The sequence below is a fragment of the Natator depressus genome, chromosome 3, assembly GCF_965152275.1.
Source record: "Natator depressus isolate rNatDep1 chromosome 3, rNatDep2.hap1, whole genome shotgun sequence".
Classification (NCBI taxonomy): domain Eukaryota; kingdom Metazoa; phylum Chordata; order Testudines; family Cheloniidae; genus Natator; species Natator depressus.
The window spans coordinates 106,616,419-106,677,366 of NC_134236.1; the positions used below are offsets into that span (position 1 = coordinate 106,616,419).

Genomic DNA, 60,948 nt, shown 5'->3' on the forward strand with positions numbered 1-60,948 from the left:
ATTTTAACACAGTTGAGACTCCATTAATAGATGTGTGCCCTAATAAAATTCTTTTAACTTTGTTTAGACAATAGTCAGTAAACGTCTGTATATGATTTTGTTGTGACCACTGATTAAATTTAGTTTTAAAGTTATAATGGTATGCAGGTCAGGAAAACAAATTGTTAAAAAGGATTTCAATACCATAATATCACTGATTTCAATGGGGCCAGGGTTTCACCCAATATGCTTTCATTCCATTTTTTAAAAGTCAGTAAAGGCAGGTTTTTAATTTGGATTTAAACATTCCGTTATAGTGTTTGCAACCTAGCATTGCCAAATTGTGCTGGTGCATGAAATCCAGAGAGTGACACTGACCTCAAAACTCTCTAGAAATGAAAGTAAAACTGATCTCTTTTAAACAGAGTGAAGAAGGGCTGAAAGTATAAATAGTGCAAAGTAAATTAGACTGTATTTGTTCTTGTTGATTTATTCTAACCTAAGGTGTTACTACTAAGGTAGGTAAGGAAGTTAGTGTGATAACATATTTTTTACCCTGACCATGTCCCTTTTAAATGAAGAAATAAATGTAATTTAGAATCATAGAATTTAAGGCCAGAAGAACCACTACATCAGGGATCGGAAACCTTTCAGAAGTGGTGTGCCGAGTCTTCATTTGTTCACTCTAATTTAAGGTTTCACGTGCCAGTAATACATTTTAACATTTTTAGAAGGTCTCTTTCTATAAGTCTTTAATATATAACTAAACTATTGTTGTATGTAAAGTAAATAAGGCTTTTAAAATGTTTAAGAAGCTTAATTTAAAATTAAATTAAAATGCAGAGCCCCCAGTCCGATGGCCAGGACCCGGGCAGTGTGAGTGCCACTGAAAATCAGCTCACATGCCATAGGTTGCCTACCTCAGCACTAGATCATCTGGTCTGACCTCCTGTATAGCACAGGCCATCAACCTCACCCAGCACCTACATACCAACCCAACAAACAAAATGAGACCAAAGTATTACAGCTCACAGGACCAGACTATTGTGTGTCACAGGCAGAAAACAGGAGGGACTGAGATACACCAGTGCTTGAGACCCCCACAATGATAGGGAAATGATTAAGTGAGATATATGCAGATAACCCTGGCAAGTGGGAGCGAACTCCTTTCCCTGTAGTGCCCCCAGAGGGAGGGGAATGGGCCACTAGGGTTTCGTGCTGGATCCAAAGTGAGGAATTGTGGGAAGATGCCCAGCCAGCTCTCTCTTCCTTCCTTCCAGTCTGCCTGATCCTGGGATTCCCTGCACAGTGCCTGCTGCTGCTGCCTTAGCAGTGACCTGGGTCTAGCTCCTTAGAATGTTTATGTTCATTTATTTTGGCAGGCTATCAAAATTTTGCTGCTGATACAAATAGCAGAAGGGAAATGACAATTTTCAAACCAAATTTTCAATTCATCCAAATCTGAATGGAATTTCATGGCACAGAGAAAAGGACTTCTCTTCTGCCATGGCTTTTCTCCTGCCAAATTTCAAAGACCTGCTGCAAATAATGGAGGTGTTGGAATTCCTATAAAATAAATAAGTAAAATCTAAATACAAAACTTCGCAAGAATCTTTTATGATAGCAAGTATTAGGCAACCTAAATATAGGAGTCATCACCAGCTTCCCAAATTATTTCTTTCCAGTTTACTCTTTCAATTAAGCCTTAGTCTTTACCCAGATCATGGGAAAGGATGGGGAAAATTATTCAGAAATGGACAAATTTTGGTGCATCTGGTAGAGATAATGCACGTTTTTCTTTCCGTGACTGAAGCAAATGGCTACTGGTAGAAAGGGGAATGGCCAAGCGCTAGAAGTCTGATCCAGACTTAAGGGAGATACCTAGTGACAGTCAAGCTAAGAAGTAATTCCTGGGCTCTACAGAAAGCTTTTTCTAATTTTTTCCTGCCAGTAGCTTACTACCAGTGGTAACTTTAGCATAGCTAATGTGCATGCAGCATTTTTCTACCCTCTTGTATAGACAGGCTCTGAGCAGGACCAGATGTCAGGATGGTGAAGATGCCAATGTTTTGTCTGTCCTAAAGCTCCACTGTTGCTACCATTGGTGGAGCTCCACGAGGCTAGTGCAGGGGTGAGATATGTTAAGGAAAACTCAACGTTGACTCAGCCTCAGAGTCAGGTTTCATCTTTTGATAGTTCAAGTCTATCTGGCTTCTTTGTTTTTCATTTTGGTTGGTTTTTATTTAAGTGATAAATGGCCATTTTTACCATCCAGGCTAGCTTCTCTAGGCATTTTCTTCAAAAAGGACATCTCCACAGACTCACACACACCACTCCTCTGCAACTATGCTGGCTCCTTTCTCACTTCCAGTTTGTACCAACTCCACTGCTGCATGGGAACCAATCAGTTTGCCACCTTGTGTGCTTGAGATAGCCTGGTTGGCTGGCAAGCTCAAGGAGGCAAGTGAATTGATCTTCAGACTCCTCTTCCCCTGCAGAAAACAGCCCTGGCTCTCCACTGCCTTGCACTTCACATAGTCACTTATACCTATGCAAGATATACAATGCTACCAAATTAAAAAAGAATGTTTTACACCCACTTTGCACAGGTGCACAGCAAAGAGTGTGCTGTACTCTGAAGCTCGCGGCGGGTCTAGAAGGAGAGTCAGACTGCTGCATAGATTTCAGGATGCTTGCAAAAATGCCTTAGTATCCTTTGGACTCTGTGGATGATTGGGAAAGGAGTGCAGAATGCTGCTCTGGTTGGTGGAGTCAGCTTGTAGATGGAGCGAAGTGGACTGCATCAAGCTTTGAGATGACTGGAGTCAGAGGAGGAAAGAATCTGCTGTGGATGGGCCTGTCACTTGCACACTGGACTCAGCAGCTATCAAAGAACTCATTGGTGCATACACCATGCTCTGTAAAGAGTGACAGTGCTCCTGATTGATTGCACAGGTGCAAGTGACTACGTGAGGTACAAGCCAGTGGAGAATGAGGCCTGGTGTTTCCAAATATATGCAGATCCTAAGAGGGTTTGTTTTGTTGGAAGTTTTCCAATACAAAGGGCTCAATCCTGGGCTTTGTACTTGGGAAAACTGCCATCAATGTTTGTTGAATACAGGCAACAGCTTTGCCTCAGTGAGGACTACAGGATTGGGCCAAACACAGTCAAGTCGGTTTGGATTTTTCAAGAATGTGTCTTTTCCATTCCTAAATCTGATTTTTTCAAATCACTACTTTCTGCTGTAGTAGAAGTGGTTTATATATTTTTAGCAGTGCTGCAAACTTCAGCCTCAACCGAGGACTCTTCTCTGAAAATATAATTGCTCCCCAATGACTTCAAATCACTCTACCCTGTGTAAAATGAGCCACAAGATTAACACTCTTAAACTCCTCTGTTTGGCAGAGATTTACATTTGGATCCAGAGGATGTAAAAGCCAGTTTGATGAAAACAGAAAGGATACTTTATTATTTTGTATATGCAGATACAAAGGTATTTCTCGCTGCTTTTACTGTCATGGAACGAAAAATGTGGTGGAGTCAATGTGAGTACCGCTGAGTTAGAGGTTCTACCTCTCTCTACACTAGCAAACTTTAGTCATTTTTTTGGCTAAAAAAAAGACAAAACATCCATTACTTTATGTCCTCCCATACTATATACACTCTCTGCTCTTCACTACCCTTTCTTTCCTCTTCCGCACACAGGGCCAAACCAGCAGAGTGTATCACTTATAAAAGGTCCAGCTGCAATACAAAGTAGATTAAAAAGTAATGATCATCCAGGGATTAAAGGATGTCCCTCAGAGCTCCCCTTCCTCCTGCCTCTTTACTAACTGGTGAAGTGGGGCTGTATCAGGCAGGAGAATCTGAAGTGGGAGCAACAGGAGGAGCTAGGACCTCTGTGGGGAGTGGATGTGCTGCCAGCCTTACCTTGAGTAGGTGTACAAGCATTGGCACCTGATGGGAAGAGAAGAATTCTTTAAGATGGAAGCTCCCCGTCTTTCTTCTTCTTTTTTTTTTTTTTTTTTTAGTCAGGAAGATCTCTTCCCTTGCCCTCCAAGTGGAAAGAGGTAGGATCTGGTGCCTCCTCCTCTAAGAGAAAAGGTGACTGTTAGTGGTTTCCCTCCCCTTGCCAAAACCCAAAATTCTCTCTCCCCCCGTGGCTGGCAGCTGAAAGTCCCCATTGCCCCCACCCTGTAGAGCTCCAAACCCTGTGCACATAAACACTTTCTCACACACACTTTTGTTTGACTAGCAGTGGGCCTGCTTGGGGAGATGGACTCTTCAGATTCATTCAATTCTTTCTCTCTGTCTTCCCATTGCTACCTCCCATCCCATCACACAAGCCGATGCAATGTCACTTTACCACATGACAGCAATCCCCATGGAGACACACAACCACCAGAATTGGTGAGCCCCCCTTCTCATATTGATCTTTAATCACTCATGCTTAGCCAGTAACTTTGTAAAGGCCTCTGAACCCTGCTTTGGATTCCATCCAGCACTCTAAAGCAGTCGACCTAGTGATCTTGCAGTGGGCTGACTCTTGACATCAGATTAGCACACGATGCCTGCTGAGCTAGTAACTTCACAGAGACTTATGCCTTGGTATCAGCCCAACAAGCTACACGTACTGAGGCTTCACAGAAACCTGAACCTTTGCATCATCCCTACAAACTAGCACTACATTCTGCTTCCAGTTACACCAGTGCAACGGCACTGAAGTCCATCATGCTGCACAGGAGGGGAAAATTTGGCTCTAGATGTCTATAGCATGGTCTTAACTGCTGGAAGAGCTAGCCTTGCTGAATAGAAGTATCTCCGCGCCTGCACAAAAAAACCCACAAACCAGACAGACTTCAGCACTAGCCGCGCATAGAGGGAAAACCCCTGGGAGAGAATGAGCAGACCCTAGTAGGTTTTTTGAAAGTCAGCACAGAGAACTACTGATGTGTATACAGTATAGGGCAAATCAATTGCAATCTCCCCAGAGTGCTGAACATCTTGTTTTCTCTTATACGTTTGATATTCATTTTTTACGTTTCCTTTCTTTGTTTTGTTACAAGATGGAAGGGAAGCTCTGTGTAAGCTGAACAAAACCTGCTTATTTGTTTCAAGACTTTCAGTCTCATGGGCCCACAAGCAGTGAGTCCTACAGAGAGTTGTATAAGATTAATAGCTTATAATAATGATGGGGAAGCTTTTATATTTGTCTGCTCTTGACTGGGGCAGAGTCAGATTTTGGGGCCCATGAAACTTGTGGCCATGGCATCCCTGATTAGAAAGTGCTAATTTGTTAATCAGCTTTATTTGTTAGGATTTTTTTTAAAAAAAGGAAGTTTCTAATAGTTTTTCTTGCAAAAATATCCCTGAAAATATAACTGATGCAAAAGTATTGCTGGTATCAAAAGCTTATCAATGAGTTTTTCTAAAAAAATTTCCGAGTCCTTGATAGCCACTCAGCCGTGGCTTTTGGGAACAGTGGAAACAGCCACAAGCCCCTCAAACTTTGCGAGGAGCCCAGATCAGCTTATGAATGGGGGAGACACTGCTGCCCAGGATGTCACCTGTAGCACTAAGCCAAGCTTCTTTCCACCTTCTTCCACTACCAAGGAGCCAGTGTGAATCTCAACACAAGGAGGAACTGCTCAATAGTATGAGAGGCCCCACCGCCAAAGCACGAGATTGAGAGTAAGAGTTTCCTGTGTCCCAGTCTTGGCTCTGTCACTGATGTCTCTGTATCACTTTCTGCATCACTTTTCTCACACGTATGATGGGGACACCAGTACTGACAGAGAGGCCCTGGTGATTAATTAATCAATGTTTATACAGCTCTGGATAAAGGCTAGCATCTACCGGAATGCATACACCATCCTCCAGTGGCCCCCAGGCCTATTGTGTTGGCAACTAATCATAAACCCCAGGAAAACAGCTGGAATCATTCCTTCCTGAATCAGGAGGATGAGGAGAGGGAATCTGAATTTCTCTCCCATGCATGTAAAGGCAGTTGCTTGCCTTTTAATAAAAAGTTTAGTGTTATTGTGGGTCACCCCTAAATCATCTTTCTCTGAATCCTCAAGCTGGACCTGTGCACAGTGACGTGATCAGGGTGGGTGTACATTGGTTGCTTTGGGTAGTGGTGGACAGATTATGTTGCAGGCTGCTAAGAAATATGAAGATTGGTGTAGGCCAGGGGTGTATGTATCTGGTAATGATTATGCTGTTCACTCCAGCTCAGGAAGACAAATTCCAGTATAATTGCAACATATTCTTTAACTATAATAAAGCATAATGCAGAAAGATTGTGATTACAAAAAGCATAAATCAATCAAGGGTCTAATAATTTGCCTGAAAATACAATTAATCTCCCTTCCTTCATGAGAGAATCCTGCAAGTCATCCAATGTGTGATTCTTGACTCCCATTGTCTTTACTTAATTATATAAGTCCAGTTGTTCCCATACAGGCAGAGGGTTTGTTTTTTATAACAGAATAGCATTTAACATTGTAATAGAAGGTAAACTTGCCTGATGTCTTGCTGGCAAACTATTACTGAGGATCAAGGAACTTGGAAAAGTCTAAGGTTTCATGAAACCTCAATAACTATTCATATTTTTAAAGGTGAACATATGCTTTCTTTCATCTTAACCACATACATGGGATAATACCTCATAAATTCTATATGGCTTAGAATCCTAGAGCCCATGAAATTCTGAAAGGTTCCAAATAATGTTTTCTTTTTCTGGTGGTGATCCAAGATCCTGAAAAGGGAATAAGAACCTTGGTTATTTACACTAAAGCTCCCAAGCTGACTTGTAGGAATCAGAGAACATTCAGACATTAGAGTTAGAAAAAAGCCTATTGGGTCATCTAGTTCATCTTTCCAGCCAGTGCTGTATTTTTCCCTACTGGGAACTATACATTTCAATTTCATTGTTATTGTTTTATAATGAAAATAGGGTGCACACATCTCCTAGGATAAGAAATATTTGTCATTCAGGAGCAATCAAAGGATTCTTCCTCTTTAAAGTGGCAGAGGACACTCACCTAGTGACAGGGATGGGAAGGAGGTTGCATCGGCTGATGGCCTGCTGGGCAGCATTAACGCATTGGGGACAATTGTTTACTCTTACTTCAGGGTGCCTAAACTATGTGGCATGTTATTCTTGAATTATTCAGCACTCCCAACCCCATTTTATTTGGCAGAGGTACCGTGAATTATTTGGCAATGTTGATTGATTATGAAATCCAGTATTGCCAAACTTGAATGTTCAAAAATAATGAATCAGGCCCCAAAATATCATGAGATTGTCTTAAAAATAACAAGATTTAAAATATTGCTACTACAGTACTACTAATTTTTGGGTCCTTTTTATTTGCCTTCTTGTTTTTGAGCCTTGAGGGTGCACGCCGGTCATGTTTTCAAGCTTTTGTCTGCAATCATGAGCTTTAAAAACTTTTTTTTTTTTAAATGGAAGCCGATATTTTCCCATAATCACCTGTTAAGCAAGTGCAGGGGCTTTAAGACATCAGGGCTAAATAGGACTATCTTCAATAGAAACAGGATTGTTCCCCAGATACTGCAAGACTAATGATGAAATCATGAGTTCGCAATACTGTTAAGAAATCATTTGATGAACTTAAAGTTTACGGCAATAATTCAAAGAATGCACCACAAAGGGAACGTATAACATGTTGATGTTACATGAAAGGAAAAATATAAGAATATTTTTGTCCAAGAAATTACATCTGCTCCAGCATCCTGGTCAGATACCAATAAGGGTAATTCCACTGGGCAAGACTGTGCCCTAGTCCTATATAGCTGCTCAGGAGCATAAGCCCCTCTCCTCTTCCATGGCATCGCCTCTCTCAGCTGTAGGGAAACAAACAGAATTCTCAGGGAGAAATAATTTATGAAGGTAGGAATTGTCACTGATACTGCAATAGCTTGAGTTGGGGCAGAGAAAAAGCAGGGTGGTTACATCAAAATTGATGTACATTGAGTATAGTATTGTTAGCCTAGGACAAGAAATCTTGTTTCCATTTAAAAGCTAATAAGGCAGAATGTTTCGGGGTAAAAGAATATAAGGAAAAGCTATTGTAGATCTGTGTATGACACTGTAGAGAGGTTAGCTGGGGCTTATCTCTCTCCGGAGCGGCGGGGAACCACCCACCTCACTAAGAGGTCTTGCAGGGAATTAATCCGGCCGCGGAAGTCTTCCTCTGCAGCCTTTGTGAGGGCAGAAATAAACAAAAAATAAGCCCAGGCCCTAGGTCAGGGCGGGGCAATGGTGAGTCAGGCGCTCAGGCCCTCAGGCAGGGGCTGAGCAACAACAGTATATAAACAGTAAGCCCAGGCCCTTGGCTCCAAAGGGCCTGGGGGGGGGGACTGCCACCCACGAGTTGGGTGGCAGGGGGGATGCAGGCCCTCCCACTCCACTGCGTCCCAGCCCGGGGCCCTAGCAGCAGCAGCAGAAGTCCCGCTGCCGAGTCAGTGGGGATCCTGGCTGCAACACACTGACCTGGGTTCTGGCAGCGCTACAGCCAGACTAGGGTCAGCTGTTCCCGGGCTACTTCCAGATGCCCCCTCTTGAGGTACCTGGGTCAGGGTGGTGTCCTCAGGGGGGTCCAGCACCAAGTGTTCTTCGGGATAGCTGGCGAGGGGCAGGCTCGGCAACTCCTCTGGGTAGCTGGCGAGGGGCAGGTTGGGCCAGTCCTTGGGTTTACCGCAGGCTGCTGGGGTTTCCCAATCGCGAGCTAGGCCGGCGGCATCTGGCCTCCCCGGTGGCTGCTCTCTCAGTGAGCTCTGGGGTCGGGCCTTTATACTTCCTGTGCTACGCCTGACCCTCTGGGGCGTGGGCTCAGAGCTCCCTGGCTCCGCCCACTCTGGTGTCCGGCTGGACTCGTCTCTCTCTGGGGCGGTGGGGAACCACACAGTCTCACTACAGACATGGACAAGGATAAGCATGCCTAAAAAAACCCCTCATTTTGCATTATTTGTTTTTATAGCTTAGAACTTATTTCTTTGTTCTAAAATTTCTGGTTCACAGTGAGTACCGATGGTTTTTAAAAATATTTATTTTTATTTAAAGAATATTATTATGAACAGTAGAACCTCAACTCAGAATGAGAACTTATCTTGACTTTTCCTAGCCTTATTTGTTTTTTAAAATAAAAGTGTGTGGATTTGGTGCCCATGACAGCAACAAATTAACATCTCTGGCTAAAATCACCATGCAAGCTTCTTGTAAGCTCTCCCTCCTTTCCAGCCCTGCTAATGCAGGTGACTTTTAAAGCACCCTACCCTCTTCCAGTTTGGGTGCTCTATTGAGCACGGATGGTCAATCACGACAAGTTATGGCCTGGATCCTACAAGCAGCTCTGTGCTCATGTGCGGCCCCAACAAAATGAAGCTCCCCACAGGCACGGGGTCTGCCTATGCAGAAAAACTGGAAGGACTGGGGCCTATTTAGTACTGATTTTTTTTTTTTCAATATGGACCTGTTTCTGTTGCAGGAATAGACTTATGAGTTACTCTGTGATGGATTTGAAGCCTGATCTATGATTTTTTATAATACATGCTGACCCATGGATACACTTTACCATCAGAATGAACTGCTCTTAAAATAAAATTCACAACAGAGCAGCAGCCATAACAGGGCTCTCATCAGCAGGACCCAGACTTTGTGCATGATGAGGGTAACAGCTGGTGTGGAGAAATTAATAGACAGCCATTGTCCTTGCACCTGGTCAGCGGTCTCACAGTCTGAGACTATAAAAAGGGCAACCACAGAGAAGACTGGCAATTTTTTCTGAAAAGGCATAAATTAAGCAATAACTATAGTAAATATATAATGCATAAATTGAAAGGATTAGTAAAGAATATAATGAGAGATGATGAACTTTTTTTTCCCCAATTAACAAAAGCTTTTTAGTCCTCTTGTCTTATGAAAAGAAAGGGGAAAAGATGCTCTTATAAATCAAAAAGTGGGGAACAGCTAGATGAGAGAATGCAAATCAATATCCCAGCACACAGGTCTAGACATTAATCCACATTAATCTATATAGATACTGCAGCAGTAGTGATTTTGATGGTTGCTTGTGCTAGCTAAAGCAACAGAAACCTAATTTGCACATAAGGCTCATCTGTTCGTAAAAGAAGGGAAGGTGGAAGAACAGCAAATGATGAAGGTGAGTGAAGCTATCCTTACTACATAATGTGGCAGCTATATCTTATGCAAAAACATTTTTGTTTATCATAGATATCGTCAAGATTCTGAATTTGTAATCGTTACCATCTTAGTAACAATGGGGGCTGGGAGGAGGATTGGCCTTGATTCAGCAAACCAATTATGCACATGCTGAAATTTAAGCCATACTTTAGTGAATTGGGGTAATTATACATCTGATTATCACTCCTCAAACTCATTTGGGCACCATTAATAATGGATAACAATTGTTTTGCTGGACTGTTTATTTTTTTGTTAACGTAAACTTTATGTAGTTTTTTACAATTCTCCAACAATAGATGTGTAAACTGATGCTAGTGTTCAAATTAGTAATAGCAATTGGTTACAGCGCTGTAGCTCACGAAAGCTTATGCTCAAATAAATTGGTTAGTCTCTAAGCTGCCACAAGTACTCCTTTTCTTTTAGCAAAACCTATGCATCTCTCGGGGATTAATTTAAAAAATGGAAGCTTGAACAAACAAATACCAAACCAGAGCTTCATATATAATTATTTATAACAGAAGAATAATTCCCTGCACACAAATCATTCAGCAATAGAAAGTGGATTTCAGTGACAGAGTGTGCTTTTTCAACGGAACTTTTAAAATTAAATCCAGTTTTAAAAAGTGCACTCACCAAAAGTAATATGAAGGCCACTTCATTGCTTTACATGCAACAATTATTGTACAGCCACAGAAATTGATAAGATCAATTCATTCCTACATAATTGTCTGTGGAAAATCTTTAGTCCATTGGAAAGAGTTTCTTGCAATGTCAGAGATTCTAAGAGCAAACCAATCTAAAGGATCAAATAGAGTAAGAAGATGATGGACATATTTAGGACACTCTTTAAGGATGTCACCAACACAACTACTATGGCAAATGATAGTATGGACACCACGTGGACAGAGAAAAGGAGGGTGACCGAGAGAAACATTATGCAGAACAACAGAGACAGAAGCCAGATCTATCAACATGACACTCAGAAGCCTGAACAGACTAGCACAAGGCTGAAATAAATGGTGGAAACTGGTGGATGCCCTATGCCCCTGAGGATGTGGTAGGATAAAGAAAGAAAAGATCTTCTTACAGGCTGTGAGCAGACTTGTTAAGATAGCACTTTGGGCCTTTGCAAAAATATAATTAATTGAAAATTCTCTAATTGTCTATACCAATTGTCTATATTAAAGAAAAAATGACTCAAGAATTTGTGGCAACTGACAGATTAAATATTTAGTTTCTTTTTTATTATTGTTTGAAAATCATAATAGAATTGCTAACTACTTCTTGTCTGATACAAAAGTATCCCTCTCCAGACCTTCATTTTGAACTCCATTAACCACTATTAATTTTTTTTATTAAGTTGTACAAAATCTACACAGACAACAATGCTGTCCAGAAGTACCTGAAGTAATTTGATAGGCATAAAAATAAGGAGGAATCTCAAATTCAATGCATAACACAACTAAATACAGTAAACTGATCTAGTAGGCCTTACTTATAGAAATACACCATTGCATTAATTATTGCCAGATACTTTCCTGGCACACAGTTTTATCAAAAGGAAATGCATTGAGAAAATTTGTGTATCCAGGCTTGGAAATTTCCAGGAAGAGAATACAAAAAGGGGAGTTTATCTAGAGCCAATTATATCGTCATTGTAGTGCACCCATGTAACAATGGGCATAGTATGGATTAGCCCTAATTTAACACGTTAGATACACATATTTTGCATTCTGAGAGCAAGATTGCCATTTTGCAGTCTACCCTGTGTATAATTGTGCTGCTCTGGAAGTAGACCAGGAAGCAGATTGTGACTCATATTTGCAATCTGTGCTCTGGATCATACCCTGTTCTGAAAGGGTGGAGTGGGGGGAGGAGGGTGGATGATGACATACCCTGTGCCATCCCTATATCTGGCACAATGTTCTATACATTTCCTGACTGGGACAGAGTTTTGACTCTGCTCATTTCCTGCCCCTTCCTACCCACATGGATGGAGAGGCATTTAGCAAACCCATGGAAGCTGCTCTCTCTTCTGCATGGCTACTCAAGGTACGGGTAGCCAGTGCAGGGGATAAAGGCGTTGCCTTATGTCCCCTCACTCCGATGAAGTGAGCTGTAGCTCACAAAAGCTCATGCTCAAATAAATTGGTTAGTCTCTAAGGTGCCACAAGTACTCCTTTTCTTTTTGCGAATACAGACTAACACGGCTGTTACTCTGAAACCTATCACTCTTATATGTGGACAGGAAAGAAGGCTACAGTCTGGTCCATAGTATTTTGTGGTATCATGTACCAGAACATCCTGTTGCAAAATATACACATAAGGGACAGTTAAGGATGCTGTGGGAAACATACCTTTTATTTTCCTGACTTTTGGAAGGAAATTATATAAATCACTTTTAGAAGAAATTATGTCAGCCCTGCAGAACCAACACAGCTAAGAGGGAGTGAGCTGATCCCAACCCATCTTGTGCGTCAGCAACGGAGTTGTTTACTAACAGTATTTCTACACTACAATCAAACACACATGGCTGGCCCGTGAGCTGACTAGTAGAGCCCTGCAAATCCACAGATATTTGCTTTATATCCGCAGATATCCGCATCCACGGATGCGGGTATCAGCAGATCACGGATCAGATGTGAATATCCGCGCAGGGTTCTACTGTCTAAAGCTTGCAGGGCTCAGGCTAAGATGCTGTTTAACTGCAGTGTAGATGTTTGTGCTTGGGGTGAAGCCTGGGCTCTGAGACCCTCCCACCTCATGGCACTTACATAATACCCTAAATTCCCTCTAAGCTGCATGGCTGCACAGCTGCCTATTAAGCCCCGTGCAGGGGCTCAGGGCTGCGGCGGGGAGAGATGCCTCTCCCTACTGGCCCCAGTATAGAACTACAGCGATGGAGAGAGGCACTCCTCCCTGCCAGCCCCAACGCGGACCTGCCATGGCTAGGGGAGAGGCGCCCTTCCCACTGCCCCAACATGGACCTGTCCCAGACTTGCCATGGCTGGGGAAGAAGCGCCCCTTCCTCGGCCCAGCCTAGGACTGCCAGAGCTGCCACAGCCAGGGAGAGGCACCTCTCCCACTGCCCCAAGCTGCTGTGGTGAGAGAGGGCTGCGGGGAGTCCTCTTTCCCCACTGCAGCCCTGGGGCAGCCTGCACCCCCAAACCCCTCATCACCAGCCCCACCCCAGAGCCCAAACCCTGCATTCCCGGCCCAACCCCAGAGCTTTCACCCCTAGCCAGAGCCCTCACCCCCTGCACCCAACCCTCTGCCCCAGTCCTGGGCCACCTCCCGCACCCCGAACCCCTCAGACCCAACCCCACCCCAGAGCCCACACCCTCAGCCAGAGCCCTCATCCTCCCCAACCCCAACTCTCTGCCCCAGTCCTGTGCCACCTCCCGCACCCCGAACCCCTCAGGCCCAACCCCACCCCAGAGCCCACACCCTCAGCCAGAGCCCTCATCCTCCCCAACCCCAACTCTCTGCCCCAGCCCTGAGCCCCCTCCCGCATCCCAAACCCCTCATCCCCAGCCCCACCCCAGAGCCTGCACACCAACCCTCTGCCCCAGTCCTGATCCCCCTCCCACACTCTGAACCCCTTGGCCCCACCCCCACCACATGAATTTTTATATGTGCACCAATATGAAGGTGATGTGTCACATATCACCTTTATATTGATGCACATAACAAAATTCATTCCACACAGGGATGTAAAAAGTTAGAGGAAACACTGGAGGGGAGTATATAAAAAACAGATAGAGAGAAGTAGTAACTATGGTTTAGTGCTAATTTCATTAGTCTAATGCCTCAGATGCATATATTTTGCATTTATGGAACAAGACTGTCATTTTACACTCTACTCTGTGTGTAATGGTGCTGCTCTGGAAGCAAATAGAATTAAAGAAAATAGAATTTTCAAGTTAAATCTTCTTTGCTCCTAAAGACGAATATTTTATTTTACTTTATATATACATTTTAATTTTATCAGCTTGAACTTGGCCTTTGACCATGCCTTTCAAGTGGTGCAGCAAAATGGTAGGGTTTGGGGGATTTCTCCTACAATGTCATTTTAGGTTGTACTTTACACTTTATTATAATCTTGAATTCTCTCTTTCTTCCACAATCACCTGAAAGAAACACTACTACAAAAACAAAAGGAGTACTTGTGGCACCTTAGAGACTAACCAATTTATTTGAGCATAAGCTTTCGTGAGCTACAGCTCACTTCATCGGATGCATACTGTGGAAACTGCAGAAGACATTATATACACAGAGACCATGAAACAATACCTCCTCCCAGCCCACTCTCCTACTGGTAATAGCTTATCTAAAGTGATCACTCTCCTTACAATGTGTATGATAATCAAGTTGGGCCATTTCCAGCACAAATCCAGGTTTTCTCACCCTCCGCCCCCCCCCCCCCAAACTCACTCTCCTGCTGGTAATAGCTCATCCAAAGTGACTACTCTCTCTACAATGTGCATGATAATCAAGGGGGGCCATTTCCAGCACAAATACAGGTTTTCTTACCCCCCACCCCCATACACACACAAACTCACTCTCCCTGGTAATAGCTCATCCAAAGTGACCACTCTCCTTACAATGTGTATGATAATCAAGGTGGGCCATTTCCAGCATAAATCCAAGTTTAACCAGAACTTCTGGGGGGGGTGGGTAGGAAAAAACAAGGGGAAATAGGCTACCTTGCATAATGACTTAGCTACTCCCAGTCTCTATTTAAGCCTAAATTAATAGTATCCAATTTGCAAATGAATTCCAATTCAGCAGTTTCTCGCTGGAGTCTGGATTTGAAGTTTTTTTGTTGTAAGATAGCGACCTTCATGTCTGTAATTGCGTGACCAGAGAGATTAAAGTGTTCTCCGACTGGTTTATGAATGTTATAATTCTTGACATCTGATTTGTGTCCATTTATTCTTTTACGTAGAGACTGTCCAGTTTGACCAATGTACATGGCAGAGGGCCATTGCTGGCACGATGGCATATATCGCATTGGTGGATGTGCAGGTGAACGAGCCTCTGATAGTGTGGCTGATGTTATTAGGCCCTGTGATGGTGTCCCCTGAATAGATATGTGGGCACAGTTGGCAACGGGCTTTGTTGCAAGGATAGGTTCCTGGGTTAGTGGTTCTGTGCTGGAAATGGCCCACCTTGATTATCATGCACATTGTAGGGAGAGTGGTCACTTTGGATAAGCTATTACCAGCGGGAGAGTGAGTTTGTGTGTGTGTGTTTTGGGGGGGGGGGTGAGAAAACCTGGATTTGTGCTGGAAATGGCCCAACTTGATTATCATACACATTGTAAGGAGAGTGATCACTTTAGATAAGCTATTACCAGCAGGAGAGTGGGGTGGGAGGAGGTATTGTTTCATGGTCTCTGTGTATATAATGTCTTCTGCAGTTTCCACAGTATGCATCCGATGAAGTGAGCTGTAGCTCACGAAAGCTTATGCTCAAATAAATTGGTTAGTCTCTAAGGTGCCACAAGTACTCCTTTTCTTTTTGCGAATACAGACTAACACGGCTGTTACTCTGAAACCTACTACAAAAACCTACTTTCAGCCAGCATGGTGCTCAGACACTATGATAAAGAGGGCCATAAAAGTACCTAGATTGACTAGTTATAATGCCTTATATTCTTGTAAAGTTTTTCAGCCAGGAAGATCCTAAAATGCTTCACAAGCTCTCTCCTTGGCATTCCCTTACTCTCTGCAGCAGTACTGCTTTTAGTGTGGGACATACGTTTCTTTCTGTGCGAGCAGATTCTAAATAAAATAACATTGTTCTAATTAATTTATTGAAAACAGAGAATGTTTTCAGAACATCACCCCTGCTTTGATTTTCTAGTCTCTGTGCTTTGGGGCAGCATTGTGTGCCCCGAATTTCTGTATCATCTGACTGCCTGGATGTATTTTTTGTGAGGTACTACGCTGGATTTTTGTTTTGACGTTTATGTAAATAAACTACATAATTTACCATGAGGGACAAATTTGAGTCAATATCTTCAAATACAAACTACATTTCTTACCTTCTTAGAAAATCTTGTTAGTAGACCTAGAGAAAGGCTACTGACTCTCTTTCAAGTATGTTCACATACCAATATTTTTGGTCAGTATAGCTAGCTATTTTCTAAACCACCCACCTGAAGTTTCAGGCTAAAACTTGCAGTTTCAAAGGTTCAGAGTAGGAGTGAATTGTTTGGGAACACTTGTTCAATCAACCAAACAAAAAATAAATGCAAACAAAAAATTCTATATCAGCTACAGTCAAATCCAATTTTTTAGACAATATTTCCAGGATTTACCAGCATTTGCAGCAGAGGAATAGACAAATCAAGCTACATAGGATTAACTGTTTTGCCAACCTCTTCCTCTTTGAATTATCAAAGCAGGAAATCAATAATGTAAACATGTCTAGTTCTGATAAAAAAAATTGTCTCATCAAAAAAAGTATAAAGAAATGGGAAGAATCTTGTGGCAGATGGGCTTCCAACTGACTTCTTCAAAAATATTGCATATAATTTAACTCCTTATGCAGCTTTTAAATAGCTCATTTGAGAGTAGAATGCTCCTACCTACCCTGCATATGGATGTGTGATAGCTGTAATCTTTAAGAATGAGTTTGCTGCTGGGGTTTTAAGTTATGTACGGGGGGCGGGGGAGGAAGTACACTAGAATTTTTGGCTTCTTAAAGTCAACTTTAGAAATGACTTAATATGAACTAGTCATTGTTTAGAATAAAGAAAATGTTATTTTAAAAGGAGGTGCCATGCTCATGATTGACATTTACATGTAAAGAAAACTGCCAAGAGTTTTGCAGACATTTGTGGTATTGCGCAAGTGTACTTTCCTTTTAAAATGGAAACTTGCAAGTTCCTACTAATGCCCTGTGAGTCATGACCTCTTTTACTGCATATTCAATGACAAATGTAGCAGCAGCAGCTGCTGAAAGGTATCCATGTGTTAGAGGTAAGGAAAAATGACAAGTTTCCCCTTGAATTTTCATTTTGAAGACAAAAGGCCAAAATCCTGTACTCATTAGAATCATAGAAGGTTAGGGTTGGAAGAGACCTCAGGAGCTCATCTAGTCCAACCCCCTGCTCAAAGCAGGACCAACACCAACTAAATCATCCCAGCCAGGGCTTTGTCAAGCTGGGCCTTAAAAATCTCTAAGGATGGAGATTCCACCACGACCCTAGGTAACCCATTCCAGTGCTTCATCACCCTTTTAGTGAAATAGTGTTTCCTAATATCCAACCTAGACCTTCCCCACTGCAACTTGAGACCATTGCTCCTTGTTCTGTCATCTGCCACCACTGAGAACAGCCGAGCTCTATCCTCTTTGGAACCCCCCTTCAGGCAGTTGAAGGCTGCTATCAAATCCCCCCCTCACTCTTCTGCAGACTAAACAAGCCCAGTTCCCTCAGCCTCTCCTCGTAAGTCATGTGCCCTAGCCCCCTGACCATTTTCATGGCCCTCCGCTGGACTCTTTCCAATTTGTCCACAGCCTTTCTGTAGTGGGGGGCCCAAAACTGGACGCAATAGTCCAGATGTGGCCTCACCAGGGCCGAATAGAGGGGAATAATCACTTCCCTTGATCTGCTGGCAATGCTCCTACTAATGCAGCCCAATATGCCGTTAGCCTTCTTGGCAACAAGGACACATTGCTGACTCATATCCAGCTTCTCATCCACTGTAATCCCCAAGTCCTTTTCTGCAGAACTGCTGCTTAGCCAGTCGGTCCCCAGCCTGTAGCGGTGCATGGGATTCTTTCATCCTAAGTGCAGGACTCTGCACTTGTCCTTGTTGAACCTCCTCAAATTTCTTTTGGCCCAATCCTCCAATGTATCTAGATCACTCTGGACCCGATCCCTACCCTCTAGCGTATCTACCTCTCCCCCCAGTTTAGTGTCATCCGTGAAATTGTGGAAAGTGCAATGTATCACATCGACCTGATCATTAATAAAGATGTTGAACAGAACCGGCTCCAGGACCGACCCCTGGGGCACTCTGCTTGATACCGGTTGCCAACTAGACATTGAGCTGTTGATCACTACCCATTGAGCCTGACAATCTAGCCAGCTTTCTATCCACCTTATAGTCCATTCATCCAATCCATACTTTTTTAACTTGCTGGCAAGAATACTGTGGAAGACCGTATCAAAAGCTTTGCTAAAGTCAAGATATATCATATCCATTGCTTTCCCCATATCCACAGAGCCAGTTTTCTCATCATAGAAGGCAATCAGGTTGGTCAGGCATGACTTCCCCTTGGTGAATCCATGTTGACTGTTCCTGATCACCTTCCTCTCCTCCAAGAGCTTCAAAATGGTTTCCTTGAGGATCTGCTCCATGATTTTTCCAGGGACCGAGGTGAGGTTGACCAGTTTGTAGCTTCCTGGATTCTCCTTCTTCCCTTTTTTAAAGATGGGCACTATATTTGCCTTTTTCCAGTCGTCCAGGACCTCCCCCGATCGCCACGAGCTTTCAAAGATAATGGCCAATGGCTCTGCAATCACATCAGCCAATTCCCTCAGAACTCCCAGCATTAAATAAATCAACCGTAAAACCGAGTTCTCTGATATGGATTGAGCCCTATGTAGACTAAATAAATAAATGTTAGAAGTAAACATTTTAAGACAAATAGGGAGACTTAACATACCAAAAGATGTCAAAGAAATGCAATAGAAATAAATTGGACTCTAAGTGGAAGAGGAGGTTAGGACACCTAAATGGCCCAGAAGAAAAGTAGAAGGAGAAATACAAAAAGTTACAAAAAGCAGCTGGGCAAAAGCAGGAATGCTTTAAATGTGATATCTCCAGTCCAGTGAAATGGCCAAATGAGCAAGATGGATTGCGAAGTCATTGCTCAAGAAGACAGAGATAATTAGGGACAGACCCACATTTGGTCTTGGTGAAACACTGGAAGGCGTAACTGACTGAACATGTCATACTGCTTAAAGAGTTCAGGCAGGGAGACCCAGTCAAGATAAAGACAAGCGCTGGATGGTTGTTTGCTATTGTGGAGAGAATCTGTGAACAGGCCAGCTCATGCAGGAAATCACCACCACCAGAACAGGCCCCTCTTGAAGGCTTGCAGTATGACACCTGCAGAACTTGAGCAGGACCAATCCAGTGTCACATCAGACCAAAATCTAGGAACCAAGAAGAACCTCTGAGGGAGGGGTCACTGGAGACACTGAGCTGTTCAAGGCAGAGACTGTGATGACCCAATCAACATCCCGTGGTACTATTGTTGTTTGCTATCATGACAGTGGGAGTATGTGCTTTAAGAGGGTTGTGGACCCAGACCGCTTTCCACAGTGAGTCATGCACTGGTCACCTCTGACTCCAGCCCGCATTATTAGTTAATTTATATAGGCATGTGTAATTGATTTATTATTGTATAGTTCATTGATTTAAAAGGATGGATGTAGTGACTGGGTCTTTAAGAGACTTGGTAGTGGTACATGCAAGAAAGTAAACTGGCTGGATCCAGTTGCAGCGCACGGGCAGCGTGGTCTTGAGTGGCTTACAGTAGAGGTTTGTATGAAACTACTGGCTGTGTCTCTGTGTTACACTTCGTGTCCAATACCAAGAGAAAAGCATTATGAAGTTAGTGTTTCTGTCTCTAAAGGCTGTTAGGCAAAGGCAGTAGGCAAAGACAACTAGGCAAAATAAGTTGACAGTTTCAAAGACACAGAGAGCTGAGCTGCTAGCCGTTTCTCCTGCTTAAGGCTTGTCTGCAAATTAACCTTTTCCCTGCCCAACACAGGGACCAATCCCTGCTTCCTACTCCCCAATCAACAGACAGCTTGTCATTAGTCATCTGACTTTTCATAGAAGGCTGCGACCTGCCACCAGGAAATCTCCTGAGACTTATATGCAAGGGTTCCATACATACATTCATAAATTCCAAGGCTAGAAGGGACCATTGTGATCATCTAGTGAGTCTGACCTCCTGGCATAACACAGGCTATGGAACTTCTACAAAATAATTCCTAGCAGAGATCTTTTAGAAAACATCCTATGTTGATTTTAAAATTGCCAGTGACGGAGAATCCACCAAAACCTTTGGTAAATTGTTCCAATGGTTAATTACTCTCACTGTTAAAAATGTACACCTTATTTCCAGTCTGAATTTGTCTAGCTTCAACTTCTTGCCATTGGATTGTATTATACCCCATGTATGCACTTAAAGATTGTAATCAAGTCACTCCTTAACTTTCTCTTTGTTAAGCTAGATAGATTGAGCTCCTTGAGTCTCTCTCTAAAAGGCATGTTTTCTAACCCTTTAATCATTCTCAGGGCTCTTGTCTGCATCCTACATTCAGCTGATTATCCACACTCCCCACAAATCTTTTTCAGTCACTCTTTCCCAGGATAGAGTCCTCCAACCTAAGTATGGCCTACAATCTTTGTTCCTAGATGTATACGCTTATATTTAGCCATGATCAAATGCATATTGTTTGCTTGTGCCCAGCTTACCAGGCAATCCAGAATGCTCTATATCAGGGACCTGTCCTCTTTGTTATTTACCATTACCCAATTTCTGTGTCATCTGCAACTTTATCTGTGATAATTTTATGTTTTCTTCCAGGTTATTAATAAAAAAAAAAGTTAAATAGCAAAGGGCCAAGAACCAATCCTGGCAAGACCTCATTAGAAACATCCCCTTGATGATGATTCCCCATTTACAATTATATTTTGAGACCCCTCAGTTAGCCAGCTTTTAATCCATTTAATGTGTGCCATGTTCATTTTATATCATTCTTAATTTTTTTTTATGAGATTCAAAGTTTGGTTGATAAAGATAATCATTTTGATGTAATATGGTTAGACATCTGTATGGCATTTGACATGGTACTGCACAAAATTTTGATTATAAATTAAGTTAGTTTGACAAGATCTATTTCCATAAACCTATATTGATTGGCATGAATTATATTACCCTCCTTTAGTTTTTTATTAATCAAGTCCCATGTTGGCCACTGATAGGCCTATAATTACCAAGTCATCCTGTTTACTGTCTTTACATATTAGCTCAATGTGGGGCCATTATTTGTGCTGGTCATTTACCTATGGCATTTTTTTTCTTTTTTCTTTTTGAATATTGAGATCTCTTCACTGAGTTGTCCACCACAATGCTTGGATCGTTTTCTGGTGATGTTACCACTAATTCAAAAATGCATCAGTTTAGAGAGATATTTTCAAGTGTTCCTGCCAGTGCATTCATCTATGTCAAATGTCATTATGCCAGTTACATCGCTCTGTTGAGTCCTTCTGGAGGTGCTCACAACCTCCCTGCTCTTCATTAATCTACATAATTTTTATGTTCAGCAAATTTTTCTACTTAACTATTTATCCCTTCTTAGGTCATTAAATAACAACTAATCCTATCCCTTGGGTATCTACTCTTAATAATAGTGCTTTACATATATTTAGTACCTGTCTTTGTGAAGTGCTTCACAAACTACATCCCAGCAAACACCACCAAAATGCAGACACTTCTGGAGGGGTAGCCAGTTGGTACACAGCATACTAGTGGTGGGAGAGAAAATGTTGTCCAATATGACAGGGCAAATCTCTAAGGTTACAAAAAATGCCATGGATTACTTAGTGTCCATACAGGGGAGTGAGGAACACATTTTCTATGATCTGATACAAAAAAGCCTTACCCTATAAACTGAATAGCACTCCATTTTCTACCTCAGGAGGATGAAAGGCTTGCCAGGATTTGAGCCTGCAAAGCAGGGTGTTTGCAAAAGTGATATTTAAACCACTATATTGTTGCGTCCAGAGTGGCCCTTTACCATGTCACTCTTTCCTTAGTTCATCATTAAAGCAAGATGGGTAGCATGCTTCTGGGGACAGATTTCTGAGGTCAGAATGGCATCTTTAACTTGAAACTTCATCATTTCTGTGGGTTAAAACAAATCAGTCCCTTAACCTCTTATTAGGCAGCATTGGTTTGCTGTGTATTATTCTGTACCAGTGATTTTTTCCCAGCCCTTGCTCTTCTTTCAGACTAGATTCATTTCACTGTTCTGAGAAATCACTCAAAAGACATAGGGGCCAAATCCTGGTCTCATTAAAGTAAGTGGAAGTTTGCTCTTGATATCAGTTGGATCATGATTTAGCTGTCCTGGTAGTCCCCTTATTCCCTCAAGTTGGCCACACTTTCTCTGCTCTGCTAGTGATTTCTTTGTGAAATTCTTAGAGGCAGGAAGGAGTGTAATTCAGACGTTTCAAAGCTCTAGACTAAGGTAGATAGTGCCAGATAGCAAATAATAGCACAAGTTATTGAAAAATAGGTACTGGTGGAAGAGTCCATCTGCCCTGAAAACTGCAGAACAGCTAAAACATCTAAAATGTGGATATCTATGGGCAAAGAAACTGACCTTGCCCTTTTAAACTTTTTGTAATTGGCCTTTGTAAGAGTGTAATATACTAAAGGTGGCAGCCAATTAACTGGAACATTTAGGGACAGGAAAAATGTACAGGATGATTTGGAATATGTTAAGGAACTGTAACAAGATGGGAAATATATGACCTCAAAAGTCTGGCTCAACTTCATAGTCTCCATATTGGTGGAGAGCACAAAAGGACCACGCGACAAAAACACCAAGCGAGAGATCCATCATCAACTACATAGGACCATGATCTCAATCCCTCCACAAGACCCCATTGCCATCAGTATAGATGAAGTGAAAGAAGGTTTAGCTGCAATGAATAAAGGGAAGGCGGACAGTGGAAATGGTAAACCTCCAGAATTTCTTCATCAACTAAGCCCCATGGAAGTCCAATGGCTGGCAAAACTGTACACCAAAATTATGGAATCCGGATGCATGGATGATGGGAGGCGATAGTTATTGCCATACTCAAACCAGGCAAGCTGACCGACAACCCAGGAAGCTACAGGCCAATATCACTCCTACAAACTCGTGGAACGTATCATCCTCCGGAGTCCAGCCTGAACGGGGACCTAAACACCATGGAGGAATATTTCCAGAAATGGAGGCTCAAGCCAAATCCTCACAAAAAAAAAGTCACTGCATTCCATCTTGATAACAGGAATGCTAAGTGCACCCTGAAAGTGACCTTCTGCAGCAACACGCAGCCTACCCTTCTGCAACAGACCCTACTCCGACCTATCTCAGACTGAAGCTGGATCACATGCTAAACCTCCACGACCATATGAAGAAAGTAGCTGCCAAGAAGAAGACAAGGGTTAACCTGGTAAAGAAACTGGCAAGCACAACCAGGGGGACATCAGCAACAGTGTTCAGCTGGACATCAACAAGTTGAGTGTGGCTACTTTTGGTCCATATTACTGCACAATACTTGGCTACAGAGTACACAAGGGCCATTGCTGATGTCCATAACCAGGGTTGCCAACAGTCCCTTATTTTTTCATCTCTGTGCAACAAAATCGGGAGTTGCTGAGCGCTGCAAAAGGCAGCGAGAAATACTCTATGCAAATATAGGTGAGTACTTATTATTACTATAATTGTTATTATTAATAATAATAATATCAGGAAGGGTAGGGCAGGAGTGCTAAGAAAACAGCCCCTTATTTTTGAAATACGTTAGCAATCCTGCCAATAAAGCTCCAGCTATTTTCCAGGGAGAAGACCAGAGGCATTTCCAGCGAAGTACACTTAACACAAGCTTGCGCTGCCTCCCTCCTTGCATTTGTTGGGGTTGTTCCTTTAGGAAAAGAGGCAGATCTTCCAGGAAACTGCTCCCCTCTGCTATGAGCACGTGAGGCTTCTCCTAGGCCAAAGGGAGGAGCCTTGTATGGCTCCGTCTACAGCATTAGCAGCCACCAGGCCCTGCTGTGAAAGGCGTGGGGCGGCTTTCCATTCCCACTCGAGCTCCTCCTGCCTTCTTTGCTGCCCTGGCGGAGCTCAGCCCCGTAGCTCCCCCCGCCCTTTTAACTTGCGCGGCTTCCCTCTGTCACCAGCCAGCGCTAGTGCGAGTGAAAGGAGGAAGCCGAGAGGGGCGGGAGGAGAGCGATAGTAGGGGAAGCAGAATCAAAACAAGAGGGACACGCCTTTTCCCCTGGCGCTGCTTCCCCCGGGCCGGGCGGCTGCGTGTGTAAGTGTGTGCGCAGCTGGGCTGGCCTGGCGGTGGGTGCCCGCCCGGGAGGGCAGGGAGCACTCAGCCTGGGAGAGCCGCAGCCAGCTCCTCTCTCCTTCCTGGGCGCCCTGTTTGCAACGAAGCCGCAATGAGCCGGAGGTAGCAGCCGCCGCCTCCTCACCAGCCGCCGCCTCAGCCTCCTGCTCCAGCTCCGCGATGCCGAACCAGAAGAGCAGCAAGGGCAAGAAGAACAAGCGCGCTAACAGCAGCGGGGACGAGCAGGAAAATGGAGCCCTGGCCCTGGCGGCGGCGGCGGGCGCAGCGATGGGAGCGGCGGCCGGGGCGGCTGGAGGATCGGGGGGAGCGGCGGCTGTGGCGGCGGCGACGGCCGGAGGCGGCGGCGGAGCGGTGGCTGCAGCCGGTGCGGCTCCCAGCGACAGCAGGAGCGGTGAGAAGGGGGGCGGCGCTGGGGAGGGGGGTTTGCCCTGGTTTCTGCAGCAGCTGCAGCGTGATGGGCAACTTCGGACTCGCCCCCGTCCCTATGCTCAGCCCGGGGTCTGGCCGGCCGCTGCCGCCGCCCTGCGCCGCGAGAAAGCTGGGCAAAAAGCAAACGCCCTATGGGCCACGCTGCCCGATAGGAAACAAAATGTCATCTGGGGAGCTCCATGTGCTCCCCCGCCGTGCAGCCGCTGGGGGGCGGGGGGGGCTGGCAAAGGCCACGGGAGGCTTTACTTGCTCAGACTCCTTGTCTTTTCCTGTCTCTTCTTCCCCGCCCCATATTTTATTTTCCTTCCTGGTGCTGCTCTGGGCTGTGTTTGCTCCCAGCGCGTGTGATGCGCCACACCAGGCTGTGGGGAGGGGAGTAGGGAGGAAAAAGGGCCAAGAGGAAAAGTTACCTCGGAAAAAAATTCTCCTCTTCTTTGTGTCGGGTGGCGTTGAAGGGCGAGGCGGTCATCTGCTCAGGCTGAGCGCTGTGATGGAGCCTGAGGTTAACCTGCAAGTGATCTCTCCCCCTTTGCGTGCAGGGGTATGTGCATTAGTGTCAAACAGGTGGAGAGCACTTTGCCGACTGCCTAGGCATTGGGGCCTGACAGCTTACACACTTTGAAAGCAAACGCGGTAAAGGCACCATATTACTGGGGGGGGAAAATAGCAATCTAAGTGTTGGCTGGCGCTAAGATTATGTCATAGATGTATGTGCTCAGCACATTCTAATGAAGATGGCTATTCTTACCGCTGCATTTATGGAAATGTGTTACCATCGCAGCCCTTGGGGCGCACTTACAACTTAAACTCATAGGTAATTTATTTTTAATTTTTCAGATTTCTAAAATGGAACTGTAGACATCCATCCAGTACTGTAACAAACTGTCAGTCTGCAACCCCTAGGTTACTCACCATCAGTGGCCATGATTCAAACGAAGTGAAACACCATCCCCTGCCACTAATCCAGACCCTTACTTTGGCAAAGGTTTTCAGGAAGGTCAGATTTGTGACAGTTTTTCTGTCCTTTGAAGTGAATATTGGAGGTATTACATGGTAGGATTATTGTATTGCACTGGTATAGAACTTGTACCATCCATGTTTAAGCAGAAATTCTCTTTTAACATGAATGAGGGGTTTTGCATTATGCCAACTGTGTTAAAGCAATGCTCTGGGTGGAAATTGTTCCTTCATTTAAAACACTTGTTAGAAGTGTTTTATTTTTTCTAATTGTGATTAAATAAATGGTCAAGTCCTGGTTTTATTATAAAATGTCAAATAAAAATAAATTTAAAGTTAACATAAATGGGTGTAATGTAATCATATTTGCACACTGTGTCATACTTTTGTAATTGAGTTCCCTCAAGCCATTTTTGAGCTCTTTAGTTTTGGCTCAGAGCATTTTGCTAGGATGTTTTCTTGTGGAAACTTATTTTACCATTTGCAGTTTTTTTTTTTTCTTTTGTAGACTACCAAGCTTTAGTTACTTTAAAGGAGCATTCAGAATTGTACAAACCCAAGCGAAGTTAGGGGGTTCTGGGTTTTTTTGACAGGCAAATAAAGCAATAGGTCTGGGTCTTGCAATCAAATCTGTGAGGACCATGCGAAGAGCCCCATTCAAATCAGGATTCAGGACCAGTGCTTTAACTTTTTCCATTATCAGTAGTTGGCAAGGCTAGGAGAGTAGATGCAACTGGATTTGTACTTTGGCATGACAATTTTGCACACTGCTGTTAATCAGCAATGACAGTTTTTCAAGAAGAACAGGAGTACTTGTGGCACCTTAGAGACTAACAAATTTATTTGAGCATAAGCTTTCGTGGGCTACAGCCCACTTCATTGGATGCATAGAATGGAACATATAGTAAGAAGATATATATACACATACAGAGAACATGAAAAAGTGGAGTAAGAGGCAAAAAGAAAAGGAGGACTTGTGGCACCTTAGTAAGAGGCTAATTAAGATGAGCTATTATCAGCAGGAGAAAAAAACTTTTGTAGTGATAATCAAGATGGCCCATTTAGCCAGTTGACAAGAAGGTGTGAGGGTACTTAACATGGGGAAATAGATTCAATAATGACCCAGCCACTCCCAGTCTCAATTCAAACCCAAGTTAATGGTATCTAGTTTGCATATTAATTCAAGCTCAGTAGTTTCTCATTGGAGTCTATTTTTGAAGCTTTTCTGTTGCAAAATTGCCACCTTTAAATCTGTTACTGAGTGGCCAGAGAGGTTGAAGTGTTCTCCTATAGGTTTTTGAATGTTCTGATACCGGATTTGTGTCCATTTATTCTTTTGTGTAGAGACTGTCCGGTTTGGCCAATGTACACGGCAGAGGGGCATTGCTGGCACATGATGGCATATATCACATTGGTAGATGTGCAGGTGAATGAGCCCCTGATGGCGTGGCTAATGTGATTAGGTCCTCTGATGGTTTCACTTGAATAAATATGTGGACAGAGTTGGCATCGGGCTTTGTTGGAAGGATAGGTTCCTGGGTTAGTGTTTTTGTTGTGTGGTTGCTTCAGGTTGGGGGGCTGTCTGTAAGTGAGGACTGGTCTGTCTTCCAAGATCTGTGAGAGTGAGGGATCATTTTTCAGGATAGGTTGTAGATCTTTGATGATGTGCTGGAGAGGTTTTAGTTGGGGGCTGTAGGTGATGGCTAGTGGCGTTCTGTTATTTTCTTTGTTGGACCTGTCCTGTAGTAGGTGACTTCTGGGTACTCTTCTAGCTCTGTCAATCTGTTTTTTCACTTCAGCAGGTGGGTATTGTAGTTTTAAGAATGCTTGATAGAGGTCTTGTAGGTGTTTGTCGCTGCCTGAGGGATTGGAGCAAATGCGGTTGTATCGTAGAGCTTGGCTGTAGACAATGGATTGTGTGGTGTGTCCTGGATGGAAGCTGGAGGCATGTAGGTAAGTATAGCAGTCAGTAGGTTTCTGGTATAGGGTGGTGTTTATGTGACCATCGCTTATTAGCAGCACAGTAGTGTTCAGGAAATGGACCGTTTGTGTGGATTGGTCTAGGCTGAGGTTGATGGTGGGATAGAAATTGTTGAAATCATGGTGGAATTCCTCAAGGGCTTCTTTTCCATGGGTCCAGATGATGAAGATGTCATCAATGTAGCGTAAGTAGAGTAGGGGCATTAGGGGACGAGAGCTAAGGAAGCATTGTTCTAAGTCAGCCATAAAAATGTTGGCATATTGTGGGGCCATGCGGGTACCCATAGCACTGCCGCTGACTTGAAGGTATATATTGTCCCCAAATGTGAAATAGTTGTGGGTGAGGACAAAGTCACAAAGGTCAGCCACCAGAGTATCACTCCATTTTTGGAGGGGAAGAGAGCTCCAGTTGCATATATTTAATGGAATTAATATAGTTAATTACAAATCTTTTTATCTCACTAGGCCTCTGTCAGACTGTTATTTATAAGAATATAATAATACTCTGTGTATAGTTCTGTAGAGTAAGTGATTAGGTCCTATTTTTTGGTGTAGATGCATGAATAGGAAAAATTGAAGTAAGAGAAGATTTGGAACCTTTTTACCTTGTTTGCCGTGTTATGTGACGAGAGCCTTTTACTTTTTTTATTTAATCAGAGAATAAGTATTGGGTCTGCTAACATGATTTTCGTTTAGATATTATCTGTATGAACTGCCCACTTCAAGGTGACAAAAGGAGGGAAAAAGACCCCTGATTTTTTTTCTCCCTAACCCAAATGAAACCAGTGGCATACCAGAAACATTGTGGGTAGGTGTGTTGTCATTTCTTATACAGATGCCGTTTGAAGACAGTGGGAGTTCTGAGTACCACACTGATAGCACTGTTAGTTCCCCTCCAGTTGGACAGTTTCCCCTTTTTAAAGAAGAATTCTGACTGTACCAAGTACTTTGCATACCTTAGCTCTATTCTGATCAGGTTCTCAAGAAGTCTAGGCTACCCTTTGAAAAATCATACTGAAAAGTTCCTTTGAACTCAGTTTTGTTTCCCTTAGGATTCATTGTCTTTTTGACAGGTTTCAGAGTCTTTTTGACAACCCTGGAGACTGGAGTCCACAGGTGCAGCACTGGGTAGTGCCAGTACAGTCAGACTGCCCTGCCAGCCAATGTGCCTCATCCCAAACCTGACGGGACTGCTGTAAAAGTGAAAAGTTAATTCAGGCTCCTTTCAGGCTTTTTTCTTCCCCACTGAGACTACCAATGAAGGTGTTTATTATGTGGACGCTAACCTCGTTTTACATTGGCCACCAAACAGCCATCAAATCGTAACTCCTGCTCACAATTGTCTTAGGTTGTACGTCCAAAGCTTTAGATCAGTTCAAACCATGGTTTTAGAAAAACCCAATACATGCTGTGGAGTATTGCCTACACTACAAAATATAGCAGTTGTGCGAGTGGGTCCCCCATCTGGGGGCTCATAATAAAGTCCCTGTTGTTTTTAAAGTCTGTGAATCTCCCTTGAGGTGTAATGTAGATAGGGCCTTTGAGACAACAGGCTTCATAAATCTGAGATATTTCACTTATTCTTAGCTGATTACAAAAGGATTTTTTTCAAACCCTGAGATGTGGTACTGCAGTGAGTTTTGGGAATGTTTTCAGATTCCCTAAGTTAGTATAGTTCTACTATAGAGTACCATAACCTGATTTTCCTCCCTCCCTCTCAATTTTGGATAATATTATAACATACCTATTATTACACACAAATTATGTTAAAAGTACATTCGGGTTGTGGAGTCAAGCATTCAAAAGGTAGGAAAAGCCAGAATTAAGGTTCCCTGTCCAAACTTAATTCGTCCCCCTTGTGCATATGCATTATGCTACAGTCTGTGATTCCATGATCAAAGACTTTTTTTTTTTTTTAATACAATTTCATTTTCAAATGGATTTCCTAACAGTGCAGTTTCCTCTTCACCTGCTAAGGCATTGTTTCAGTGCTGTCTTTGTAGCTGGAACTATTTTCTCTAAATCACCACAACAACTTCTTGCAGCATCTATGTGTTCGTTAGGCCTTCCATATGGCTATTGACCTACTCTGACCCTGCTTAATTTGAGAGATCTGAGTTGGGTCATAGCTCAAGGTGGTATGGCTAGAAATATAATGCCGCATTATATGAAGTGACTGCGCAGACCTTCAGGTCTGTCTCATATGTAGTTAAACTGATAATTAAACCTGTGGTGTATTGTAATGCACAAGATGAGTGACATGTGTGCAACTCCTTTTTTTTTTATTGGTGTCCTAAAATATGCGCACTCCAAGTTTATCATGATTACTGTATGGCTAATTTAAAATGAATAACCTGAAATGCAGGTAACATTTTTTAGTTTTTTCATAGAGGAAACAGTAATTTGAAATGTTCTGAAGGGTACCACTATGTGCTGAATACTAATGTCAGTATTGTAAATTTTGGGGGGGAAATTGTCAAAGAAAGATGCTTCATAATTTATTAGAGTATTCACATGTGAAATCTATCCATGCAGATTGAAAACTGACTCTTTAAAAAACCAAAAAAACCCACAACTCCCTTCCCCCAGAAACTTAAGGTGTCCCGCTGTATCTTTCTGTAGTGTTTAACCGTGACTATATAAGTTCTTAAGAACTACTTTATTTACTTTCAGTTAGAAATGCCAGGCTGGAAAAAATATATAAAAATATCCTGATTTTAATATTTTAAAATAGAAAATGAAAAAGGTAGGCACAGCAGTAACTAAGATATGCTGAAACTGTGACTAGTCAACCATTACAATTTAAAAACTGATTACATTATGGGGCTGGGGTATTTAAAGAGGACCAGAGAATTCGTGTAAGAATATATCAGTGGTTCAGTTTTCAAAATGAAATATTCTAACATATATATATTGTGACAGGGTCAGGCCAGATGGCTATAGGAGAGTAATAGAAGGCAGATATATTAGTCCCAGGCTAAGTAGGTCCCTTTTCCCTGGGTAAGGTAACAGGGAAGGTTCCAGAACAATCAGGAACCTTCTGGAGATAAGACAGGCTGATTAGAACACCTGCAGCCAATCAGGAAGCGGCCCAGACCTAATCACCGTCTGGGCCGAGTCTTTGCAGAGCGGGGTCCTCTCTCTTTCTTGCAGGCGAGCTGTGTTCGCCTTATTGCCAAAGAAGGGGGACCTCCGCGATTTACTAAATTGGCGTCCCATCTCGCTCCTCAGCACGGACTACAAGGTCGTAGCGAAAGCCATCTCGCTGCGGCTAGGATCCGTGCTGGCAGACGTGATCCGACCAGACCAGACCTACGCCGTCCCAGGCCGCACCATCTTCGACAACCTGTATCTGGTCCGGGACCTGTTGGAACTCGGGTGAAGGGACAGTCTGTTGTTCGCTCTCCTGTCCCTGGATCAGGAGAAGGCGTTCGACAGGGTGGATCACGGGTATCTCCTGAGCACTCTGCGAGCGTTTGGCTTTGGACCCCAGTTTGTGGGTTTTCTCCAGGTGCTGTACACTTCCGCAGCGTGTCTGGTCAGGCTCAACTGGACCCTGACCGAACCAGTCACCTTCGGGCAAGGCGTACGGCAGGGGTGCCCCCTCTTGGGCCAGCTGTACGCTCTGGCGATTGAGCCCTTCCTCTGTCTCCTCCGCAGGAGGTTGACAGGGTTGGCGCTGCGGGAGCCAGAGCTGCAGCTGCTCCTGTCGGTGTACGCCGACGATGTGCTCCTCGTGGTCCAGGACCCGGGCGACTTGGCGCGGGTGGAGGCTTGCCAGGCCGTTTACTCAGCAGCCTCCTCTGCCCAGGTCAACTGGGTCAAGAGCTCTGGCTTGGTGGTAGGGGACTGGCGGCAGGCGAGCTCCCTCCCACCCGCGCTTCAGGCCATCCGGTGGAGCGCGGGTCTGCCGCTCTATCTCGGCGTTTACCTTTCTGCCACGCATCCGTCTCTGCCGGAGAACTGGCACAGTTTAGAGGGCAGGGTGGTAGAGCGGCTCCGGAGACGGACAGGACTACTCTGGTGTCTCTCCCTTCGAGGGCGGGCACTGGTGCTCAATCAACTAGTCCTGTCCATGCTCTGGTACCGGCTCAACACCCTGGTCCCGGTCCCGGATTTCTTGGCCAACCTCCGGACGTTGATTCTGGAGTTCTTCTGGTCGGGACTGCACTGGGTCTCTGCAGGGGTTCTCCATCTACCCCTGGAGGAGGGAGGGCAGGGCCTGAAGTATCTCCGCACTCAGGTCCATGTCTTCCGCCTCCAGGCCCTGCAGAGGCTTCTTTATGGTGCAGGTAGTCCGGCGTGGAGCGTACTGGCGCACGCCTTCCTGCGCCACTTCCGAGGGCTCCAATATGACCGGGAGCTCCTTTATCTCCATCCGAGGGGTCTTCCGCGAGACCTCTCCAAGCTGCCGGTCTTCTACCAGGACCTCCTCCGGACCTGGAAACTGTTCACAGCAACCAAGTCCGTGGCGGCCTCCGTGGGGGAAGATCTCCTCGCGGAGCCCCTGCTACACAACCCCCAGCTCCGTGTGCAGGTGGCGGAGTCCCGCTCGGTGCGCCAGAGGTTGGTCCTGGCAGAAATTACCAGAGTCGGAGACCTCCTGGACTACGACCAGGAAGACTGGCTGGATCCCCTGACGCTCGCTCAGTGCATGGGGCTCTCCAGACCTCGTACTCCCCTGCGCGTACTTCAGGAGGTGAGGGCCGCTTTGCTGCCCGCTGCTCGGGTTTACCTCGACCAGGTCCTAAGAGAGGGCGCGACCCGCCCACCCTCCACCCCAGGCCCTCCGGACCTTTTCATCGGGCCCCTGCCCTGTGGACCCAACTGACCCCCTCCCCCGCCCCTTCACTGTGAGCCGGCTACGCGAGCTGCAGCCGGTCCGGTTCCAGACCGCGCCAAGGAAACACCTATACATGCTCGTGCTCCACACCCTTCATGTCCTCACCCTCACGTCCCACCCTGACACAAAGTGGCGGGACCTCCTGCCACCTCTAGAGGGTGAGAAGCCCCGGTGGGCCAGCCTATATTCGACCTTAGTCCCGAGGCCCGCCAGGGATATCTGTTGGTGGCTCCTTCACGGGGCCGTGAGCACGGGCGTGTACTTGGCGCGGTTCACCCCAATCCCGGACACCTGCGCCTTTTGCAGCGTGAGGGAAACCCTGGCGCACGTCTACCTGGAGTGCGCCAGGCTGCAGCCCCTATTCCGGCTCCTCACGAATATTCTGTTAAGATTTTGGTTGCACTTTTCCCCTCACCTCCTTATCTATGCACTCCCTGTCCATGGCCCCACTAAGTCGCGGGACCTCCTGGTCAGCCTCCTCCTGGCCCTGGCTAAAATGGCCATCTATAAAACCAGGGTGAGGAGGTTGGCCAATGGAGTCTCCTGCGACTGTGGGGCCTATTTCCGATCCTCTGTCCGTTCACGCCTCCGGGCAGAGTTCCTCTGGGCGGCGTCCACTGACTCCCTTGATGCCTTTGAGGAGCAGTGGGCGCTGTCCGGGGTCCTCTGCTGGGTATCCCCGTCCGGTTCCCTTCGTTTGACCCTTTGACTGCACTCCTGTCCCTGTTGTTCATTAGTTGTCCCCCGTAATTATTTGGTTTTCCAGGACCTGTGGACCCCCCCCCCCCCTTAGGCTGGGGGGGATCCTTTAGCAGTGGGCGGGCTTCGCCCAATCCCAATAAGGCCAATCAAGAAGCTGCTAGAATCAATTAAGGCAGGCTAATCAGGGCACCTGGGTTTTAAAAAGGAGCTCACTTCAGTTTGTGGTGTGCGTGTGAGGAGCTGGGAGCAAGAGGCACTAGGAGCTGAGAGTGAGAACGCGGACTGTTGGAGGACTGAGGTGTAGAAGCATTATCAGACACCAGGAGAAAGGTCCTACGGTGGGGGTAAAGGAGGTGTTGGGAGGAGGCCATGGGGAAGTAGCCCAGGGAGTTGTAGTTGTCACACAGCTGTTCCAGGAGGCACTCTAGACAGCTGCATTCCACAGTGCCCTGGGCTGGAATCCGGAGTAGAGGGCGGGCCCGGGTTCCCCCCAAATCCTCCCAACTCCTGGTCGGACACAGGAGGAGTCGACCTGGACTGTGAATTCAGAAAAACGGCCAAGCTGAGGGCTACCACGAAGCTCCAAGGCGAGCAAATCCGCCAATAACCGCAAGACCCACCAAGGTAGAGCAGAACTTTGTCACAATATATATTTATGGAATACAAATCACTATGGCTAAGCACTGATAAATATTCTCTATCAAATATTCTCTACTCGTTGAGTGATTTAAATGGGACCACTTGTGGAGTTAAAGTACTGCTACGTGAAAGGACATAAAAATATGACCTATAATAGGATACTAAAGCATAACTTGCGCTTCATAATTCTATTTAATCTCAAACTCAGTTGATCATAACTGTTTTATTGTCTACACCAGTGCACTTTATTTTTGAAAAGAGCTTTCATGCTGTATTTGTAGTACCTATTTGTAGGATTCTAGAATCTGCAAATACTTGCTTTTGTGGACAAAACAGTTCATAAAATTACAAATCTGTGCAGATAGAGGCAATTGTGTAGTATTGATGAATACAATAAAGACTATTCCTGTATACGTGAGAGGTAAGCAAATATACATACAAATGTCAGGAAATTTAAAAAATTATATGCTCTCAAAATGGTTAACCATGGGCTGGATTCCATGCTCACGGACCTATATTTATTACTAGGCTTTGCTTTAGGAGGTATTTTAAAAACAGACTTCTTTGAAACTGGTGAGAGACTATTGAAAGAATTAAGAGGGGAGTTTTCTTTGCATCCACTCATTCCAGACCTCCCTCCCATTTGTTTGTAAACAGCAGTGACAAAACAATTTCTGGGCATGGGAGAGATCTGTAAGCTCTCTCTACCCGCCCTTACATCATCATACAGACACACACTTTTGTCTGCTTGATAGTTTGGTCCTGAACCCATCCTTGCTCCTCTACTTTTCCGCCTATAGAATATTAGACAAAAGTTATTGTGTGTCCGCAGTTTAATAGGTTCAGCCTAAAGGTTAGATCAATTGAGATGCCAAGTGTTCGAGCTCCCATTGCTCTTCAGGGTACGGACATAGGGAGTTGTGGGTGCTCAGCATGTTGCAAGATTGGGCCTAAATTATAGGAAATAAATCCATATGGTTTGGAACCTTGGAAAGGCAACTGAATTACAATAACACACAAAATAAGGATTAAAAAAAAGTCTCACCCTTCTTCTAATTAGAGTCCTTTTCATAGAAATTAAGGATTACAGAAATGCAGAAGTTTTGAGGAAACAGCTTAGTTCACAGAAGTGAAAGTTCAGATGCAGAAGGCTAGCTCAACTTTGAGTAAGAAACCAGTGACTGCAGCACTGGAGTGTCATGGAAGAGTGCAAGGCTGTGAAGATGGGATACATCTAAACAGCAGTTGTAACATTAGGAAGGGAGGGAGAGAGAGAGAGGATGTGTTTCTACTATAAGTAGAGCTGTAGTGTAGCCATAACTTGTGTCGACTTAGGCTATGTCGCTCAGGGGTGTAAATTAGCTACCCATCCTGAGCTACATAACTTATGCTGACTTAAGTGCCAGTGTGGACAGCGCTATGTTGGGGAGAGAGCTTCTCCAGCTGACATACCTACTGCTGCTCATGGGGGCTGGAATAATTAAGCTGAGAGAGCTCTCTCCCATCCACTTAAAGCGGCTACACTAAGATTCAGGGCAAGTCTACACTACAAAATTAAGTAGACCTAAGTTACATTGACATATAGCTACCGCAGTAATTGAATTGGTTTATATGTCCACACTATGCTCCTTGGGTTGGCAGTGCACATCCTCGCCAGGAGCGCTTGCACTGATTTAACTGCCAGTGTGGGGCATCGTGGGATGGTTTCTGAATGGCAGCAAGTCAACGTAAGCAACACAGTGTCTGCACTGACATTGTGTCAACCTAACTACATAGACTTAAGCACGACGCCTTTCGCGGAGGTGGAGTTATTAAGTATAATGGGCAAGCAACATCGGTGGGAGCTACATTTTAATGGAAACACTTACAGAGTTAGGTCAGTGTAAGACAGTTTACATCAGGGATTCTCACACTGGGGGTCGGGACCCCTCCGCAGGTCGTGAGGTTATTACATGGGGGGTCGCGAGCTGTCAACCTCCACTCCAAACTCCGCTTTGCCTCCAGCATTTATAATGGTGTTAAATATATAAAAAAGTGTCTTTAATTTATAAGGGGGCGTCGCACTCAAAGGCTTGCTATGTGAAAGGGGTCACCAGTAAAAAAGTTTGAGAGCCACTGGTTTACATCAACCAACTTTGTAGTATAGACCAGGCCTCAGTTCCTTTCTTTAGGAATGGGTACTGTACTTAAGAGGGGAATTCACTCACTGCAGTGACCCGTTTATTCATATCATGAATTGGAATTTCACACTGCTAGTCTACTAGGGCGGAAGCACTGGAAATCTGCATTAATTATTAGGCTCTTCTTCCTGAGACATAGGGATTAGTTTTCTGAAGAGTTTCAAAGAATTAAAGGCCATGGGGAAGGCTTCAAAGAGTGAATTCAAATTGTCTTTACATCATCAAGTGTGTGTGTGTGTGTGGGGGGCGGGGGGAGTTCTTATGCGTTTGTCATTCTGTTTTTCTCAGTCAGTAGAAACAGGTAAATGTGTCTTACAACTGGGAGGACTGATCTGTTTATTAGACGCTAAGCTATATAAAAGTATTTGTTCAACTGTCACAAAACAATTACTGCACCAATACATGAAATCACTTGTGTGGAAACAAGGCTTGTTTAAACAATCGTATATTTGGTGAATCAGAACTTGATATTCGTGTCTCTGAAATGCAGCCATGTCTGCGCATAAACCTAGAAGCCATTCTGTTACAGCAATACTACATGTTCATTTCCCCTTCTTAAAAGAATTACAGAACAAGAGAATAGCAACTTCAGGTAAAACTATAGGAGGAATTATAGATAGGCAGAGCAGAACTACTTAAGTTGGCATTTGGCAAAGATGCCTAAATGTTGCAAAAAGCTCTACTAAATGGATACTTTTATGACATAGGCATCTGCTAATCATTCATTAGTCTTGCCAACCACTCAATATCAGAACTGGAAGGGACCTGTTCTGAAGTGCATGTTGGCTTCCAAAATTGGAAAGTTGAACCATTAAATGGATGCAAGTGGTTAGACAGCTACCTGGAAGCAGATTGAGTTTAAATGGTAAACAAGCCTCTGGCAAAAGGGACAATATTTTATTTTTGAGTACAGTATTCATATTTGCTAAACAGATTGGGAGAAAATAAATTATCATCGTGTTTAATGGGGAAAAAATGAAGATGCTTGTGTGATGAAGTGGGATTTGTCTGTAATATTTTTATGAATCCTGTACATGCCTCAGTACTTTGCATTGCTACCCAATGGGTGCAAAAGGGTTAAAGCTGCTCTTGGAGCAGAGTAAGAGACATGGGGTGTTTGTGTCACATAGCTGTCTGGGGTAGAATGAATGGATCTTTTAAGGATGGGCTGAAACTGACCATATCAATAGAGAATCTGAAAAGACAAGAGGAACCCCAATGGGCAGGATATTCATAGCAACAAACAACCCAGGGGAAGGAGATTTCCCCCCACCTCCATCAGGGAAGCAGAGCACAGCCCCCAGCCTGAGAACAAAGGAGAAAGGTGTCAGGTGGCTGGGTTAAGGGCTGCCCTTTGGTGAGACACAGAGTTAGAGCCAGGAAGGGATTCCATGGGAGCTTCACTGGGTGGAAGGCTGGCTTGGCCAGAATGCACTATGCTAACCTAACGACTTCCAGATGCTATGTTCTGGTTCAGTAATAAATCCTAACGTTTTGAAAAAGCTGCCTGGTGTCACTGCAAATACTTCCTGCAGTGCAGGGGTTCCTGTACAGCGTACAAGTCTCTGATCAAGAGTCTATCTCGGCTGAACTTGGTGAGCAGATCTCATGGTGTGATGCAGGAGCCCAGAGGTTCAGTCTCAGAGGCATTGAGGCCACATGACCTGCCCTTAAGGTAGTGTGGAACCCCTTGAGGGTCTACCACTCAGAAAGGGTTCCTCCAAGGGAATGTCAACAAGTTAAAGCTCTGCTCTGTTTTCCTATTCATTAAACTTAAAATGTTGAGATTTTGAAAAAAGCTCAGTCACTGTTTTGTAGTACTGGCTATAGTATTCTTTAAAACAATTGCTTGGTGTTTAAGAAAACAAGCCATATTACCACATGCTAAACTAACTAGGTTTTACAGTTGGTTTAATTTCAATAGATTTTTAGTGATCTCAGTCCTTGAGATGGAGGATTGTAATTCAAAGGTAAATTTGAAACTTGTTTAAATTAAATTAAACCATCCACTGAAAACAACCATTGGGTTTTTTTAACCACCCTGATTTATGTAGACTCAATGGGTGGAAAGGGAACATCTCTCCCCTCGCGCCCCCCCCCCCAATAAATCTAATTTTTGAAGGGACTACTAATGTTTATAGTGGTAAAGTTCTCCTGACTCCAGCTTTTCTGTTTGAGCAAACTGTCTATTTAAAAATAGCTTGGAGCACTAAAATCGAAACTTGAATTGTTTAAGTCAGGAAACACAAATATGTGGTTCCTGTATCAATAATTGATTACATGTACTTAAACATTAGTACATGTGCACATATTTTGTTGTACTATACATAGTAATGTTGACTTTACATATAAAATATAAATAATGTAGGATGAATCCCTGATGCTATTTGAATTGTATGTTTGATTTTTTCCTTATTTCTTTGCAGTTGCAATCTAAAACCTTAGAATTTCACTCATGTAGTCTTTGTATTTAAAATTTTTTGTACCAACTACTCTTTTTGCAAAGAGACAGTATTATAGTGAATAGGCATTACAGTAAAGTAAGACTACAGCTTCATAAGACTGCTTCCTACAAAAATAAAATAAGCACATGAGGGACAAGGAAGAAGTTATGGAAAAGTTTAATCTGTTCCTGGTTTATCGTAGACTGTTGGCTGAGGAGGCACAATATGTAGGAAAACAGTCTGTTCACAATCCTTTTGGCATACATTGGTTGCATACAGATCCATAGTATCCTCTATAAGCATTTCACTATTGATTCAAGAGGACTATTGATTCAACTGGACTATCCTGAAAATTTCACTTCAGATATACCTTTTCTTTTAACCACTTGCTTTTTGCCTTTTATATCTGAAAAGGTTGAGAGCCACTGGTTTAAAACTACTCTATCCCCTTCAGAAGTCTTATTTGTCTTGCGTAACCCTAAATTTCGCTTCACTTAAATATGACTTGCTTGCAAAATCAGACATAAAAATACAAAAGTGTCATAGCACACTGTTACTTGAAAAATTGCTTGCTTTTTCATTTTTACCTTACAATATTTATATTCCAATTGTTTTATTTTATAATTGTATTTACATTTGTGTATAGTATGTAGACCAGTATAAAGTCATTGTTGGTACAAAATTTTAGTTTGTACTGACTTCACTAGTGCTTTTTGTGTATCCTGTTGTAAAACTAGGCAAACATCTAGATGAGTTGATGTACCCTCTGGAAGACCCCTGGTTGAGAACCACCTGCTTAAACATTGTTTTACTTCTTACAAGCCTGTATATGTAAGAGTAACAACACACAGTACAAAAACCCACACCAAGAACATAATGTGTAATTTCTCAAAGCAGGAAATGGAAAAGAAATCGCATCAGTAAGCAAACCAAGGGAGTAGGAATATTTATGCATTCTAGTTTATAAGTATCTGTATGTACCCATCACATGCATATCATCATTCTTTGGGACCAAGTTTAAGTTACTTCCTCTGGTATTAAAATTCTAAGCTTAATCGTTAAGTTATAAGATTACCATGATTTAGGATGGTAAGGCCCTAGTTATGTGGTGATCAAGTTTTATTTGATCCTGTCTTAGATTTAGTTGAAATTGTAATCTAATTTGATTTTTGTGATAGAAGATCTTCACTCAAATTGAAGATTGTCCCAGATAACTCAGTAATGAGATGATGATTTGTGTGTGTGTGGTGGTATTGTACTTCCTGGCAAGACATCCCTTCCATCTAAATCTTTCTGGACCTAGTCGGTCTGGTGACCATTCTCCCAAGCCACTTCACTCTGTAGTGGGTGTGGAGTACACGGAAGCACATACGGAGCCCAGACTTCAAAATTTACAGTGGCCTGTACCCATTAGGCATCCAGACCAACGGTTCCTTTCAAATTGGTCATTAAATATTTTGAGTGATGTGAGGCAGTTGGGAGTAGAAGAAAGTGGACTTAATCTGTATTTTTAAAAATTTCTATAATGTATTCAAATGTGTTTTGATATTTACATACATTCAGCTGCTGTGGGCCTGAGTCAACACAGTACTTCAATTTTACACTGGTATAATTCCATTGAAATCAATGGAGTTACATTAGCGTAGAAGTGGAGCAGATCCAATATCTGCACAGAACACAGTGAAGACATTTCTTAAAAGGAAAGCCCTACCCAATCCATTATAAGAGAGGGACAGCAACTAGAGGGATAAAGGGATGAGAGGTATTGTTTTGTCTTACAGTGCAGAACAGTTATTTTGGTATATTGCCATCCAGATATGTACCCACGTGTATGTTCATCTGGATGATACTCTTGTTGGATTCTTAGGTCCCATTCTGCAATTAGCTGAGTGTAGACAAGCCTTGTGGTCCATATGGAGCCCCACTGTTGTCTCTCACTACTACATGGTCAGTCTCCAGAGCCACCCATTCTGCAATTGTACCTTTGTGCAGGAGAGAGAGGAGCCTTGCCCTGCGCACTGTACAATGCTGAGACATCCAGTAGGTTCTTCAGAAAAACTAAGGAAGACCACATTTCACAGTTCTGATATTTCTAAGGCTGTGGGGAAAGGAACAAAACCAAACCCCTTTCAAAGCACTTTATCCATCATGAAACAGCGCAATAGAAAAGAAAAAAAAGGGGGGGGGGCGGGGAATCCCTCCCACTCCTTTGCAATTGCCGTTAAAATATCCATTAGATGTAACAAAGAAGATTACAAACAACAACAAAAAATGATTATGGATGCCCTCTGTGCAAAGCATGGGCTATTTTTTTATTTCTAGCATTTATTTTATTAATCCCATTTTTTGTTTGCATGCTGCTGAGGCACAGGTATTGTCCAAATGGTTATGGATAGTTTATTTTTGTTTGGCATTTAGCGAACTGAACTGTAGTATGTGTTACGAGGGTGGGACAGAGGAAGTGTTTTATCAGCTTTACTTATGATAAGAGAAGTAGTACTTGTGGCACCCTAGAGACTAACAAATATATTTGAGCATAAGCTTTCGTGAGCTACAGCTCACTTCATCGGATGCATGCAGTGGAAAATACAGTGCGGAGATTTTATATACACAGAGAACATGAAACAATGGGTGTTACCATACACACTGTAACGAGAGTGATCAGGTAAGGTGAGCTACTACCAGCAGGAGAGGGAAAGAAAACAAAACAAAAAACAAAAAAACCTTTTGTAGTGATAATCAAGGTGGGCCATTTCCAGCAGTTGGCAAGAACATGTGAGGAACGGTAGAGGGGGGGAAATAAACATGGGGAAATAGTTTTACTTTGTGTAATGACACATCCACTCCCAGTCTTTATTCAAGCCTAACGTAATGGTGTCCAGTTTGGAAATTAATTCCAATTCAGCAGTCTCTCGTTGGAGTCTGTTTTTTGAAGGTTTTTTTTGTTGAAGAAATGCCACTTTTAGGTCTGTAATCGAGTGACAAGAGAGATTGAAGTGTTCTCCAACTGGTTATTGAATGTTCTAATTCCTGACGTCTGATTTGTGTCCATTTATTCTTTAACGTAGAGACTGTCCGGTTTGGCCAACGTACATGGCAGAGGGGCACTGCTCGCACATGATGGCATATATCATATTGGTAGATGTGCGGGTGAACGAGCCTCTAATAGTGTGGCTGATGTGATTAGGCCTATGATGGTGTCCTCTGAATAGATATGTGGACACAGTTGGCAATGGGCTTTGTTGCAAGGATAGGTTCCTGGGTTAGTGTGTGTGTTGTGTGGTTGCTGGAAAGTATTTGCTTCAGGTTGGGGGGCCGTCTGTAAGCAAGGACTGGCCTGTCTCCCAAGATCTGTGAGAGTGATGGATCGTCCTTCAGGATAGGTTGTAGATCCTTAATGATGATAAGGACAATTAAAATAGTTAATAACAAGGAACAGATTTAGTGCTTGTGCTCTGTTCCAAAGGGTTTTTTAATAAAACATAACATTGGAGAACTCTGGACATAAAATTAAAACAATAATTAAATTATAGGCCATCTCAGTTGTGTTTGTGCACACAAATATTAGAGAATATTTAAACTTTTTAGGGGGGTATTGGACTTTTGGTTTCTTTCCCTCAAAAATGGTATGAAAGACTGCATTACAAAGTAGATGAATGCTGGAGGATGTGTAAATGAGAGATTTTCACAGTAGTACTTTTTTTTTAAAAAACTTTTTCAGCATCGGGTTTATTATGATGTGCCTTTGATGGTTTAATTTTAATTAGCTCTTCTGGGATACATTGCATATTATTGCCTAATATGCTATAATCCAAAGATACACTTTTTCAAATCTTAAGTATCATAAAAGTATTACTACTTGCTAGAGCCAAAGGAAAAAAGCCTGCACAAGCATTACTTGATGTGGCATGATGTCTGTTGAATTGAAATGGGCAGTATCAGATGAGTAGCTGGGTTAGGAAACTCAGTTTTTTGTTATCTTAGCCAATGTTAGTATACCCAGTAATATACGTCAGCAGCTTGAAGAGAAGTTTTAATAGCCATATTAACAACAAATAATAATAAATGAAGACTAGAAATATAAAACTCAACAAAACCCCACCATAGTTTCTGTGAGCTTAGATAACTAGTAGGAAAACAGGCCTGGTATTAGTTGGATGAGCTTCCTAAATGGTGCTATAGGGATACCATAGCTGTCTCCTGACGCTCTCCATCCAGCTTGTTTACTTGTGGTGTTTTCATCTCTGCATCTGATCTGTTTATAGAATATGTATTCTGAAATGGAATGCATACTCTTCACACTTTGAGAGAAAAGGTATCTACATCTCAGAAACTGCCACTATAGTGGACACCATTGTTGGCATTAGGAACAGAGAGGAGAATGATCGAATAAATAATTATGGAGACTTAATTGACCTCTTACACTAAGAAGTAGATCTCTTCAGAGGAGAGTTGAGGCACATTGGTGGAGCAGCACTGGTAGATTTTTTCCATGCTGTCTGTATGTATGTTTTGGATAAAAAGGTCTCCAGAGCTTTCAGTTCTTTACCTTTCATGAATTTGCTAAAGGTTCTGTGGCTTTATTATCCTTTTAACAGAACATTATAGGAAAGGGCAACAATACTACTAGAATCTTGAAGATTTGATGGTCTTAAAATGAACTGTATATGTCTATGCATGGCCACTGTATAAGATTATGGAAAGTTTCTTAAAGTGGAGGTGGCTGTTAAATAAAAGTAACATATTTAAAATCGAATTAGCATAATGTTTTTAGTGATGGCCAGAAGCAGCTGAAGCAGAGCTTTTTTCCAAACTGTTTCTGAATATGCTGGACAGCACAGGTCCCAGTAGAGATCCTTAAGGAACCCTGCTATTTACTGCTGTCTATTGTGAAAACTGTCCATTTATTCTTACCCTTGTTTCCTATCTTTTAACCAGTTACTGATCCATGAGAGGACCTTCCCTGTTATCCCATGACTGCTTACTTTGCAAAAGAGCCTTTGGTGAGGGACCTTGTCAAAGGCTTTCTGAAAGTCTCGGTACACTATATCAACTGGATCACTCATGTCCACATGCTTGTTGATTCCCCTCAAAGAATTCTAATAAGTTGGGGAGGCATGATTTTCCTTTACGAAAGCCATGTTGATGCTTCCTGACATATTGTGTTCATCTGTGTGTCTGATCATTCTGTTCTTTACTCTGGTTTCAACCAGTTTGCTCAGTACTGAAGTTAGGCTTACCAGGCTGTAATTGCCAGGATTTGCCTCTGGAGCCTTTTAAAAAAAAAAAAAAAAAAAATCAGCATTACATTCGCTACCCTCCAAATCATCTGGTACAGAGGCTGATTTAAGCGATAGGTTACATACCACAGTTGTTAGTTCTGCAATTTCATATTAGAGTTCCTTCAGAACTCTTGGATGAATACCATCTGGTTCTGTTGACTTATTACTGTTCATTGTATCAATTTGTTCCAATACCTCCTCTATTGACACCTCAATTTGGGATGGTTACTCAGATTTGTCACCTAAGAAGAATGGCTCTCCTCCACAGCCTCTGACGTGAAGACTGATGCAGATAATTTATTTATCTTCTCTGATGGCCTCATGTTCCCAGATTGCTCCTTTAACACCTGGATCCGTCCAGTGACCCAACTAACTGTTTGGCAGCTTCCCTGTTTCTGATGGACTTAAACATGTTTTTGCTCTTAGTTTTTGTGTTTTTCCCTAGTTGCTTTGAAATTCTTTCTTGGCCTGCCTGCCTTATGCTTTTGATTTGCCGGAGTTTATTCTCCTTTCTATACATCCCACACTAAGATTTCGCTTCTAGTTTTTAAAGGATGCCCTTTTCCCACTAGCCACCTCTTTTACTCTGCTGTTCAGTCAGTGTCTTGTGGTTTTTTTTGGTCCTCTTACGTGTTTTTTTTGTTTTGTTTTTTAAATTTGGGATATACATTTTGTTTGAACCTCTATTATGGTGTTTTAAATAGTTTCCATGCATCTTACAGGCATTTCACTCTTATGGCTAACCCTTTTAATTTTCATTTAACTAGCTTCCTCATTTTTGTAATGTTCCCGTTTTTGAAGGTAAATGCTGCTGTGGTGGGTTTCTTTGGCATTTCCCCCTCTACAATGATGTTAAATTTCGTTATGTTATGGTCAACTATTACCGAGTGGTTCAGCTATATTTTCTTCTTGGACCAGATCCTGTGCTCCACTTCGGACTAAATCAAGATTTGCCTCTCCCTGTGTGTGTGTTCAAGCTGTTCCACAAAGCAGCCATTTAAGGGTCTAATAATTTTATCTCTGCATCCCTTCCTGAAGTGACACATACCCAGTCAATATAAGGATAGTTGAAATCCCCCATCATTATTGGGTTTTCTGCCTTTGTAGCCTCTCTAATTTCCCTGAGCATTTCATGCTCCGTCACCATCCTGGCCAGGTGGTCGGTAAAATATTCCTAGCGCTATACTTTTATTGTTCAAGCATGGAATTTCTGTCCATAGAGATACTGTGATAGTTTGATTCGGTTAAGATTTTTGTTTTATTTGACTCTATGCTTTCTTTCACATATAGTGCCACTCCTCCACTAGTGTGACCTTACTGTGTATTTCTGTATATTTGGTACCCTGGTATTATGGTGTCCCCTTGATGTTCCTTATCCCATCAAGTTTCCGCAAGGCCTATTATTTCAATATCCTCATTTAATGCCAGGCGCTCTAGTTCACCCATCTTAGTATTTAGACTCCTAGTATTTGTATGTAAGCATTTGGTCAAGATTCAGTGGCTTGACTTCATGTGTTATACCTAAATGGGACTCTTACTTTTGACTGTTCCTCACTAGCTCCTACTTCTACTTAACCAGGTTATTTTCTGTCCTCTGTAGTAGGATATTGAGTCTCCCTTTAATATATTCATCAGTTGGGGTTGGTTCTGCTTTGAGCAGGGGGTTGGACTAGATGACCTCCTGAGGTCTCTTCCAACCCTAATCTTCTGTGATTCTATGATCCCTGAGGGATGTCTCCACCTGAACTGTGGGCTCCTCTGTAGCTGTTAGCTATCCCCCAGCTTGGGATGAAATTTCCTCCCCACTAGGCTTATCTACTTCCCATATAATTCTTCTGCAGAGTCCAGGAGTTCTATCAGCTCTCCTGATGTGCCTTCTGCTCCTTGACTTGTGCACTCTTTTGCACATTGGGCTCCGGGCTGCCTTTGACCACAGAAGCCCTGAAGAAGGGTGGTATTATCTGAATGCCATAGTACCTGCCTGATCTGCTAAAATTCTGAATGATTTCTGGGAAGTGAGGTGGAGGGAGGAAGTGCAGGGTAAGAAAAGTTGTGGGAGGTGAAAGAATATCCTCAGTATTGGGTTCAGTGCCTGAAAATGTTGATGCTTATCGGAGTCAAATCTCCTAAGGTTTGACCAAGGTTAACTATACTGCAAAAATCCTTCGTGTATTAGAAGTTGCCCCCCCCCCCCCAAATTCATATTCAGCAATCCAGAAAGCAGCAGCGGTACCGCTTCTAGCCCTTCTCATCTTCAGTTACAAGTCCAAAAGCTAGCCAAATGGTTTCTCCATATATTACAACAGACATTTAGATTAGGGAAAAAATAGATAAACCATAATAATGGAAAACACAGGTACAGAAGCAGATAGTTTCATATGACAGGGAAATTCAAATGGACTGTTCTTGCTCCAGAACATAGCAAAGGCTGCTAGTTAAGCTGGTTTGGGATTCACATAAGGGTAAATCATACCTTGACTCAGTGGTTTCCAAAAGCCTTCAGTGTGGCTGAACTGATTTAGTGGGGGCATGAGGGGAAGGGGAAGGAAGCAGGCTGCCTGCTGGAAGCTCATGCAGGAGTGGTGGCTCTTCCAGAGCTCCCTGCGTTCTAGCATGGCCAAAGAGGGGTAAGGTGAATATGCAGCTCTGGCAGACAAACCCTGTCAAAGAGGCAGCTGCATCGGCCACAGAGACTACTCTAGGCTTGAGGGTGTAGTCATGGCCATGGACAGACTCCTAGAGAAGGACTTTTTTCTCCCAGTGAGCACCCTGCATGGACCCCGCATATACTTGCTGTATATAGGCTTTAGGGCTTGACCCACAGTGCGACACTAGAAACAACAAAAGAAAAACTATTAGTACACTAAGGCCCCAGTCTTGTGAAGGCTTAACATGTGTCATTTTACATGCCTGAATAGTGCCATTGAGTGGGACCATTCATGAACCTGAAGTGACACAGGTGTTTAAGTCTCTGTTGGATGAGAGCCTAATGTGGCGGTTTTTTCTAATCTTGTTTATGTTGCAGAAGTCTCTCAGTTGTAAAACCATGACAGTAAATAAATCAGTAATTGTGGTGGATTCCTTATACACCTGATCAGGCAAACCTAAAATAAATATTGCAAATAAATTGCATTCAGCATAAGGTACTAATGTCTCTGTTTTATGTCCCACAGAAGCACCTTGTGCTACTCCACTGATCTGTAGCTTTGGAAGGCCTGTTGATCTAGAAAAAGATGACTACCAGAAGGTTGTATGCAACAATGAACATTGTCCCTACAGCACCTGGATGCACCTTCAATGTTTTTATGAGTGGGAAAGCAGCATTCTTGTTCAGTTTAACTGCATTGGCAGAGCAAGGAGTTGGAACGAAAAGCAGTGTCGTCAAAACATGTGGACAAAAAAGGGATATGATCTTGCTTTTCGCTTCTGCTCCTGCCGATGTGGGCAGGGTCACTTAAAGAAAGACACGGACTGGTACCAAGTGAAGCGAATGCAGGATGAGAAGAAGAAAAAGTCTGTGTCAGAGAAGAGTACAGGCAGGTCCATGGCAGAATCTGTGGAAGATGCTAAAAAGTGCAGGCCTGTCAACAAGCCACAAAAAGGTTTCAATCATGATATCCAGCGAAGGCATTCGATGGACAGGCAGAACTCTCAAGAGAAAGGCATAATTAGTGGGAGCTATGCAGTTCGTTCTCCCTGTGGCTCTCCTGGCCAGTCCCCTCCTACAGGCTACTCTATTCTTGCCCCCGCACATTTTAGCGGCCCTCGTTCTTCACGATACTTAGGAGAATTTTTAAAGAATGCCATTCACTTAGAACCTCATAAAAAGAACATGACTGGTGGTGGCATGTTCAGGCATGCCCATTTTGATTACGGGGCATCTGGATTGCAAGTGCATAGATCAGGACATTTTGATGCCCCTGTGCAATTTTTGAGAAGGCTTGACCTATCTGAGCTACTTACTCATATACCGAGGCATAAATTGAATACTTTCCATGTACGGATGGAAGATGATGCCCAAGTGGGTCAAGGGGAGGACCTACGGAAATTTATTCTTGCAGCACTTAGTGCCAGCCATAGGAATGTTGTAAACTGTGCGCTGTGCCACAGGGCACTGCCCGTATTTGAACAGTTTCCACTAGTGGATGGAACCCTGTTTCTTAGTCCATCGAGACACGATGAAATTGAATATGATGTTCCCTGTCACCTTCAAGGTACAGGTTGTCTTGTCAGTTGTGTTGGGTCTCTTTAAAATGATTGAACTGCTTTTTGTGCATTTCATTTTAGATTTTCATCCCCATGCAGCGAGTGCTTTTGTAAAGCCTAAATTCATTTCCAGTTTATCGTTGGGTCAAATCGAAGTAATAAAGTTTGGTATAAGTATGCTCATTAAACAGGGATATGTTGTATAGGCTGGGAGGTGTAAACGTTGACATACCTTGCTATTAGTTCTACAACAAAGGGACTTTCCTTCAGGGTTCCAGGTACAGCAAGTAATGGTTTTCCAGCCACTCTGTGTTGCACTGCACGTGCACTGCCTTATTTCCTGAGAGTGTTACAGTAAGTCATGCATTGTCTCAAAATTAAATTTCCTGTTGCAGCCTAGATTAGGGGCTGAAATTAGACATCTACCAGAGGAACCGGTCATGCCACTTTGTGGCTGGATAGCTTGCTGGGGGCCAGTTTGGTTTAAATTTAAAAAAAAAAAAAAAAAAGCCCAACAACCAGTAAGTTATTTTGTGGTGAGAAAGAGGGTGATGGGCTAGCAGAATATGCAGGACTAAGAAGGCTGTGCCTTGCTACCTCTAACTGCGCGCATGCGCGCGATCTAGGGAATTGACCAAAGAAGGGGGGGCAACGATCTGTGCAAGACAAGTGTCAACAGAATTGTTACTACTTTGGTCGACACAGCAGGGATTACTTTGAGAATTTAATGGAAAAAGCAAGAAAGTGAGAGTAAGACAACCCCATAAAGCAGGTATTTTTAAGATGTATTTTTTTTCCTGTTCGTGAAGTTTGTTATATCCCATACATGGTCATAGTACCCATGAAATAAGCTTACTTGATGTAACAAACAATGGTATAAATATTACATTGCACTAAGTCACTAAGCTCTGTCCATGCTAACGGTATTGTTTCCGTAATACCTAATGTACTGCAAAAGGAAAAAAAGTGACAAAGAGCAAATGATCTAAGATAAATATGTAGTGATATGGGGCAAGAGTGTTTGTTCCTTTTTTGGAGGAGATGTGCATAATGTACTCATGGTTTTGCCAAATTTAATCAATACTTTTGCAACAATTAAAATGTCACATGTCAATTTAACACTTGTCAAAAATAATCAGAAACTCTTCTTAACATGACTTATTACTTACATGTATTTCATTTACTTCCTAACTTTTAGTAGATTTATGTAAACCTGTGAAATACTAGATCCAAGGAGATTGTCTAAATTGTTGAAGTTTACTTTCCTTTGTCTTAAATAGAATGATTTGTTACAAGAAGATTACATTTAATCTTCTTAGTGCACATTTTAACATACAAAGTTAAACTGTGAATCTCTGTTCCAGGACACTGTTTCCCTCCTGAGTTAAACAAATTATTTCTTTATTTCAGTGAGTGATTTAGCCATCAAGCCATTTAACTAGGAATCTCAAAATTAATGGTGGTGAAGATGATATATTTCTGTGTGTGCAGAAGCTATGAATACTGTAAAGTACATTTAAAGCTGTCTTCTATAAAAAAAGTTATTAATTTTGGTACACAGTAAAAGATTTCTAATGCATGGAATTATGTCGAAGATTACATTTCCAGATATTCACCTGAGCAACAGATCTTGATGTATTTGTACTCTAGGAGTATTGTAAGGCAGGGTCTGAGTAATAAAACTCCCATAATAAACTACTTTTTGAAGATTGTAGAATTTTGCTTAAAAACTCATAAATTTTTCTCAGATTGGGAACACTTTTTTACCGGTTTAAAGTTACAGGAGTGCAAAAATAATTGGAAGCTTTATTGGAAGGCTTTATTCTCCACTCAATTTCTCTAAAAGGTTTGCTTAAAAAAAAAAAAAAAAAACTTGTTTAAAATCTCTGATATAGACTAACTGTACTTGTTGGCTTCCAGACATTTTCTGTATTTTGAGATTTTTCCAAAGCAGCTGCTAGATTCATGAATTCATTACTTTGATTAAGAAATTGTACATTCAACACTTTAATTCATAAGTGCCTGTTTCCTGAAAATCACAACACACAACTGTTTTGTAGATGGTATTTGTAGTTGAATATTAGATCATAACTTTCTTGCATACCAGTAATGCAAAATATCAGGTGGTGATTTTTGTATTACAGTATGATGTACATAGTCAAATAGCCAGTGCTCAGTTCAATAACACGGGGATGAGCCCAGATCAAAATACTGGATCCCCAAAACTTGTGTGAAGCTTTTTATATTATCATCTGAATTTTGTATCTTGAGGTAAGTCTCCACTGATAAGTCTGTTCATGGTTTTTATAAAGTAAATATTCAATCTTGAAGTCTGAACTGTCTGACAGCTATGGAAGTCGGTGTAATTTACCCAACTCTTGACAATTCACCCCTGCGTAGGAAGTCTCTGATTAAATATGATGGAGAGAGAGAGTTATTTTAACACTTCACACTGGAATTGAAAGTGTCTAATATACTATATGGTATTTTGAAGTATGTATAGAGATCTGAAAAAGTAATATGCATTAAAGCATCATTTGCTCATGTCTTCAATACACATGCCTTAAAGTGTACTGCCAAGCAAAACCAAGAGTTGCAGTTTTGCTCTTTTCTGCTTTTTTATGGTTTCTCACATTAGGAATGACACATCATTATTTCCTTCTCTTTGCTGGAAAATCTTGGCAAGACATTTGGCAGACTTGAATATAATTGTCAAACCAGACTGGCAAGTGAGCTGCAACTCTTCCTCCTTGAGGTGGGAATTGAGAGTGCATGAATTATTGGAGTTGGAGAGTCAGTTTGGTGTGACATCACTTTCCAGGTCCTCATAGTATTTTGCCAAAGTCCTCCAGCAAAGAGAAAATTGAGGATCTGATATCCCACTTTTTTTTTAAACAAAGTGGGACCTTTTGCCCCTTTAGAAAACACTTTGGGCATGTCTATAAAGTAGCATTCTGTACTTTGTCATTCTCTTTCTTAAAAAAAAATTATTTGTATAATGACAAAATGGCACATTACAGGAAATGTCTGCTTAAAACTTTTGGATAATGTCTCCTTTCCTTAAGAAATGTGTTTCCTGTCCACAGGAAGGCTTATGCACCTCTATGCTGTTTGTGTCGACTGCTTAGAAGGGGTTCACAAAATTATCTGCATTAAGTGCAAGTCTCGATGGGATGGAAGCTGGCATCAACTGGGAACCATGTATACCTATGATATTCTGGCAGCCTCTCCCTGTTGTCAGGTTAGTATTATGCATAATAAGGTGAAGCTCCAACTGAAGATAAACAAAGCAAAAGTTTTTGTGTCTATTTTCCCTCCTTCCTCCTGAAATCCCCTAGTTTAAGAGCGCAAACCAGCATCACATACCGGAGGCCAGACTAGATAATCTAATGGTCCCCTTCTTGTCTTAAAATCTATGAAATTTTCATGCGCAGGGATCTGCAGGAACAGGAGGTTTAAAAAAAATTAGACACAAACTAATGTAAACCATTGGTGCAGGGGCTAGAATGAAGATACATTTAAGAATAATTTAAAATGCATTAAACCTTGATGCTTAGATTGGATAATCACAACAAAATATCTCATGCAAATCAAGGTTTTGCATCACAATTCATTCTGGGATTATAGCAATGTAGTAGCAAAACTGCAGTTACTGTTAAAATAGCACTTTTATTCAAGGTCTGGTCAGTTGTTTTAAACTATGGCTGTTTTACCAAGGGGTAGTCCTGGTGAAAAGGCAAAAGTAATGGAAACGCTTAGATTTTCTGTACTCAAAGAATTCCCCTTTCATCTTCAGAATGAGTATAGTGAAGTTATCCTGCAAATCTTCAAATTTTGAAGAAACTTGGTTTTGACTTGACTGTAGTCCAGTTTATACCTTAGATGGAGAAAATCTCATGGAGGGGACAGAATGCTCAGAATCTTGCTGTGTGGAGGTGCAGTTGCTGCAGATTAACATGTGGTTAAGTGATTTGATGGACTGGAGATGCTCAACTCCTTGCAGCAGTGGACAATAGTTCATAAAATGTTAATTTCTGGTGTAACACTCAAGTGATGATCCTGTAGAGGTATAAGAGTATGTCTACGCTGGAAACTTCAAAGCGCTGCTGCGAGAATGCTCCCACAGCAGCACTCTGAAGTGCGAGTGTGGTCACACGCTGGCAGAGCCCTCTCAGCACTCCTGGTAATCCACTTCCACGAGGGGATTAGCTCTCAGCGCTTGGAGCCTGTCTACACTAGCGCTTTAAAGCGTTCAGACTTGCTGCGCTCAGATTTTTCACACCCCATGAGCCAGCAAGTTAGAGCGCTGTAAAATATAAGTGTAGCCAAGCCCAAAGTGATACTCCATTGATTAATTATAGGAGTCACACTAAGCAAGTGCTAGGGGAGTGATTGGATTAGTCTGTTCAGCAAATGGCTCGGGGGGGGGAGGGGAGAAACAGGTTGAGTCACTTCAATAAGTAGCTCTGTTTTATTCAGATGAATTCCTCACAAATGGGGATAAACCTTCATGCATTGTTTACCCAGTTACCTTTCTTTCCTGGGCAATGTCTTTGTATTATTACTAGTAAGGGCTTGTCTACACTGGCAATTAACAGTGCTGCAACTTTGTTGCTCAGGGGTGTGAAAAAACACCTCCCCCGAGCGCAACAAGTTGCAGTGCTGTAAAGCACTGGGAGCTGCGTCCCTTGTTGAGGTGGGATTTTTTTAGAGCCTCCCAGCGCTGCGACCACACATGTTAAAGTGCTGCCAGTGTAGACTAGCCCTAAGTACCAACAAGTTGCTTATCTCTGTAGAAGACACCAGGGGAAGACTGTCCCTGCCCTGGAGACCTTGCAATCAAAGAAACCTTGTCACAGCGCAAATGTTCATTAGCTCTCATTACTAATGTGTGTGTTTAAAATTAAAAATAAACAATGGTAGGTAATAAGAAGAAGAGAGTTGTTGCTGCTGCTGGAGAAGATGAGTAAACATCAAGCTCTGTAGTTAATTGGCTCCCATAGTAGCAGCTACAATAAAGAGCGCTACCTCACAGTTTTGTGCACTTCTTACATTGTGAGCCTCTCTTTAAATAGGAAGGTTTTTTTTAAACGCAGTATTAAGGCTGACATTTTGATCTTGCAAAAATCAGGCAATTTAGATTGTTTCACAATTTCATCTTAATTCTTGTTCCTTATGTGTGCATATTACAAGAGTCTTAGTTATATGATCAGTGGGCAGTGTGAAAGTACTTGGTAAGCAATTCAATGTAATAGAATACAAAATGATTAGTTTTCAGTCACCTAAATTATTAGATATATTCATCTTTGCTACTGCACCTACAGGTGTATTGCATGACCATGTAACAGAAGACCCTATTGTAAAGCATGTGTGCAAAGGGGCAGAGTTAAGATATATTATGTAAACTAAATCTGAATTGCCTTAAATTATTTTAACTGAAAAGTAGTATCTGGTACCTTATTCCAAAAAATCTCAGAGCACAACAGTGATGGACAAAGTGAAACTTTGGCCAAGTAGATTATTGCAAATGCATGTTCCATCAAAGAATGCTTTCGAATCTTTAGCTTCTAAGCAGATCAGACACTGGCTTTTAATGTCCTCTCAACCTGAGTTGTACATAAGTGAATTAAGATCTCTTATTGAAGATCATTACTGTTCTTTTGAGATGTGGTTTATGTTCAGAAGCACCCATTAGGCTGTCATGTTAAGGCTCTTGCAGCTCAGACCCTGCCTCCATACCTATCAGCCCTTGTTTCCTCCTACACTCCATCATGGACTCTATTCTCTGCTTATCTTCTCTCCTCCCACTCTTGAGTCTGTTTTTGCACATTCCCTGCTGTGCTTGCAACAGCCTGCTGTTCTGTTTTTGTCAAGTGGCCTGCATTTTTGCACGCCCAAATCTGTCCTTAAGAGTCACATATTTTACCAAGCCGTCTGTTGCTGATGGCTCTGTCTATTCTCACCCTTGCATTTACAGTTTGGTTCTCATCTATCCAAATAATGTTGACTCCTCAAGGCAAGGTCCTGTCTAATAGGAATTTGTAAAATACTTTGTATGCTATATTGCTGTACTATAGTAATATCTAATTCTTACATAGACTGTTGATGTTTAAATATATTCCATCATGCACAATACTTTAAAAATACCATATCATGATGCTGAAATACCGTAACCTGTAAATCTGTTAATTCATAAAGATTAAAATGCTGATACGCAGGATAGTCAGATTATGTTTAAATATAGGAAGTCTAAACAGCATCACAATAATAGATTTTAATTATGTAGATTAAGAATTGTATGGCACAGACTTAAAAATTCCTTTTCTTTTTTACTTCAGCATTTAACAACAGCACATAACAGCGATAATGGTGTGAAGGGTTTGAGTTTTATTTTAGGGATTAATAAACACAAAACCAACATATGTATTTACACAGTTGGAAATTCTGCTTGATTGACCGGTCAGAACTGAATTCCTCTCAGTATTAGGAGTCAAAGGTAGCACTATATTTCATTTTCACATAGGATAAATTGTAAGGTTTTTTCCCAGTGTCTCAAGTGTGAATTCAGAAGTTCATTAATAACATCCATACAGGTAAATATGTACAAACATATAATGTACTTTTTTGTAGATTTTCTAGAATGTTAATTTACAAAAACTCAGCAGAACTTGCTTATTCCTATACTTTAGCTCATATATCCTAACTATAGCTACTGTATGAAGTGGGAAATCCTCCACCATCTATAGAACTTACTAGCATGGACTGTGCTCAGTTGGGATGCCCTGCTTAGATGGTCTCTGACCAAATTAATCATACTATGTTATCTGAACTTTTTCTTGATTCGGTCATTGCTGTGCTGTACTTAGTCTAAAGATGCTGGCTCACTAAAGAGTTAAGGTAAACACATCATGCCTCAGCAGTTCTCCCCAGCACCCTCCACCCCCAACTGAAATGCACACAGGGTAAAATTTTCAAAAGTGCCTAAATGATTTAGACACCTCAGTCACTTTTGAAATAGAATTTAGGCATTCTTGTTAATTTTACCCTTAAATTAGTCCACCAAAAATCTGGAAAGTCATGTGATAATGCCAGCCTGATGGAAAAAAATGTACTTGGAAGGAGGAATTGAAGCAACATTTGAAGCCTTATCTAAGGAGCCAGGTTACCATCAGCATGCAGATGAGTTACCTATTTGATTATCACTTTGGGTTCAATATTGCAAGGGGTTTCATTGGGAATTGAGGTGTTCAGTACTTTTGCCAAATCACCTGAAGGCATTCCAGTGAAGGAAGTTGCCATTCCAGTTAAGTAGTGGCCCTTGCCATCAAATCTCATAAGCTATACTTTCCTAATCAAGCCTGTCCTCAGGAAAGAGAAATGGATTGTGTGAGGTGTATTCTCTTTGTCTATGGCAAGGGTGGAAGCAAATTGGAGTGTTTCACAGTGTTTCTGTCTGCTTTTTGACAGGCTCGACTGAACTGTAAGCACTGTGGAAAGCCAGTAATAGATGTACGGATTGGGATGCAGTATTTCTCTGAATACAGCAACGTCCAGCAGTGCCCGCACTGTGGAAATCTAGACTACCACTTTGTGAAGCCATTCTCTTCATTTAAAGTTCTGGAGGCTTATTGACGAAAGCTTTGCTTTAGTAATAGCTATTTTATGGGTATTACTACTTTATTAGACACCTTTTTATAGGATCCATTCTGTGACAAAATTAATTTCTTTTCTAACTGAAAGAGCAGCTTCTTTGTGTGTCTATGTACATATAATATTAATATGTATATGCGTGTTACTAAGACCTGGTCCTCCTGAAAAGATTTCAGCAAAGGGTGGAGGCAAGGCAACTAATGCCAAGAATGGGGGGAATTTCAGCTTAAATGGTTTGGTTTTAATTTTTGTATCATCACAGAAGAGCTTAAAGGGGTGGAAAGGTTTTAGAAAACAGGAGGAGACCCATTTGGAAATGGAAGATTTTGTGGGCCCACCACCTTTAGGGCTTGGTGAGAGGGGAAATCTTCATGAAGGACCCAATCTTGTTACCACTGAATTCTTTAGGATCTTTACCATTGACTTCAATGGGGGCAGGATTAGACCTAAAAAAACCTTAAATTATACTAGCTGGTCTGCTTTCAGATTCCCAGAATTGGGTAAACTAAAATATTGTGACGAGTGAATGTAAATCTGTGCCAGAAAATGTAACCTTAAAAACCTTTTTTGGCATGGTGTCTTCCTGCAGCATATATCTGATATGAGTTACCCTCACTGACAGATTGTATGGAGATAGTACTGTTTCCACCAGTGGTGTAGTTTTAGCAGTCAGGTCAATTGTTTATACAAAAACAAGCTTGAGATTTTAATACACTTTATTTAAAGTTATTTGCTTTGCAAATATTTTTAGAACTTTGTTGTGATGCACAGAAGGAATATATAGGAAGATGTGGTGCATTGCAAACCAGTTATGAAGGGGTGTGTGTGTGCGCACATGTGTGGTGGGGGTTGGAACTTTAGACAGCATGCCTGAGGCTGGTATGACTGACTTGTAAAGAGGATCCTGAAAAATATGATCTGGGCTGAGTCAGATCTGTGAGCACTGTGAGGTATTTGTGCCATATTAGTATGAGAATGCGTCATGACTTTATTTCAAACGAAGTTTAGTACATTTGCTGAAATAGCTATTGCACCTTAGTCTTTCAAAAATATGTAAATCCAGATATTGTCCAATTGATTCTGAGGACTTGGAAACGATGTGTATTTTAAAAAAGTTGAGTGTAATTCCTCTTTACATTCCCACATGTAATAGACTATACCAGATAATGAATTGGTATCAGAGGGGTCGTCTCCATAGAGTTTGCCAATGTTCTCTTTCTTTGTTTCCCTATTTTTCTTCTGTGCAAGAATTTAAAAATAAAAAGTCTATTACTTAACTTAGATTGATCTTGAGGAGTCTTCTTCATAGCACATTCATCACTATGGTGTCTGTTATCACATTAAAAAAAACTAACAGTGTTTAAGTGGTAAGGCACTGTTTATACAACAAAATATGGGTTCCCCCAATTATAATGTTTATTGCAAGTATGAATTTAAAATGGCTTTGATATTCTGCATATCCTATAAAAGAATGCAAAAAACATACAACCAAAGTGGGCGAGAAACAAAAGAAAACTGGTGACCTACTGTATTGACTGTTTTTTCTACCTGTTTACAAAACAAAACATACACCTGGTACTTGAACTCTGTGCCCAGGTTATTTAGTGACTGATTTTGTATTCACAAAGAAACTCAGTGCATATTTTTCCTTTCATGAGGCTATGGCTTGGACAACAACACTATAAAGTTTTGTTGGCATAGCTATGTTGGCTCGGAAAATGCTGGGGGGGAGAATCACACAGACACACAGCTAGCCGACATAGCTATGCTGGCAAAACAACCAGTGTAGACGCTATACCAACAGAAGCGGCCTTCAGGGAGGTGGTATAGCTGCACTGGCAGGATGTCTTCTTTTGTCCTCATGTGCTGCATCTCCAGTAGGGTTCTTTGCTAGCATGACTATGGCTGATAAAGGCTCTGTAGTGTAGACAAGACCACTGTCTTCACTGCAGAGTTTTCTCCTTTCAAGTTAGCCTCACTCGAGTGAGAGAGCCCTCTCTGCAAAATATAACTTGCAGAAAGGTTGTGTTAGCAGCTGATGTGTTATGCTAACTTAAGCTGTAGCCTGAATCCCCTGACAGGCCAGCCAACTTGAGTTAAAAGCATTTGAGTTAAGGGTTTGTGGGTGGATGAGTCTAGAGTTATAATTTAAGTTAACTCCTCAATGAAGACAAGCCCTCAAGACATGTAGACCATATTTTAATACACAGGCGTCACCTGTGCACTCAATGACTAAATATTTAGTTATTTCAAATGGTCTAGCATGTGTGCCTGAAAGCATTATTAAAATCTCCTTAACTGATTTGATTGTAGATATAGTCTACTGCACCCATCTTTGCATTTTGGTGATCTAAAATCATGTTGCAATGAGAGACTCCTTTAAACATAAGGAGAGGAACAGAGGGCACTTAGATTGCTGTATCATTCAATATTTGGGCCAGATTCTTCTCTGCCTTGAGTCTCGTGTGGTCGTTTATACCAGTGCAAAGTTGGTATCAAAGAAAATGAGAATGGTAGCATGCTATACCTGCTTTTCACTCACTTTGCAAAGTGACTATGCAAGGGAGTGGAGAATCAGAGTCTTGGTTTCTTTGGGGCTTTCCTAAATATTCCAGTTAACATGTCTGTCTTTCAATGGCTTAATTTATGTATGACAATCTGTAGCATGAGTACAGGCAAAATATGACTTTGGCCATTTTTAAAAAAGGATAAAGGTATGACAAAGACTGTACAAGAAAAGGAGGACTTGTGGCACCTTAGAGACTAACAAATTTATTTGAGCATAAGCTTTCGTGAGCTACAGCTCACTTCATTGGATGCATACAGACTAACACAGCTGCTACTCTGAAAGACTGTACGGTATCTGCAAAGCAGTGCCAAGAACTCAACAAACAGTGTGATGGGATAAAGCATGTTTAAGGTCATCTTGAAAGAAAGCGTTCAGAGGACTGTAGGTGCAACTGTGTCCAAGAAAATAAAACAATTTAAGTCTTGAGAAACTTTTTATTTTGCTATTGAATGCATCGATGCTACTGCTTGAAACAATGCCTATTTTCTTATAAAAATACAGCTTTCAGGTGGATATTAGCATCACATGGGTAAAAAGTATCCTTATTGAAAGCCAACTGAACTATGAAAATATTCCTCTTACCCTCCCCTGCAAAGTAAATTGTCCCTAATTTGTAGAAAATGCTTTTTGTGCTTCTTGATGATAGTGAGAACTGGATCTCAAGTTACGTTACCTAAAGTTGTATTTTGCTTAACATGCCAACTCAGACCTCAGTCTTGCAATCTAATCTGTACAGGCAGACCTTTTTGCCCATGCAGACTTCAGCTGGGCTCTGCACATGTGCAAGGATCCAATTACAGGGTTGGGATCCAATGGTGGCTTTTAAAATATACATTAAGAGTTAAACTGGAGACTTAAATTGATTTGCTTTGCATCTTGGTGAAGGGTGGAAAATGTCTTGAGCTTTTAAATGTTTCAACCAGGAAACAATTTGTCTAGTTTAAAAAGCTGGTTGCTTGGAGTGTCTGGCTCAAGTCTTCCTCTCTGTCCCCCTTTTCCTCCACTGTGGTCTGCTTAAAGTGGTGCATGTGAAACTTGCATTCGTAAGCCATAATACAGTCCATTGAATTTTGGAGGCTCATTCTGCTCCCTCTATAGGTATGTCACTCGTATGCATAGTGAGGACATGTACTCTTTATATCTACAATCTCCAAATGAGCTTTCCAAAGGAGATGTTTGCATTCAGATAGATTTTACGTTGCATATATGCAAATTAATTTTTCCATCAATAGGACTTCTAAAACCAGATTTTGGTACATGTAATTAACAAAACAGATAATTTTACATACTAAAATGTATGATATCTTCCAACATGAACTGGGTGAAATTCTTGTTCTATCTGCTGCTACAAAGCCATTTTAAAAAATGCAGTACTTTGTACCCTATTGAGCTAAAAATACAGAATTTGCGTTTGTCTAGTAGTAATTAGTCTATAAAAATTAATTTCTAAGGTGGTTTAATTGGAGGAATAAGTCAATTTCAGTAAATGTATTCCAATGAGAGGGAGACATTTAACCCAGTTTCTTTAGTTTTATACTGCTCACTTTACTGTATCAGGTAACCATGGACAAATACATTGTGATGTCACCATTAAAACCATTTAAAAAACAACAACTTGTCAGTAAAGGTTTCTTTTAGAGACACTTTTAGAATGCACTTTTGGAGAGGGAAGAATATGTATATAGCAAATTAATGTTGATATTAAAATAATTGGTTATGATATTGTTTGCGTGTGGTGTTACAGGATTTTTTTGTTGCAATTTCTCTGTATTAAAAAAAGAAATAAATTCCAGAAAGCTAACTGTGTGAGGTTCTTTTAATGGTTTAAATCATTGTGGTGTGCATTTTGGTCCATTTAGGGAATAATTTAAACTAGCTTTCTCAAAATGTATTAACACTGGACAAAAAGAAAAGGAGGACTTGTGGCACCTTAGAGACTAACAAATTATTTGAGCATAAGCTTTCATGAGCTACAGCTCACTTCATCGGATACATTCAGTGGGGGGGAAAAAAAAGTCAGTCACTTTTCAGAAATGAGTAGTGGTGGGGAAGCCCTGGAGTATTCAAGGACATAGTGACATTCATTTTTTGTGACAATATCAATCACTGCATAGTGACTAGAAAGGTAGGTCTATTAAGTGGGAAAGGAGGGCATGGAGAAAAGGGGATACATCTCATTGGAAAAGTGGGAGTCCTATTCCTAGGTCAGCTCTCTGAAGCCTAATGCTACAGTATAGCAAAGCCCCTATGTGCTGTATAAACTATTCCATTTACAAGTGAGAATAAATAGCATGCAGCCTTCTAAAGCCTTATTTGTTCCTCCATCTGTTGATGGAACTGCCCCTCTGGTGCATGTCAGGGAAATAGGAAAATCCTGCCCTGCATTGCCAGCCAGAAAGGGTTCTCTGCACTGGGACTGAGCACTTTTATCTCTGAAATCATGTTGGGAGGAAGCCCAGGTACCTTCTTGGTCCCCACATCAGGTTGGTTGCCTCCTGGCCTAAAATGCAGGCAAGTTATACATGCGCATTTTAGCAGAGGTTTCTGTACTGAGAATTTTCCACCATTGTATGCAACAAATAGGAATTTCAGAATGGAGAGATGCCTAAAAAACTCCAAGACCTGAGTGGGGTACTTGAATGAGTCAGGTTGCTACAAGAGAGAACAAGACCCTGGGGGCTTACAGCAGATAGGATC

General features: G+C 42.2%; 1 protein-coding gene across 1 annotated transcript; it reads left to right on the forward strand.

Annotated features, from left to right (window-relative positions):
• Positions 1–24,071: 24,071 nt before the first annotated feature.
• Positions 24,072–60,040, forward strand: HECA (hdc homolog, cell cycle regulator). Its single transcript, XM_074948527.1, has 4 exons — positions 24,072–24,761; positions 47,000–48,040; positions 51,119–51,273; positions 55,500–60,040. The coding sequence occupies exons 1-4, from the start codon at positions 24,530–24,532 to the stop codon at positions 55,662–55,664; spliced, it is 1,593 nt and encodes a 530-aa protein (XP_074804628.1). The 5' UTR covers positions 24,072–24,529; the 3' UTR covers positions 55,665–60,040.
• The last annotated feature ends 908 nt before the right edge of the window (positions 60,041–60,948 follow it).

Bases quoted from the DNA above. Each gene is read 5' to 3' on its own strand.
- HECA (XM_074948527.1), top strand. From the start codon at position 24,530: ATGCCGAACCAGAAGAGCAGCAAGGGCAAGAAGAACAAGCGCGCTAAC. The intron at 24,762-46,999 runs GTGAGAAGGGGG...TATGTCCCACAG, and splicing joins TCCCAGCGACAGCAGGAGCG to AAGCACCTTGTGCTACTCCA. The intron at 51,274-55,499 runs GTTAGTATTATG...GCTTTTTGACAG, and splicing joins CAGCCTCTCCCTGTTGTCAG to GCTCGACTGAACTGTAAGCA.